General features: G+C 40.5%; 5 protein-coding genes across 5 annotated transcripts; 2 read left to right on the forward strand and 3 right to left on the reverse strand.

The window, feature by feature from the left end:
* Nucleotides 1–4391: 4391 nt before the first annotated feature.
* LOC106401513 (aldehyde dehydrogenase family 3 member H1) lies at nt 4392–7533 on the forward strand. The gene is made up of 10 exons (XM_013842046.3): nt 4392–4792; nt 5489–5557; nt 5631–5727; nt 5807–6013; nt 6101–6216; nt 6338–6442; nt 6516–6688; nt 6761–6851; nt 6941–7090; nt 7185–7533. Exons 1-10 carry the CDS (start codon nt 4586–4588, stop codon nt 7416–7418), a joined length of 1449 nt encoding a protein of 482 aa, XP_013697500.1. The 5' UTR covers nt 4392–4585; the 3' UTR covers nt 7419–7533.
* LOC106401514 (protein psi1-like) lies at nt 7505–9161 on the reverse strand. Its single transcript, XM_013842048.3, has 3 exons — nt 8822–9161; nt 8218–8633; nt 7505–8113 (listed from the first exon to the last, which is right to left on the reverse strand). The coding sequence occupies exons 1-3, from the start codon at nt 9041–9043 to the stop codon at nt 7663–7665; spliced, it is 1089 nt and encodes a 362-aa protein (XP_013697502.2). The 5' UTR covers nt 9044–9161; the 3' UTR covers nt 7505–7662.
* Nucleotides 9162–13775: 4614 nt separating this feature from the next.
* On the reverse strand, nt 13776–21996 carry LOC106402201 (protein CELLULOSE SYNTHASE INTERACTIVE 2). Its single transcript, XM_048756629.1, has 7 exons — nt 21447–21996; nt 20626–20700; nt 17483–20549; nt 14853–17403; nt 14312–14772; nt 14116–14232; nt 13776–14034 (listed from the first exon to the last, which is right to left on the reverse strand). The coding sequence occupies exons 2-7, from the start codon at nt 20667–20669 to the stop codon at nt 13882–13884; spliced, it is 6393 nt and encodes a 2130-aa protein (XP_048612586.1). The 5' UTR covers nt 20670–20700; nt 21447–21996; the 3' UTR covers nt 13776–13881.
* A 199-nt stretch (nt 21997–22195) lies between these two features.
* LOC106397629 (cyclin-A1-1-like) lies at nt 22196–24614 on the forward strand. Its single transcript, XM_013838247.3, has 10 exons — nt 22196–22528; nt 22619–22883; nt 22960–23069; nt 23156–23248; nt 23342–23475; nt 23569–23644; nt 23742–23818; nt 23906–24089; nt 24170–24304; nt 24385–24614. Exons 1-10 carry the CDS (start codon nt 22376–22378, stop codon nt 24469–24471), a joined length of 1314 nt encoding a protein of 437 aa, XP_013693701.2. The 5' UTR covers nt 22196–22375; the 3' UTR covers nt 24472–24614.
* A 22200-nt stretch (nt 24615–46814) lies between these two features.
* Nucleotides 46815–48167, reverse strand: LOC106398142. The gene is made up of 2 exons (XM_013838736.1): nt 47382–48167; nt 46815–47333 (listed from the first exon to the last, which is right to left on the reverse strand). Exons 1-2 carry the CDS (start codon nt 48165–48167, stop codon nt 46815–46817), a joined length of 1305 nt encoding a protein of 434 aa, XP_013694190.1.
* Between the last annotated feature and the right edge of the window lie 22999 nt (nt 48168–71166).

Below are 71166 nucleotides of genomic sequence, written 5' to 3' on the forward strand. Positions count from 1 at the left end.
CTCAATAATTGATGTGGGAAGACTTTTCCCAGAGATTAGAGGAACTTGACGAAACAACTCATGCCAGACTTGGAATGCACCAGCACAACATCAATAACCTTCAGAAAAGGATGCATGTCAGTGAGGTTGATAAGGAGATACTGAAAAATAAGTGGACCATAGGAGATGAATCCATAAGAAGATTCATTAGTACATGGTTTCAGATGAGCGAGGAAGATGTAGACACTTGTTTCCCAATAAGTAGGCATCCACCTCCTTACTAGCCAACCTACTTCCAAAGTCAAGCTAAATGAATATAACAAAGCGTTAAGTGGAAGACAACCCACTATTAGGTAATTTTACTTACTTTTATTCAGGATCTATTATTGATTTTTGCATTTAATTTATTGCAGGTCAAAAAAATAAAAATAAAAAATAAAAAATATAACCAAAAAATGAGGCCCAAGGAGACAATTGTCCAGCCTATCGACAAATGAGACCAGGTCGACATCGATCGACAAATCTACACCAGCACCGATCGATAGCCACTTAATTGTGTCGATCGACATCAACCATCAGCGGGAAGGTATATCGTTTTACCTTGTTACATAGTGTACTTATGATTTATTTCTCACCAACCTTCGAACAGATACACACTGGGGACGGTGTAATTTAATTTTGGGAGGAGGTTTACTGATATCTAGTTTACTTTATGAGTTTTACAAAATGTTTTTCAAGAAAAATTTTATTGAGTCAAGAAGGGGATAATGAACTTTACAATTTCACTTATTATCTAACCACTCTCTAGCACCACTCTTAGATTTATACTGCAGAATATATTAGAGATACTAAAGTGGATCACCTACCAATTATACACACTTGCTGAGAATGTTTGAAGGAACCAAAGCTGATCTCCAACCTAACAGAGCTTAATCTGCTTGTATTGGGGCTTGGTATACATTAGATCGGATTCCTCCTTCAAGTCTGGAAGGTAAAAGTCTGTATGGATCTAGTTTTCCTTTCTCTCCCCTTCAGTTTTAAAAAGGATTAGAACATGACTTGGTGGCTACAACCATTAAGGCTTGATTCATAAAATTCTAAAAAGAGATAAATGTCAAAAAGAAGTGAACAGGATCTGGTGGCTACAACCATTTGAGTTTGATTCATGGAAACCTGTCCAAATATCTCAGTCAATTAAAAAATAAAATGATACCCTTTAAAAAAGGGAGACATTGACTGAGAGAAGTGAGAAGAGAGAGAGAGGAAAGGAACTAGAAAAGACTACTTGTGTATTCAGAAACTTGTTTAAGTAAGATTTCATGTGTCTTTTGATCGAAACACCCAAGGTAAAACCTACACCTTTTATATATGTATTAAATGAGATCAATAGAGGGGCGAGTCAGACACTATTAGCTAAATTGATGGTTAGATAGATTTGGTTGCTAAGCTAGGATATAGTATATAAGATACCTCTGAAATTAGAATTGATTTGATGTGGTTTGCAACATTGTAGAGGTGATGATATGAGTTCTTAAATTGTGTGAGTCCCTGCTGTTTTAAAAACCTCCTTTGCAAAGACTACTATTTGTTTTGCTTGAGGACAAGCAAAATGGTAAGTCTAGGGTGTGATATACTATGGATTTTACCCATATTTAGTCATGGTATTTAGGTGTGATATACCATGGATTTTACCCATATTTTATCTATATTTAACCTTATATGTGTATCGATCGACGTTCTGAAAGGTGTATTAATCGACTATCCATCGACATTTTCCCCATGGCAACAAACGACAATTGAGATCTGGGATCCAGACAATAGATATTCTAAACAAATGAAATTTGATAGAATATTACTTAGTTTGAGTTCTAGAATATCCAATATACAATCATATCTTCTATGCTATTATAATTCTGATTACATGAATAGAAACCCTAAGTCTAACTCTTTCTCATATTATTTACAACCGAACAACTGTCTTGTTCACCACTGCTTGAAATTTTACCATTTCTATAATTTACCTAGCTTAATCATAAACTGTTTAAGATCTTTTGTGTCCCCAGCTCTTTTTGAATTCGATCCCTAAGTACTACAACTCGACCTCTTATTTGAGAGAGTAAAAATCACTCTTTAAAGTAATTTGAGTGATATCACTTCGTCTCCTCAGTCAAAATATCATTGCCAAAAGGAGGTTGCACTCGACTTATGGCAACGTTCATTGGATCTTTATCAAACTCAACTAGAACCAAACCAACTTTATATGTGGTCTTTATTGATTCAGAACATGAAGGTTGGAACTTAGCATTTTCCTTTGGACTCACAGCTCCTGGAGCGACATGTGTTTCATCGAGTAGAATGAGTATTCTTTGAATCCATAGGTTTTTTAATTGTTGTAGTTCTAGGGAAATGAGCGCACTTCCGGGGGTAACCAAGGATATGAGACTGATATTTCCGTTTCATGATTATGCTTGGCAACTCAGAGAGGAGATTGACTCTTACCCAAAGTTTTGTAAGTTCAAATTTTTCTTTACGCCCGGTCTACTGAGACTCTCTCTCTACTGAACAATACATAAGGTACCCGCGAAGTTTGACCAGAACTATTGTAGTGGTGAGCTGAGGATCTTCATAAGAGAATTTCAATGACCAAGGAGCGATGAACGTATGACTCCCAGCCACCCAGCTATCATCCATGTTGGTCTACTGAGTATAACCTCTCTTATTCTCACATTTGAGACTTTTAAAAGAGAGCAACCATTACCAATTTCATGAACAAATATCATGGAACCTAAGCGAGCCCAAATAGCATTTACAGCTCCAATGATTCTTCCTTTGGGAGGAACATCACCACTGAATTGGGCAAACAAAAACTCCTTGAACTCTTCTTTCGCTTCAGCAATGTTTTCATCCAGAATGAGAACAAATGGAGCTAATGAAATGTTCTGAGAAGGAGTGTTCAGCTCTGCTAACTGCGCATAACGTTGGATGATGCTTGCAAGATAACTCGTAGATGAAGACCGTGGGGTCTCCATAGACTGAGCAGGCAGTGCTCGCATGCCTTGGAGGTGTCTAGAGGTTTGATGTGAGTTTGCTCAACCGGGCTGGAGGATGAAAACTTCAACGACTTTAAGTGGCGGAGAGGGAATATACATCATGACTGGAGAGAGTGAGGCGGAGGAATGTAGAGCCTAGATTATGTGTGGAGTCGGATTTGAAGTTAAGGCCCAGATCTCCAATAGGAGCTTAAGAGGAAGGTTTATACCTACTACTTGCAGGAACCAATAGAGGGACAATGGGAGTGGAATCTTTTGAATGAATACCATCAATTGTAAAACGTGAATCGAAGATGAAGGCTTGAAGAAGTCCACGCCTAGTTTTTTCCCTTCTCTTAACCTTGTCCATCGAGAAAAAAAGATAAGCAAGTAGAGAAGAGAGAAGGAAGAGTTCTCATCCGATGAAAAAAAAGGAAAAACCCTGATCGCTTTCAGCTACGAGAAAGAGGAAAGAGAAAGCTGGTAAAGAATTAGATTTTTTCAACAAAGAGATCATTTAATAATTCAGGCTTACTATACCTGTAATTATTTTCACCACGATTATTGTGAGGACCATTATTATGAATTTGATTTAATGTTTAAGGCAATTCTCTGAGATGATTTCATTAAAGATGACATTTACTTTATAGATATTTAAATGTACATAATTATTTAAATAATTAAAATAAAATAAAATAAAATCATTTTGTTATTTATGAATAATACGTTTTTAATTTGAACTTTTTCAAAAAAAAAGAATTTCTTTTCAATCTTTTACTTTTAAATCCTAAAATTTTAAAATTTACTTATTTAGTTAACCCTAGGGGTGGAAGTATCTATTTACCATTTGGTGAATTTTCTTTTGGTCATCTTCAGCTCTCAGAGTTATATCCGTAATAAAAACTGTTTTGCGATCATCCTGTAGAATTTCTAACTTGTTTTTTTGGACAATTTTTTCCACTAGCTTTTTTTTGGACAAATTTCTCTAACTTTTTTTATTACTGTTTCATTAACGTTTAATTCACTCGTTCAAATCAACCACACCTAACCACTTACATTAAACCAAGCCGAACCGGGGTGGGAGGATAAACCACCCTTGACCCAGTAAGTAAGTGGGTAGCTCAGCCTCCACCTAAATGAATGATCATTGGAGTGAGTAATATCCAAATATACCAAAATTGTAGTCTACACCGAACCCAACAACCAATACACGCGCTAATATTGCACGTGCAAGAAACGCAATCACACGTGAGTTGCGAGTTCGCTTATGCTCCGCGAGTAAAACCCACACGCCTTTCTCTTCTCTCCACCATCACTCACACGTATACGCACAAACAACATTATAGTATATATTTCTTTCTTTTTTAATCTTATTTTTGACGTCTTTGAAATACTTTTTTAAAACATGGGATAAAGTTAAATATCGAAACGCATGCTTTTTCATATAAAGAAAAATCAAATCATACATCGTTTTTTCTTTTAGTATACAGGATCAAACGTCAAAAGAAAACAATCCAGCTTCTCTTGGGATCCTAGCTCGATCTCTGTCCGTGTTTGCTTACGTAAGCGTCTACGTCATGGTGAAGGTCTTCCAAGCAGCCGATGCGACCGATTTGGTGACGGAGCTTCGTCGGAGCTTCGATGACGGAGTCACTCGCGGCTACGAGTGGAGAGTCACTCAGCTTAAAAAGCTTCTCTTAATCTGCGATAACCACGAGCCTGAGATTGTCTCCGCTCTCCACGACGATCTCGGCAAGCCTGAGCTCGAGTCTTCCGTCTATGAGGTCAAACGCTTTTATGATTTCGCAGTTTTGTTTAAGAATTAATAATCAAAAAATTGAATCTAATTTTCAAATTAGAGATTTCGTTCGATTATCATACTTGTGGTCGGTGCCGTGTTGTGTTGTGTGACCATGATGTTTCTAGTTGGACACTGCATGAATAGAGAATTGAATGTTATAGGGAATCAACATAGACTCTGCAGATAGACTTTGACTCAGAATGGTAACATCCCTTCTGCAATGCAACTGCAATTAAGAGTAACAAAAATCTTTACATATACCATATATCTATACGTTTTTATAATTGTCAGAACCGCACCGTAGGCAAACCGCTTGTCCTGTACCGCTCAATCCGCGGTTACCATTCGATTCTTTTATAGAAACCAATACTAATGATAAAAAGATATTTGGTCAGGTCTTGCTGAAAGCAATACGCATTTAATGTTGCTCATGCTACTTGTGGACCTTAAAACAATTAATTTAATCAACCTTACCAACCTATGTTTTCTCTGGGATTTACACGTGTTTTCAAATACGTTTTGTTCCTTCAGACATAGAGCTGACCTTTCTCATTTAATGTTTACCAACAGAAATTGTCAGTGAGGTTGATAGCTTTCTATTCCTGTCATGTGTTGGTTTGTTTGGTTACTGCTATCTACTCGATAGTTATTTGATCATGATGGTTAATTAATTATGCAGGTAGCTCTGTTGAGAAACTCTATCAACTTAGCTGTTCAGCAGTTAAAAGACTGGATGGCACCAGATAAGGTGGTGAATGCAGAGTTTTGGTTTTTCAAACTTGTTGTTTAAACCCACTGATCATTACTCTTTTTACTTGCAGGCTAAGACTTCTCTAACAACCTTTCCTGCATCAGCAGAAATTGTGTATGAGCCTCTTGGAGTTGTGCTTGTAATCTCTGCCTGGAATTATCCCTTTCGTATGTTTAAGCACTCAATTTTACCCATTTCACATGTCTTCCTTCTGCCGCCACTTACAGTTAATTTGTTTCTTGCAAGTGTTGTCTATTGATCCTGTTATTGGTGCGATATCTGCTGGGAATGCTGTTGTCCTAAAGCCATCAGAACTAGCTCCAGCTTCATCCTCTCTGCTTGCAAAGTTACTTGAACAGTATCTAGATTCTTCTGCAGTGAGAGTTGTTGAAGGGGCTGTCACTGAAACAACTCTGCTACTGGAGCAAAAGTGGGACAAAATATTCTACACAGGTTTGGCTTAATTTGTTTCCTTTCCAAGTCTAATATGAAACACACTTGTAGTGAATTATTTCAGGAGTTCCACTCTTGCTTGGTTAGGTAGTTCTAGAATTGGGCGTATCATAATGATGGCAGCTGCAAAACATCTCACACCGGTTGTCCTGGAGCTTGGAGGAAAATCTCCTGTTGTTATAGACTCAGACACCAATCTGAAAGTACTGAAAATACTCCTTTTCCTAGATTCATCCTCTGACTTGTTTATCTAGAGGCATTGTTGCATTTCCTTTGTTTAGAGGCTGAAAGTGATATATTTTTATTCTTCTTTTTGCTACGAAGATTACTGCCAAACGGATAATTGCAGGCAAATGGGGTTGCAACAATGGACAGGCATGCATTTCTCCAGACTACATCTTGACAACAAAAGAATTTTCTCCAAAAGTGGTACGGTGAAGAAACTTAAGATTGATTTTTGCTGCACGTTTTTAATTTGACCTTTATCTTTTCTCTGCCCAAGATTGATGCACTGAAGCAAGAATTGGAGGCATTTTATGGGAAGAACCCTATGGAGTCCAAAGATATGTCACGAATTGTAAACTCGAATCACTTTGATCGCCTGTCTAAGATGTTAGAGGAGAAGGAAGTTTCTGACAAAATCGTCTATGGGGGTCAAAAGAACAGAGACAAGCTGTGAGTTCCTCTTTATATTGACGATGGATGACATCATTTCCCTTTTGTTAATCTTTTTTCTCCATCCTTCAGAAAAATTGCTCCAACAATTTTGGTCGACGTGCCATTAGATTCTCAGATAATGAGTGAAGAAATATTTGGCCCTCTCCTTCCAATCATCACGGTAAGAACCATTTGTTAATCTATGAAGGCTCTGCTTCATTTGATTATGTTTCAAAAGGCATATTTAACGATCTATTTTGTTCCGCACAGCTCAACAAGTTGGAAGAGTGTTTTGACGTGATTCGTTCTCGACCTAAGCCACTTGGTGCATATTTGTTTACCCAAAACCAGAAGTTGAAAGAGAGATTTGCCTTGACAGTTTCTGCTGGAGGCATCGTGGTCAACGACATAGCTGTTCATGTAAAAACAATCGCTCTATCCAAGCAATTGTTTAATTATCATTATAATAATAATAATAATGTATTAACATCCTAACATATCCGATATTGTGCAGCTTGCAGTTCCCACATTGCCATTCGGAGGAGTCGGTGAAAGTGGAATGGGTTCTTACCATGGTAAGTTCTCATTTGATGCTTTTAGTCACAAGAAGGCTGTTCTCTACAAAAGCTTTATAGGTGATGCAGCAATCAGGTATCCACCCTACTCTACAGGAAAGCTTAGATTGTTAAAGGCGCTTGTCAACAGCAATATACTCGAAATATTCCGAGTCATTTTAGGTTTATCTTAAAAGGTTGAAGATAAAAGAACTACACACACATTCTCTTCGATTGGGTTTTTTTTGTTGTATGTTTTGGTGTTGATGAATATTGAAAGTCTATAAATAAGTGGTTTCTTCTTTTCAACTTGGTTGTTTACAAACTTAGATGACAAAAGTACAGAGTCTCTTTGGATTTTTATTTTTTTATCTAACCATGTTGTAAAAGCCTCCCCTAAATAAAAAAGGGAAAGAAAGATTGTAACAGCAAACGCAATCAAGAAGAGTCTTCTTGAAGAATGCTCTGAATCTCTGCCCTTTGATCATCTGTAAGTTGTTGTGGGAACTTAGTCCGAAACCAAACTCTCAAATCTCCTCTCTTCTTCCCTCCCTCCTTTGGATTTGGCATACCTTTTCCTTGAACCACTGTGACATATCCAGGGTGAATAACATCTTTTATCTTCAAACTCATGTTGTCACCATCAGGTAAGGCAACACAGAACTCGAATCCCGTTAAAGCTTCGAGTAGAGAGACTTCCACCACCATTTCAAGGTCATCTCCTTCTCTTTTAAACACCCCATGCTCTTTCTCGATTATCACGAATGTCAAATCAGCCGGTACACTCCCCATTGCTTCGTTTCCTTTTCCTTCAAATGTTACTTTGGTTCCTCCTTTCCATCCTGGTTTCACTTTTATTTCCACCGTCTCTTCCTCCTCGCTCAGTTGCCTACACAACAAAGTTAAATCTTAGTTAGTCTTGTTTTTCAAAAGGACTCGTATATCCAAAATTGAGTTTTTTTTTTTTTTTTTTTTTTTGTGAAAGAAGCAAACCCTGAGGTTGTAATCACATCTCTCTTTATCTTAATCTTCTTAGTGCATCCGTTGCATAGCTCCTCGAGCGTGCAGCTTAGTTTCTTCTCCGTTGCTTGAGGTTTAGCCACTTTCGCGGACGAGCTCGAGTATAAGATTGGGTTTGCTAAGCTCCTTGGAACCGTGGTCGTCGATCTCATAAGTGTCGGCATAAATCCATTTGAATCCGTCTTGTTGCTGCTGCTGTTGCTCCTCCCTATAAAAGACAAACTCCGCATCGTAAGATTCGGATTCGTCGTGGCCGTGTTCTGGCTACAACTTCTTGAAAGAGATGACGGCTTCCTTCTCCCCACGAAACTCGCGCTGTTGTCGAATCTATAGCTACGAACCTTGCAAAAATTTGCACCTTCCACCTTGTTAGCCACCGGCTTTGATTCCTAAGAAATGGATCAACATATGTCAGTGACATGAATCTTTTTCGGACGAGGAACAAGAGTAGGTTAAACTAGTCCCCTCTCAGAACTTCTCACGTTCTCTAACCATTACAGATCCAAAAATATATTGCATTCATCTACCCAAAACTTTGAAACAATTATATTATATTTGTGAATTGTAATATCATTACCTGGAAACGGAACGCGTTAGGATCATCAGAGACGTTGAAAATCTGTTCTTCGTGATCTTTGGATTTGGTGCGGAGCTTTCGTTCGTGTTTACTGGCCTTATGGATATGGTTAGACTTTTCACGAGGCAAAACTCTTGTGATTGCTCGGAAAAGTTTAAAGAAATCACGGAGGAGAAAGCTTCGTTTCTTTGTCGAAGGCTGAGCCGCCCCATGAGTTGCCATTCACGGCGAAGAGAGAAAAGGAGAGGCAGAGAGGAAAGCTAGAGAGAAATATGAGACGTTTTTTTGTGTTTGAGAGAGATGGACGATAGAAGAAAGGTACAGAAACTGTAATGTTTTTTTTTTTCCGTTACTTCCTTTTTTAGATCAAAATATTTTGACTTTGAACGGAAACAGGTAGAGGAACATATCTTGCAACGCTTGTGTGATCATATAATCATTAAATAGGAGTTGATTCATTCCTTTCCATTTATTACATCTCAAAATAATTAGTCGCTGACTAGCTGTCACCCTACAGCATGTTTATCCATGATCCTTAAGTAAAATTTTTAATGATTATTTTATACTTTAAATGTACTTAAATGAAGTTAAGAACTTTAGTTAAGAAACTCTCATTTTGAGCGGTCCAGTGGGAGTTTCTTAATTAGGGATTCTTAAAAAAAATATTTAATGAAATTTTAATTTATTAAATAAAACATATTAAAAGATAACTTTTAAAACATATATTAAAAAAAACATAAAAACAAATATTAGTACAATAATCGAGAATAATTCGGAAAAAAAAATCCGAGCTTGAATGGAAAAATTGTCAAAGATAATGAATGGAAAAAATTCTCAAAGGTTTAATCAAAATGTTGATCAAAATTTTCATCAAGTAAGCCCACTATTTTATGAGCTTTATATATTATGGCCCAAACCCGACCCGCAGTGGAAATTTTTGGAGTAGGCCCGCGGTCCACGTCTACAATTGCCATCTCTACATCCGTGTGGTTAAATGCATTTTTCAATATAGTTTAGATATTGTTTAACTTCTTTTTTTTTTATCACGATAAAAATACAAAGATAATTATTAGTACGAATCGGAAAAAGCCTAAATGCTAGTGTCAATCCAGTGTGGCAGCGTCATGTTAACATATGAGAAAACACGCTTTCTTCTTGTTCGAGCATGTCTTAAATCTGCTTGGGTGTTACTGGAACTGTCCTTATAGACCACTTGTCCATCTTGGTAGGACGCCCATAGAGTTTTAAACTCATTAAGCTCAGTTGTAAATGTTTGCCAGTCTTCAGGTGTAGTTATCATTTTGACTAACTCCTGGGAGTCAGTAATAAAATAGTTGCAATACCGCTGATGTTGAAGTAAGCATTTTAAAGCCCAAACCAAACTTTTTAGTTCAGTGTGTAACGGCGAGATTTGCTTATGGCATCCTTGAAGCCTGAGAAGATCTATTGATCCGTCTTGAAGCTGTAAGATCCAACCTATACCACTTGTGGTTTCCTCATTCTTCCACAATCCATCCACTAATATATGAATATAGGTACTTTAGGAGGGGTACTTGGTATGTATTCTATAGTGCTTTCTCATGGTTCGATCTCTTCTTTGGCCAAGAACCATGCATTGCATTCTCGTGTCGCCAGATCGAACGTATCTATACGTGAAAAATCACGTCCATTAAATATACCAAATAATCCAAAGAAAAATCCTGGTTAATTCTTCCATGTGGAACCAGTGGTGGTTCTTGAAAGGAGATATTGGTTAACTTGCTTTGTTTAATGTGTAGAACATATACGACATATCCTATATACATATAATTACGTGATGACCTGCACCATGCGCGGGGTGAATGAACTTAAAAAATTTATAAATTTTGACTCTATAGATATTGAAAAGGTAGAAAAAGTGACATATTATACATGGTATATATTAGCAGAAATACATGTTTGATATACATATTGATGCAAAGAAAAACAATTTGAGATTGGAAGTTTACTGGAGTTTTTAGTGAACTCGGGTATCCGGATAACGATATTCTTATTATGGTAGAAAAATAGTAATTGTCCTATTAACAAAATTGTAACGTTATATTTTATTAAAATTATACCGGTTATGGAGTATGTAAAATTGTAAAAAGAATAAAAATAAATTGAAGTAAATAATATTAGGTTGAAACAAAAAGAAGTAAATAATATGAATTTACAAATTTAGTGGGCTGGTTAAGACTCGAATTTGTAAAAGAGGACCATTGTTGAACCTTAATATCGATTATGACTCAAAATACATATTGACGTCTTTTAATATATCTTTTATTTTAAAAAATATTTTTACTAAAAATTCTCGAGGGGGTACGAGATAAAGCTGATAGTCATATTAAATGCTAGTCATTTAAAATACTTTCAAAAATAGAAAGTATTATATGCATAGGGCGAACATTAAAGAATTCTACATTAAAAATGATATTTTTCTTAAAATAAATCGGAAAGAATTAAAAAATTTGCAAATTTAATGTCTGTCACCATTTGACTGTATTTTGTGGAATTGCTTATAATTTTTTTATATATGACATTTTGATTTTACAATATAACACAGTTTATATTGTCCACTCCGAAAATAAATTTTATTCACATATATAATCGTCTCTAAGTATCAACCAAAATACATGTCACAAACCAAATAATTATAGAAGAACATAATTATAAATCATTTATATATTTCAGTCCCTAAAAAATGTCATCTATCGTTCATGAATCGTAAAGAAGATATTATAACAATATGAATCGTATATATAGTCAAAACCCTATCACTTGTGAATATAAATATCAGACAATCCTATTAATTTCATATAAAATTAAAATCGTAGGTTTTCAGAGAATTATAGAAAGTATTATATGCAAGGGGAGAAAATAAAGGAAATCTATAAAATGATATTTGACTTTAAGCTTAATCGAAAAAGAATAATATAAATTTCCAAATTTAATTTCTGTCACAATTTAAGATAATTTAGAAATCTAAAAGTCTTGTTGCAAAAGTTAAGGGATTGTAAAAAAAAATTAATATGTAATTCCGTTTTGGATGTATTTTACAATCATGCAAGATATTCCATAAATTTCGACATTTTGATTTTACAATATAAAACCGTTTATATTGATGATTCCCAAAATAAATGTCATGTATCCCATAAAAATACAAAATATTAATCAAAATAAATGTCACGTAAGAAAGTTTTATAGAAGAACATAATTATGAATAGTTTATATTTCCCAGTTCCAAAAAACTGTCATGTATCATTTATGAATCGTAAAGAACATGAATCTTATAAAAACATGAATCATATGTATATAGTCAAAACCCCATCAGTTTTTAATTAAAAAAAAACATAATGTATGATAACTTCTATGAAATAATATACTCCCTCCTTTTCGTATTATTTGTCATTTTAGAGTTAAAATTTTTGTTTCATTTTAAGTGTCGTTTTATGTTTACAATGCAAAATTTAATAATAATATTTTCCATTTTATTTTTCTATTGGTTGAAACATGGTTAAGTGTATATGTAATGATGTTTTTATTTTGGAAATATGCAAAATTAAATGTTTTCTTAATTTGTGTGCATAAACCTAAAGCGACAAACAAAGTGAAACGGAGGGAGTAGCAATATTTTATATAGAACTTATAAATAATAAATTTACACTTATAAATATACATTTAACCAAATTGTCCCTATGAATATTTGTGCTACCTAACTATAGAAACTAACATAATAATTAATCTTTTAAAACAGTATTGTCTAAATGTTCATAAGTAGGCTTACTTGAAAAAAAATTGTTTTCTCACATATGTTAGGAAGCATTTGAATACGTGTAGACAAAATGTTAGGAAGAAAAAAGTTTAAAAAAGCGAAAATTGAATACTTTTAAAACATATTATTGACGAATTGTTCATGAGTAGGCTTACTCGAATAAATAAGCTTTTTTCTCACATATGTTACAAAATATTTGAATACGTGTAATGTTCGAAAGATAAAATTTAAGAGAAAATATTTAAAAAAATAATTGTAAACAATAACTATCCTTGAAAGTTTGTTTATCTATGAATTATTCTATTTTTTGTTCATGGGTAGGCTGTCTATGGCTTGTATGCGATTCTTTTATCTGTTAGTCATGGGTAAGAAGTTGATATTTGAAGAGCTTTTCGAGTATATGTTTGGGGACAAACCATTAGAGAAAAAATTATTTGTGAATGGAAACTCTTTAAATGGTTTTAATTTCTGTATTAAAAAAAAAGCTTTATGACATAGTATATACCAATCAATAACTAAGCTGTATGATTTTTATTATAGTTACACCAAAGTTGGATGGTAATGGCATTTTATGTAATTAATATAATAAAAGAAGGGCATTTTGTTTATGGCTTCGAGAAGGATTCTGAGAATGACACCTAAATAATGACATTTTGGTTAATCACACATAAGAGATAAAGTTATTTAATAATAGTGATTCTCAGATAATATAAAAGAGATATGGTTAGTGGATCAAAGTAAATTAATAGGTGTGACAATAATGTAATTTTTCTAGGTGAAAAAGGGTGGTTTATATGGCACACTGATAATCATTCTTGGTGAGCCACGTAAGCATATAAACCTTATAACAAAGTCATTTTAGCAAGATTAAATTGTAATTAATATAAAATAAAAAAATTATACTTCATCTATATCATTTTAAGAGGTGTTTAAAGTTGCTATATAAAATAACATTAAATAAAACTAATTCAACCAATAAAAAAATGTAGTATTTTATAATTGGTCAAAAATTTCAAATGACATTAAATTTTACCTAGAGTTGTGAGAACATCACTTATTTTGAAACAAAATCAAAATATTTAAACACCAGTTAAACTGATACGGTGGGAGTATATTTTTTTTAAAAACAAATCCTCAAATAATATATAAGGGATATTAAAGAATCACCAAATTAAATAATTTCATAGTTTAATATTTTTACATAAAATATTTAATCACAAATTGACAATTTAAGTTGCGTAGATAATTAAAACACTTCAAAGGGATATTAAAATGTCTGATTCGACCAAACAATCTCGACGTCTAGACTTCTGTTCGAACCATCATCTTTCTTGCTTTCCTCACTTAGGCTAAAACTTCCACTGTAACTCCCTTCTGTCAGCACTTTATCAATTGGGATCCTCACCTTCCCCAAAATTTTCTGTGATTTTGAAAACACCATTAGCTAAAGATTCTAAAAAAAATTATTTATAGTGAAAATTTTAGAAAATCAGAAACATACGTCGCGGAAAATGTTGTTTGATTTGCATACGATTTCTAGAAACTGTCTTCTAGGAGGAACAGCAAAGTCCCATGTGAAAGATTCCTTCCAAACCGGTGAGCTGGTGCGTTTCACAACCTGAACCGGTTCCGGTTAGAATCTAGTTTTTAACCTGTATCAAATAAAATCAAATTAAATCGAAACAAACCGAAGGTACCTTGGTTTTCTTTTTGGGGCAATTATCGATGATTAAGCTACAAAACGCGTTTGTGTTACCCATAGAGCGTTTCAGATTATCTCCGCGTTTGATTGCCACCGTTAAACTTCCCGGCAAACAATTCAAGAGACTGTTCCCTCTCTCGTGGAAGCTTCGCTCGGGAGATTTCGATTTCATCATCAGTTGCAGCATCGGAATCGCCTCCGCTGCTAAAACCGCCTGAGACCTCGCCGTCTCCGTCGGCATCGTTCTCCACGACTGTCTCAGCGTGTGGATCGTGTCTAACGCCGAGTCTCTTGCTTCTTTATCGCCGGATTTCAAAGCTCCGATTAAGTGAGGGATACATGCGGTTGCCGCCTCCGATGATCGGAGTTTGGGAAACGTCGTCAGAACTGCGTTTAGCGTTCTCACCACTTCCACGTTTATCATCGCAGTCGTCCATAACTCCCTCTCCATCGCAGCTGCAATGGAAGGTGAGTTAACACTAACAGTGTCTTTGATTTCAAAACCAAAACGGAAAGATCTCGATTTGCAAGCTTACCGGTTAAAGATTTGATGATTTCACAGGAGACATACTCTTGAAGTGTATGATTAGAGAAGAGAGATCTGATCATTAGAGCTGCTTGAGTAGAAACTTGTGGATTAGATGATCTAAGCATCTCTTGAACCAAACCCACACCACCAGCTTCTGCCATAGCTTTTCTGCTCGTTCTACTGTACATTGCAAAGTTCCCTAACCCACACATCACAACCATTTGCATCTCTTCGCTTGGTTCTTCCACGATCAAGCTGATTAGTGCGCGGCACGCTAAGGCCGAGTCCGTGGCTTTAGCGATTCCTTCGTGTTGAGAGATGTCTCTGAGAGCCATAGCCACTAGGAGCTTTGCGGATTCTGATCTTGTCTCTATGTCTAGTATGTACTCTGACAAAGGAGTTATTACAAGCTTGCAGAGTTTTGTCTCCCTGACCTTTGGATTGCGTAATATCAGTTCGACTAATCTTGCAGAGAGTTCTTGGCAATGGTGTGATCTTAGCAGATCAAGTAATGCGTCGAGCGCACCAGATTCAGACATTTCTACAACACTTGACGAGTCTTTCTTCTCGTGGATGATCAATGCGTCTATGGCTAAGATCACTGTGCTCTCGGCTGTTGAGAAGAGCATTTTTGTGAGAACTGATACAGGTACTGTAAAGTAATAGTGTTCTGGATTGAATCTGAGAATATTGCTTAATATGAAAGCTGCTGATTCCCATAGAGATACAGGAAGCTGAGGATCTTCGTCGATAATAACTTTTGAGAGCTCTTGGATCCCTTCGGCGTCAGCTACTTCTTTAGTCCATGTAATTGACGATTTCTCCAAACCCATTAAAGCTGTCTCTTGTAAATTTCTTACTCGGATCCCGGCAAGCTTCACAAGAGGAACAATGAGATCCTTGGTCGCAATCTCTTCTTGGAAACGTTGCGATTCAAGTAGAGAGGTCAGTAACTCTGCGGCTGCGTGTTGAACTGTTATTGATTCAGACTCTAGCAATGGTATCAAAGGCGTAATGATTGCTGAAGATGCCATGTTTATTGATTCAAGAAGCATGGGTTTCTCCAAGATGTTTGCTACTGCTTGTAAACCACCGAGTTGGCCTTGAAAGTTCAAGTCTTTTCTACGCAAAACCAAGAGGACCGGTTGTACCATTTTTATCGCCTCTTGGCTTCTAGCAACAGCACCAACGTTTGTCAAAACTCTGAAAAGCTCTGCGATTACAGAACACAAAGAGCTTGGAGAATGTGTGGAGAGTTGACCAACGCATTGCTCGATTATCCCCATTTTAATCAGATCCATTTTACGTGGAGTGTTGTCTTTAGCCATTTTTACAAGACAAGAAATCGCACCCTCGCTGATTACATAGTTTCCAGAAGCCACAAAGCCAAAGAACAGGTTCACACAATCATGTTCTTCTGCAGCCTCTGTGTATCTTTTGCTATCCAGGAGTCTGTTCACTGCAACCATCCCAGCTTCTACAGCAGTGCTTGTTCCTGACCGGATAAGTGATATAATAGGTACCATGCAATCTGCGGCGGACGAGCTTTCCCTCAAATGTTCACTGGTAAATAGAAACGCGCATATCCTCGCAGCACTTGTCTTTGATTCAAGCGATGAGCTCTCTGAATGTAAAATCTTGTAGATGTTGTCCAATGGGTTTCCTTCAATACAATTAAAAATGTCTGGCCTTGGACATTTTGCTATAGTTAGCTTCACCAAAGCAGTTAGAGCAATATCTCGTTCACTCTCCAACGTAGTCCTCAGCATTTCTACAAGTGGGGAAAGTGCTTTCCATGCTGATTCTGAATCTCTTATGTGCTCAGAGCTAAAAAGCTCACGGAGAGCTCTTGCGGCACTGTAGCGGGTACTTCCACAAGCAAGATGAAGGATTCCTATGAGCTGCTTCATGGAACTTAAAGCTGTTTTGTGATGTGTGATTTCCGGGCACTGAAAGAGTGATCCTAACAGTTCACAAACGGTGAGCTCGGTCGAATCTTGAGGACTCGAAGAAAGGTACTCGGCTAAAGCAATGAGACCTCCAGCTTCAGCGATAAGTAGTTTACTTGAATCTCCCCACTCTGCAATATTACTCAGAAGCTGAACAACTACTGGCAAGGTTTGTTTGTTTGCATTTGGTTTTACGAGATTCACCAGCAAAGGGATACTTTTCTGTGTCAGTGAACCACGTCTTAGTCTTTCATCTTTGAAGAGTGCCTCTAAAGTGGCCTCACAAGGCTTTTGTAATAGAGATAGCTCTTCTGCCAAGGCATAAAGATTCCATGTTTCTGATTCTGTGTTTCCAACCGAGTTTATCAGTGCTTCCACGATATCTGAATTCATTATTTCTGCAATGCTTTTATCATTCCTGCTAAGAACCAACGCTGCCAATACTTGTGCAGTAAAATATCCATCAATCGTTTGGTCAGATTGCATGAAAACAGCTAGAGTTGGCACAAGATTTGATACTGCTGGGGACGAAACAACGTCTTGTTCTTGAGACATAACAGCTAGGAATGATAGAAGAATCCATTTTTCTTCGGAATCCGAGACTTCCTCCTGCAAAAATAAAGATCGTAATTCAGCAACACCAACACTTGCCAACAATAGAAGAAATCTAGTAAGTATCCTTATGTACCTGTGTGTTGAACTTATATCTTTGAAGCTTCTCTGCAATAATTTCAAGTCCGTTGTCTTCCATAACAGTAAGAGTGTTGTTGGGATGAGAAGAGCAAAAAATGGATAGAAACCACATAGAGATTGTGCTTCCCAAGACAGTTACTGGATCAACCATGTCGGAGTCGCCCATCTTTAAGCACAAGTTGTTTGCGATGAAAGATCTTGGTCTTTGAATTTCAACTCTATATGAACAGCATAGAGAGTTCTGCTTTGACATATCAAGAAGACTGCTTACTAAGCTTTTCGAATGCCCTGATCTTCCAATTAGTTCAACGCATAATGTTTTGTCCTTCTTCGCTGCGCATAGAAGCAACAGAGCTCCCCCAACTTTTATTTCAGGACTAGATGAGTTGGTTGTCCTGTTAGCCAAGGAAGAAATTGATTTCGATCGTGTGACCAAAACTTCACCTAGCGCGACAAACTGTGTCTTGCAGAAGCGAGACAAAATATCTATTGCTTTATCTTGCACGAGAGGATGACCATCAGCTACACATCGGACGAGAGAGTCCAAACTGGAAGGAGCTTCGGTGAATGCGGAAAAGGGGTTATGCGAAAAGTTAGCACCATACTTAGCTTTAGCCAGCAAAGAGAGTACTTCCAAAACATCTATAAAGGCGCTGTTGTTAAGGTCAGTAGCGTTTAAGAGCTCAATGAGTTCAGGAAGACACTGATCATTTCCTTTATACACATCGTTAACCTGGAAATGCTCAAGTAAATGATGTAGAGCTTGTGAAGCATTTCTCTTCCCTTGTACTGTTCCTTCTGTTAATATTCTTGTCAAAGCAGAAACAACATCATCAGCTAATGCCTCGGCTGCAATATTTGGGTCGGAAAGAAGGTTGGCAAGAGTGGACATGGGGTTCTCTGCTGACTCGATCGGGTTTGTTTTTGCTGACTTTATCAATGGTCTGATCACTTCGACTTCTGGACCGGATAACTTCTTTTGTACAATCTTTTTCTTTGTTGGATTGGATAGAGAACCAATGGCGTGGGCTAGTTGCGTTGCAACGGCGTGAGTGTTTCCGCTTAAAAGCTTTGTGCATGGACTATCATTCTCATCAAATCCAAGACCACCACAAAGGTCTTTTCTTGAACTGAATAAATCAGCCAAGACAGAAGCTGCGTTCTCTTTCATCTTCTCGTTGGATGAGGCAAGTCTTTGGACAAGTGACCTCAATCCATTATTAGCTGCAGAACCCTTGGTGACAAATTCCTCCAACGAAGCCGATGCAAGAACATGGCCTAGAACTCTGATCAAATGAGTCTTTGATTTAGGAGCATCTCCGAGAAACAAAGCCTGTACTTGCTCGATAACACTTGGATCAGCTGTTTTAATCAGTTTCAGAAGCGTATTCGCTGAGTTCTCTTGTGCTTTTGCTCCACCGTTTTGTAGAAGTCCCAAGAGTACAGGAATAGCTCCTGCTTTCTCAACGCAAAGACGTATTTCCTCGCTGTGACAACACAGGTTCCAAAGGACACGGACCGCGTCGTCCTTTGCCTTGTGCGATACACCAGTCTCTAGTATCTGCAGTAATGGAGGAATCCCGCCTGCCGAAGTAACAGCCCATCTACTTTCTTCCACCTTGTCAGTCAAGATCGCTAAAAACTCAACTGACAGTTCTTGATGAAGTTCGCTGGACAACCCAAGAAACGGTATGAGGATTTGAATCCCTTCTCTCTTCCCAATAGCTTCCCAGACATTCTCATATTTGCATAAATTTGACAAACAAGTTATCATCCGTTCACGTGGATGGCCCGTGGCCAAGATTGTTAGCCCAACTAAAACCCTCTTAGTGTCCACATTATTGAGTGATTGTGATACATCAACATTTCCATATAGACTTGACATAGCTTCCAAGATACGTTCTTGGATTAATTGAGTATCTCGGGGCTTCAGTAGTTTCACTAGTACTCCTTCTGTTAGTGTTAGATCCAATGTTACTTTATCATCGTGACTACTTGGCTGAAACTTCCTCAGAGCATAAGCAAGAGCTCCAAGAATGTCAGCGATTGGCTCAGTGAGGCGTGGAGACAATGATAGACCTCCAAGGTACACTATCAAAGCAGACATTCCTCCGCATAAGTTTGCTAAAGCTTGTGTTCCATAACTCTGTAAGACACGTTCATTTTCTTCATCTACCGGCGAAGTAACCACTGCGCTAATCAGAAGGTGGATCCCATCCAAATCTCTAGCCACATTCTTAGCTTCTTCTGACTTCGATGTGATGGCTTCTAGAGCATTGACTACACTGGCACGAACGACAAGGTTGATTTCATCACCTAGAAGCTGAGCCAGAACTTGCACAGCACCTGACTCAACTATTTTTGACACGCTAAAAGGAAAAGTCCTAATGAGACGAGCTAAGAGAGAAGCCGCGTTTGATTGAGATACCGCGTTACTAGATTGCAGAAGCTTTAAGATGATGTCGACTCCGCCATCTTCTAGCGTTACTGTCCAGAAACAGTCTCTATCGCCGCATAGATTTCTCAAAGCTCCAACCAAATATCCTTCAACTGTTTGGTCCTGCTTCTTTTTCATCTTTAACTGATCCCATAAACTCGGTACGACGCCTTCCGTGACAAATATCTTAGTACCAACAATATCATCATCATCATCTATTCCACACAAAGAAACTTCATATATGGCCTCCGCCGCAGCTCTTCTTGCGTCCACAGAGTCAGATTTCAAGAGTGACAACAGCGGCGGGATACATCCTCCTATTAGTAGTTTAGAACGCATGTTTTCGTCTTTGCATAGAACGGTCAAGATTGAGGCGGAATTGAGTTTTGCCAAAGGGGTTCCGTTCCTGACAAGTGATATGAAGGATGGCATGGCGTTCACGTTTCGTCCAATTATCTTTCTACACTCTTTTTTACCTTTTGCTAGACCGAGAAGACGAGCGCTGCTGAGCTCTTTCTCTTGCGCCGTTGATTTCTTGGCATGAAGTTGCTCAATGAGACGTGTGATCGTGTGTGCTGCTTTCTCTATATCATCAATCTCAGGCGTCATTGTTTTATTGTTGTCCCTTCACGCAAAATCACCCATCAATTAGAGCAATGTAGAGCAGCAAAAGTGGATGTATTGGAAACATATCAATATACCTCTGCCTAGGCGAAGACACCGAAGGAGTTTCGTGCTGATTCATTTAGGAGGGAGGCTTTGACATCTTCTCCTGTCTGTAAATAATAAAACTTCAAGACTAATGGATACTAAAGAAATATGACTCCTGTTCTTGCAGTAATTTTTTTTTTTGCTGTTTCTTTTGTTACTTAAAAGTCATTTTCTTTGTGACACTTCCAAAAATAGATTCTTTCAAGGGGAATGGTTCCAGTATATTTAAAAACCTCTGATTTTGTTATTTTATATAGTGTGTTTAATCTTTTTTGTTTTTCTCATTTGATTGGTCGCGTTGATACAATTCTATATATGATATAGACGTAGAACTCAAGAAATCGTGTTTTAGATGATTTAGGCCCTGTTCATTTTTTTTAGTTGGATGTACATTTAGAGTTACCATCTGAATGGATCTAAATATTGTTTGTGTTTAAAGTTTATTTCTACACCCGAGATCATATATCTTCTAAAATAAATAAACAAAACACACGTGATGTTAATCAAAAACTAAAACAAACAAATGCAGAGTTGTTGAAAATGTGTATTCTTTTATAAGATCCAGTTTTGAACCTTTAAAACGTATGTGTTTTTATTTATTTATTTTTAAGTTCCAATTGTAAAGGAAGATTTGAATCCTAGACCTCGCCACGCCAATAAATCCAATATGCACAAAACCAGCTGTGTCAAGAAAGTTATGTTTATATAGTTTCTCCCCAATCATCAAATAGCTGATGTAAAATGTAAAAATCGTAACACATATTGAGTCATTTAAAACGCAACGTCAGATTAACTCTTTCTAATGAATTACCTTTGATTCCAGAACGTTCCACAATTCCCTCCTCCTAGGCGCAGCAAACGCCGCTCCTATATTCAGATGTTGCAGTTTTGCAATGCGTGATGATTAGTTTGAATCCTGGTTTCTTACTGAAAAGAAAACATCATCACACCGTTGCAATTTTTATGTTGTACATGTCAATTCTTGGCGAGTTGGATTTAAAAAGACTGTTAAGGATTTTCCCTCTTTTGACGTTGCAGACAAGAATCGCTGGATAGGTTGTGTGACCAATAAAAAGAGTGTTTTAAAGGTTTGACAGAGAGGAGGGAGATATCATAAATCCCAAAAAAAGAAAAGTTCTTCTTAATTATGCAACTGTTTTAAAAGATAAAACAAAAACTATTTACGTAATTTCCTGAATTTTCTCCAACTTTCACATCTTTTTTATTGTTTCCATTCCCGGACAATTTGTATCAGAAATCTAATTTAGTAACATTATATATATATTGTTTTCGTTTATCATGAATTTTCTTGGGAAAATTGTTTTTTTTTTAATGTATGCATTTCTCTTTCTTTTTGTCTGCGAGTAGAGGCTTTAGAAAAAGAAAAGCACCAAAAGTGACAGTTTGAAAATTCAAATTTGTTTTATCTTTTCTCGGCGTCTGAGATTCGAATTCAAAAAGAATATCCAACACCGATACACAGCACAAAAGAGTTGACGTGGCATTAATTAACTTAATAGGTCAGTGATGCATTCTTCGTAAGTCAGAGACATAGGAATTTAAATTTAGCTACGCTCCAGGAATAATCGCTTCCGTCAAAACAACGGACACGATCGTTTTTTATAAATTCAAAAAATACCATTCCGTCATTTAAAGTCTTATCTCTCTCTCTCTCTCTCTCTCTCTCTGGCAATTAAAACTCAAATTTCTCGAGGATTGGAGATTTAAACCCTTAAAAGAATGTCGAACACTAATCAGAATCGGCGGCCTTCCTTTACCTCGTCAGTGAAACCAATCTCTAACACGGCGGTTATGGCCAAGAAACGAGCCCCACTGGGTAACATCACTAATCAAAAGAACGAGTCACAAATCCCAAATTCATCTGTTTATTTTGTAAGCATTGCTTCATTTTTGGTGAATTTTGCCGCAACCTTTTGCTTCCTATGTGATCAATTTTGTTTGTTTTAATTTTATTTTTCTTAGGCGCATTGTTCGAACAAATCTGCGAAATTGAAGCAGGCACCAACACAACCTGTTTGCGTTAATGCTACTTCTTTGCTCTGTGAGCAAACCCAAGCGTCTTCTTCTAGCAAATCCGATGATGAATCTATGTCAATCGACGAGACAAAGTCTACATGTGATTCCTATAAGAGCCCTCGAGTTGAGTATATCGACAATGAAGATGTTTCCATCGAGAGGAAGGCATTTAGCAATCTATACATAACCCCGAGTTCAGAGACAACTAACGGTCTTTTCTCTACTTTGATTATTAGTTTTTTGTTTTTTTTGGTTTTTTTTTATTTGAATTTGTTGTTGGCTTGCAGTTAACTATTGCAGAAAATATGTATTGTCTGAAATGGAGAATAACGATGCGGATCCGCAGCTCTGTCCAACGTTTGCTTGTGATATTTACAATCATCTTCGTGCGGCCGAGGTGAATATTTTTTTTCTATTTTGATCGAGAATGTGAGTAGCTTCTCTATGGTTGGTAAGTTCTGAATTTGTAAATATATGGTATAGGCAAAGAAGCGGCCTGCTGTTGACTACATGGAGACAGTTCAAAAAGATGTAAACTCTAGTATGCGCGGAATCCTAGTGGATTGGCTTGTTGAGGTGAATTATAGTTTGTCAAATTCAGATATGTGATGGCTTTTGTCAATCTTGCCAAATGTGTGAGTACAAATTTTTTTGTTTTGTTTCTTCCAGGTATCAGAAGAGTATAGGCTTGTACCCGAGACCTTGTATCTGACAGTGAACTACATTGATAGATATCTATCTGGCAATGTGATTAGTAGACACAAGCTTCAGTTGCTCGGTGTGGCATGTATGATGGTAGCAGCGTAAGAAACGGAAATTTTCTTATCGTCTTGTTCTATTGTTCTTTCTGTTGCTTAGGCAAAATCTACTGATGCTAAATTGCTTAAATGTTTCAGAAAATATGAAGAGATATGTGCACCACAAGTCGAGGAGTTCTGCTATATCACCGATAATACATATCTCAAGGATGAGGTTTGTCTTTTAACAGGATTTTGATTAATGAGAACAAAATCCAGTAATTAAAATCATTGATTTTGTTTGCATGTGTTTCGTTTGGCTCTTCTTGCAGGTTCTTGACATGGAATCTGCTGTTTTGAATTACTTGAAGTTTGAAATGTCAGCCTCAACAGCCAAATGTTTTCTAAGGTTAGCAAAGATGATTGCTTCTTATCATTACAATATATATCTCATACAATATTACTAACCCCTTGAATCTTTAAACTTGACATTCAGACGCTTTTTTCGGGCTGCCCATGGGGTTAATGAGGCTCCGTGTATGCAGCTAGAATGTATGGCCAACTACATTGCGGAATTGTCGCTTTTGGAGTACACAATGCTCTCTCATTCTCCTTCACTTGTTGCTGCTTCTGCCATTTTCTTGGCTACGTATATTCTAGACCCAACAAGAAGACCGTGGGTATGTATCTGTACTTTGTCTAGACAGTGCTTACTTTTAAGGATCAATGTAGTAAAATGTTTATTCTTTTGGTGAATCAGAATTCGACGTTGCAACACTATACGCAGTATGGAGCGATGGAATTGAGAGGATGTGTGAAGGATCTTCAACGATTCTGCAGTAACGCTCACGTCTCTACTCTTCCTGCTGTAAGGGACAAGTACAGTCAACACAAAGTAAGTTTTGTAAGAAGTGTTATGATGTTGATGTTTTTTTTTGTTGATTAATGGGTTGACTGTTTTTTTTTTAATTGCAGTACAAGTTTGTGGCAAAGAAGTTTTGTCCATCAATTATCCCCCCAGAGTTCTTCAACAACAGCTGTATTGATCAATTTTCGAATTAACTTTGTTCCAATCTTGCGTTGGATTGTCTGATTGTTGTTGTGCCCATTTATTTTTTGCCCATAAAGTCTGCTGTTGTTGTGACCATTTATATTTTTTTCATAAAATAGCTATCTAAGTTCTCACTTTGAGAATTTCATGATTAGTGAAATCATAAAAATGGCAAAATTATTTAGATGATTAGATGAATATTCGGTTATGATAAGATGATAAGATGAGTATTGGATTTTGATAAGTTGCTTTTCATGGATAAGTCAATATCAACCAGCATACTTGATATGATATATCTACTAAATGTCAACTTAACCATGGAATGCAATTTTGTTTGGTAGATAGTATGGTTAAATGGTGAAAATATCTACTAAATCTCTATCTTCCGCGGGGAATTTGTCAATTATGACTCAAAATTTGATTTTAAATCAAATGCAAAAGTAATCCAAAAGGTTAGTGAAATTACAACTAGCCTCTTATGACCAAACAAAAAACCATAATTCATTTTTACGAATATAACCTCATAAAGTCTTTTGAGATTTTGTAAGTCTTCTTAGATTCTGTAAGTCTTCTAGAACCAGCCCCTTATAGTAGATCTTAAAAATAATTTATAAATAATTTGATAGGAAAAAAATAGTAGATCTTAAAAATAATTTATAAGATCGTAAAAATAAAATTTCCCTAGACGTAACCCCCGTAAAATCTTCCAAGAAGTCTTCTCATATAATAGATCTTAAAAATAATTTATAAATTTTGTAAAAAAATTACAATCATGTAATTATAAATAGTTGTAAGTGATATAAATTAAAATATAATAAAATTGAATTGTTTTCCACATAAATGAGAGAAAGTAGTGCGTCATGATATTTTTTTGGTTTAGGGTTTGACAACATATGTTGTAGTATTTTATGTATTCTTAGGGCTAGATTTTGGAAGCTTAACATTTTTTTGAAAAATTAAATTTTGACATATGTGTTTAATTTTGTGTATATTAAACATTTTTTAAGTTTAATGAAGTGTTTGTTTCTATTTAATTAGTTATTTGAGTTTATGATTTATATTTAGGGTCTAGAAGTCTTCTGAATCGAAAAAAAAATAATCTTATTGGAATTTTTGTCTCCTATTATAAAAAATTTTTACACATTCTCTCTCTTCCTCCTAAATGGCTGCAACAAAAATGTAATATTTCTCATTCTAAAATTGTCCAACCTCTCTCTAATCTCTTTGAACTTAAAACCACCAAACTTTATATCAATTTATAGTTATTTCATGTCTTCTCACTGATTTATTTTGTTTTTACAGGTTTTTCATTACATGGTTCTCATCTTCTACTCCTTTAAAGGTAGATTTATAAATTATATTTTCTTATTTGGTAACCTATTGTTGCTTAAAGCTCTAACCTTTTGAAAACTCTTTTGGTTGTTTTAATCTCTTACCTTATTTTAAAGTTTTTCTATGTTTTGAAGCCATTTGAATGCTGGATATGCAGGTTTTTTCAGATCTGAGACAAACGTGGAAGACTTTCAGGGAAGGCTTTCCGGACAGGGAAGTCTTCTCGGAAGTCTTCTAACATTTAATATACTAGAAAATTTCCAGGAAGTCTTTTGGAAGACTCTGGTGGAGTCTTCTCCCATCTCTCTTCTTTCATTTCAGATCTGTGTGTTTTGGTAAGTTTATATGTCTAATTTTTCTTCATTTGGTAACATGTGGTTGTTTAAAGCTCTTATCTTTTTCAAAATTTAACTTTTATTTGTAAACACCAAACATTATATCAATTTATTTTCATTACATGGTTTTCATCTTCTACTCCTTTAAAGGTAGATCTATAAATCATATTTTCTTATTTGGTAACCTCTTGTTTCTTAAAGCTCTTACTTTTTAAAATTTCTTTTGGTTGTTTTAAGCTTTTACCGTAGTTTTGAAGTTTTTCTATGTTTTGAAGCCAATTGAATATTTTTGGATATGCATGTTTTTCAAATCTAAGACAGACTTGGAAGATTTCCAGGGAAGTCTTCTCGGAAGTCTTCTAACATTTAATGCACTAGACGATTTCATGGAAATCTTTTGACAAAGTCTTCTCCAATGTCAAGAGGAGTCTAAGCTTGTCTTTGCGCTGGAATGAGCTATAATAGTTTTGTTTATGGTCTATTTTGTAATTTGTATGTGTATTCTTTTAGTTGTGAATTCTTTTGTAAATTTGAAAAAATATTAATGAAAAAAATTGGTAAATATGTTCATGTTTGCAATATTATCTTGCGAAAAGTACTTGACATTATTGAAGTTATTGATAAAACTTCAATAGCAAAACACAATAACACAAAAATTTAGTCAAATTTACTACAACTAATGGAGAAAACTTCTCTAGAAAACTTAGTCAAATTCACAAAAGATCAAAAATTACATTAGTTCAAACCTATAACAGTTTCACTAGAAGTCTTCTGTGAAGTCTTCCGGAAGACATCTTCTCAGAAGAGTTTTTGGAAGACTTAAATTTCAAGCGGGATATTTAAGTATAAGGGGAAAATTAAAATTTAAGCGGAAACTCAAATTTTAAGTAAAAATTAAAATTTCAAATTTTAAGTAAAAATTAAAATTTCAAATTTCATGAAAGTTAAAAAGTATATCTTATGATCTAAGAGGACACATTAAACCATATGACCTGATATTCTTGAAGTTACTTAACACTTTTGAAAGTTAGAAAATATATATCTTAAAGTTAAAAAATACAAGTTTTTCAAAAACTAACGTAGAAGTCTTCTCTCATTAGCTAGAAATCTTAATAAGCATGAATGTTGTTAACCTCTTAATTATCACCAATTAAGTTATAAATTTCATTCATGATCCCCAATATTGACTAATATACATGAATTGACAAGAAAATATTAAAAAGTCTTTATAGTTTTAGAAAAAATGAAATTTTATTAAACGTTGACATAGACGACTTCCATGAAAGTCGTCCGGAAGACTTACATTGTAATAACCCTCACGAGCAGATATAATTTTGGTAGAGAAAATTCTTTAAGATCAGTTTGAAGATTGATCGATCAGAATTTAAATAAAAATCGACACGGTGAATTAATCTCGACGGGGTTGTCTTTTGGTCGAAAAACCATCTCTTGATAGTTCTGGTCGAGTGTTAATTATTATTGTCGATTTATTCATGCTGGGCGAGTTTATTCAGAGCAGGATGAGATTCGAATGATGAAAAATATTTAGTCGAAACAGTCCGAAAAATATCGACAAAACTCTTAAAATTATTTCTGAACAGTCACATGATTTGCACTTTCTAGCCTACTTGCTTCCTCAGTAATTAGGTCACATGACCTGCACCTACTTGCTTGCCTGCTTGCTCGTTAATTCAGTCAAATGATTGTCACCAGCTGCTTGCAGATTTCTTCTTGGGAGGGAAAGGACAGCAGCTTGCTGTTGGAAGTGCTGAAGCTGCTCTCCACATGTCCTTTCTCAGCCTTGCTTTGTGCTGAGTGAAACCCTCACCTGAAGCAACTTCTTATGTTATAAAACACCATCTTCTCTCCTCTGGACGTTCATAACCTTCAAGAAAAACCAGAGAAAAATTCAGAGAGAAAGAGAGAAAGAAGAGAGAAAAATTTGTGAGAAAAACTAGTTGAAAAATTCAGAAAAAAATTCAGAGAAGAGAATTGAGCATGGACAAACCTTTCTCACCATCCTGTGACTTTATCCAGTGTGTTCTGGTGTGGTTAAGAGCTGAAGGTTTGGTGTCCAAGAGTTTAGAATCACCCATGTTCTTCAGCCTTTGATTTTGATCGGTAAGATGGTTGTGGATCAGTTTCTGTGAGAAGTTTTGTTGGTTTGCCTACACTGGAGATAAATTCTGAATAAATCCAACCATGGATTCTTGTGGTGTTGATCAGGTTAATTCGTGGTTAGCTTGAAGAGAGACAACCAGTCAAGTTTAGTTAGTTGAGTAAAACCGGTAAGCTTCAGCTTCTTGATTCAGCCATGTTTTGATGAGAACCAATTGCTGTATGTTGGTTAACCTGTCAGGATCAGTTGTCTAAGGTCTTGTTCTCTTCAGTCTTGGTTGGTTTATGATTTAATCAGTCTCAAAAAACCAGTAGACGAACTGACAAGAATTATGGGAATTAAACCGAACTGATTTGATCTTGTTTAGAACTGAATTGAGCTGAATATATATGTTCCGATCTGATCTGAGCCGAGCTGTCTATGGTCTGAAATTGTCTTGAACTGATGTCGTATGAGTATAACCGAGTTAAGCTGTTGGGAACTGATTAGAACCGTAGTTAGCTGAGCATGAACTAAGCTGATATGAACCGAGTTAAATTGTTAAAGCTTGAACCGAGCTGAACATGGTATCAATCTGTCTTGAACCAAACTGATATGAGAGAACTGAACTGAAATGTTATGAACTGAGTTGAGTTTCTTCTTGAACCAGACTAGTGAACCTTATGTTCCAACTGTTATGTTTTGAATTCAGATGGCCAAGGAGAGTATTCGGATCAGCCGGATCCTTGTGATGGTTCTGAACCGAGAGTGATCCAGAAGTGAAGTGTGATTAGCTTGAGCTCGAGTCTAGTCTTCCTTAGCCAATCTCATGGATTTAAAGGTGAGTCTAGATAGATGATGAATGAATTATGAATGAGTATGCATGATTGCATATTGAATATGGTTGATTAATTAAGAATTAATCATGAATTAATTAAAGGATAATCATTGATTAATTAATGATTAATCATGGATTAATTAAGGAGTAATTATGGTTGATTGATTAAGTATCATCCCTTGATCTATATTTATATATGAAGTATTTATCTAGTTTAAATACTTAAGAATTAATAAGAATAATTCTTTGAGGTTATCCCGATCCTTAGTACTTGTTCTCAAGTACTAATCTATAAGTATTCTATTAATAAGTGTGAATCATGTGAAGTCTTATTGTATACTCACTCTCCCGAAAGTCCCGCATTGCCGTGAATTGGTCCTGCGATATGGATCAAGGTCATGAAGACACGATGATGGGGTCGCACCCTGGAGGCCGTGTAACTGCATGCAGCGTTGGATGTTCTATCTTGGAATATCTGATAGAGATGATGGTTATATTTATTCCCCGTGAGGGGCTCGGTTAGCCTTGGTGGTTTTCCGGGTTTAGCATATATATATATTAAGAGTATGAGTGATTGGCGGGTATCGTGGAGGTGATGTTTAAGATAGATTCACATGGATGGATTGAGAGGCCTTATAAATATATTAATTATGGAATATAATTCCACTGCATTCAAATGGTGTCGCTTGCTCGGGATACTATTGATATGTGTTTCGGTGTGGGATTAGACTCACTGAGTAAACTAGTTACTCATGACTCATTTGTGATGCAGGTAACCAATAGGCGGGAGACCTTACTCTAGGACGGGAAGGAACAGCATTAGCCAGCGGTAGTTTTATTATCCTTGCAAAGTCATTTTGATATATCTTATGAATAAGATTTGTAGACCGAAAACCTCGAGGTTAATTTATAACAAATTTTGTAAGATGATTTTGAATGATATATAAATAATGTTTTTTTAAAGTACGGGTTCCATATGATATTAGTCCTTGTCCGGACGAACTAACTATCATGTATTGCTTTCTCGGGTTGAAAAGCCTAGAGTGGTATCCGATAGGAGCGTTGGTGTTCTTTGATTGTTGGTCTAAGGCGATCGGAAGTATTTTGAGAACCTCAGATCGACCATCGAGGAACATCGACCGTGTCATTTCCGGTCATCTACGATCGGGGGTGTCACAAAGGTGGTATCAGAGCATGGTTATACGATGCTAGAATGGGACTTGTTTCAAATGTTTTTCGAGTCAAAATGAGTCGCAAGGATAACTAGGATATGATGGCTTGTTCCTTCATTTTAGGATAGATAGTCATGGGTAGTTACCTAACCGTGATCTTTTATAGCATAAGCACCGTGACAAGCTTGAATGGGTGACCGTACTTACCGATGTTACTATCATTATGCTCGAGTTTGCTACCCTCATGGTCGGGTTCACTACCGTCCTGTTAGGAGTCAGTAACCTCATGCCTTTCTGCCGTTCTTTTGAGTTCTAGTGGGGGATGCCAATTATTTAGAGAGATATATGGGACATAGTTGATACATCGAATACATCTACGGACTCGTGAGTTATCGATGTCAAGTTTATCCAGCTTATATTGAGACGTATAAGAAACAGAGCCGTACAAGCCTGAATTGTTCAACCTTTGTTTGGAGCTTAGCGTTGGAAGAAGAGATGGTTCAACTGTAGTACAAGACGATGGACACACATGCATCTTCTATTGGCAACAAGACATCTTAAAGCTTATGATGGAAAGAAGTAGTGGGACCACAAGATACAGAAGAAGGACTAAACTGTTCGAGGTATACTATGGCTTGAGGCAGATTTGGGATGCAACACTCTGAGAAAAATATTTTCTTCAGAGAGGTGAGATTGATTTGGACAGATTTCAAGAGTTCGCGAAGTAGTATTTTATACACCAGGTATGGGACCGATTGAAGATTTAGCTTATGGAGTTGGTACAGTGGAATGTTTCTGCCAAGAGGTTCAGGTCGAGTTAATCATATACTACAATTTCAGCATCGAGATATGTGGTCGAGTGAATTTCATTCATCGATTATGGTTTGAAGAATATGCGAAAGATCATACAGAAAATCTTTGGGAACTTAGCCAAGAATTTTGGAGTAGATAAAAGACCATGGAGTTTCAAAGCTTTGAGGAGATGTTAGAGTATGACGTGAATGTTAAAAAAGCTATTATTTCTGAAGAAGTTAACCAAGTCATGCAGACAGTTTATCTTCCAACCGATGCAGATCAAAGGTCAATTTCAAGAAGTGAGTTAAGTAAATCGTTGGGGATGATTTTGGGTGTACATTTCTTCAGATCAAGATCGAGGACCTTGAGCCGTTATGGTTGTGACTAGCAAAGACAGAATGGTCGTGATTGTCAAAGTTTGGGAAATCCTAGAACGTTTACATCATTCACACTTTGGTGGTTCTTGTGAAGAGTTAGGATTTTAGGTGACCCTTCCTCATGAAGTTTCCCGATCTACGTTACCTATACCTAGGATAACACTTGTTGAACTTGTTCGCTTTTCCTTACCGTTAGTCCACATCCAAGTGTTAGGCTATTTGGGTAGAGCCTACACTTTATAGTTGACTGGACCGTCAAAACCCCTGAAAAGTCCAATCACAGGTTTGCTTCTTATCCAATTGTGTGTTGTGTGCATTTTTAAAATTTTATGAATGATTGAAATTAAAAAGAAAAATGTGAATTGTGATCAAGGTGTCGTAAGAGACCTTGCATATGGATGAAATTTTCCGTCCATATTGTGTTTGATTTGGGAACCACACGTAGTTGTAGTTCCAGAGTATTGTCATAGTTGTAAGTAGGATTCACTTTAGTGAATTCAAGTACCCGTTCTTATTCTTGGAAGTACTGGCTGCCAGTTAAAATTTGTGGTATGCCTTTCCCCATTCCTTAGTACTTCCATTAGACCGGTTTGTTTCTATCTAGAGTGAGATTGGCTATCTAGTTACTGAGCTCAATTAGAATGTCAAGGAAAGAATTATTTGGAAGAAGACCCGTCACCGTTGGCCTACAATGGTATTCTACCAAGTATTGGAGCATCGTTCGTATCAGTCTTGGGAGTTGAAGACCTTTTGGGAAAAGGTGAAGATGTGTATACCATTATCTTGATCATTAGGAAAAGAGAAGATGACAAGGATCAGATAGCTAGATAATTTGAAGTTATGCTTAAGGAATTGGAAGATTGTTGCTATCTAGAAGTAAGCTGTTCAATATTCTTGTTGAACTTGGATTCGCTGCCATAGCCTAGGGATCTCACCAATTGGTTCTTGCCGAGTTCTAGTAGTAGTCAGAAGATTATGAAGAGCGTCTCAGATAGATCAGAAGTGTAAAGAATACTGTAAGTGAAATTATTCTTGGAATGGGTGAGTGTGATTACTTGAGAGTAGCACCCCTGGTCCGAATCATGTTGGCATGATTGATCGTGCATGTTCTTGTTTGATTGTTGCACGGTTAATCAAGTTAACATTGACCAGACTGGAGATGTTACATTCACGTATGGCACATCACCTCACGTTCCAAATTTTATGTTGCTGTTATGGGGGAAAGTCAGATATAAAAGGTTGAGAAGTGATAGTCTACAAATATAAGATTGTTAGAAAAAGTATGCAGACCGCAGTTGACAAAAGTTGTGCAGAGTAAAGAATTTGGTTATCTTGAAAGTGGCTGCTCAGAAAAGAAAGGATCAGTTGGGGGAATCAAGGGATCGACCATGAGTTGTTTTGATATGGGAAGATTAGGATAAAGTAAGAGCTAATATCCAGAACTCCTTTCAGAGACTGTTCAGTAAAGAGTGTACAGTTACGTTTTCAGAATTCGGGGACGAATTCTTTTGAGGGGGGAAGAATGTAATAACCCTCACGAGCAGATATAATTTTTGTAGAGAAAATTCTTTAAGATCAGTTTGAAGATTGATCGATCAGAATTTAAATAAAAATCGACACGGTGAATTAATCTCGACGGGGCTCTCTTTTGGTCGAAAAACCATCTCTTGATGGTTCTGGTCGAGTGTTAATTATTATTATCGATTTTTATTCATGCTGGGCGAGTTTATTCAGAGCAGGATGAGATTCGAATGATGAAAAATATTTAGTCGAAACAGTCCGAAAAATATCGACAAAACTCTTAAAATTATTTCTGAATAGTCACATGCTTTGCACCTTCTAGCCTACTTGCTTCCTCAGTAATTAGGTCACATGACCTTCACCTACTTGCTTGCCTGCTTGCTCGTTAATTCAGTCACATGATTGTCACCAGCTGCTTGCAGCTTTCTTCTTGGGAGGGATAGGACAGCAGCTTGCTGTTGGAAGTGCTGAAACTGCTCTCCACATGTCCTTTCTCAGCCTTGCTTTGTGCTGAGTGAAACCCTCACCTGAAGCAACTTATTATGTTATAAAACACCATCTTCTCTCCTCTGGACGTTCATAACCGGCAAGAAAAACCAGAGAAAAATTCAGAGAGAAAGAGAGAAAGAAGAGAGAAAAATTTGTGAGAAAAACTAGTTGAAAAATTCAGAAAAAAATTCAGAGAAGAGAATTGAGCATGGACCAACCTTTCTCACCATCCTGTGACTTTATCCAGTGTGTTCTGGTGTGGTTAAGAGCTGAAGGTTTGGTGTCCAAGAGTTTAGAATCACCCATGTTCTTCAGCCTTTGATTTTAATCGGTAAGATGGTTGTGGATCAGTTTCTGTGAGAAGTTTTGTTGGTTTGCCTACACTGGAGATAAATTCTGAATAAATCCAACCATGGATTCTTGTGGTGTTGATCAGGTTAATTCGTGGTTAGCTTGAAGAGAGACAACCAGTCAAGTTTAATTAGTTGAGTAAAACCGGTAAGCTTCAGCTTCTTGATTTAGCCATGTTTTCATGAGAACCAATTGCTGAATGTTGGTTAACCTGTCAGGATCAGTTGTCTAAGGTCTTGTTCTCTTCAGTCTTGGTTGGTTTATGATTTAATCAGTCTCATAGAACCAGTAGACGAACTGACAAGAATTATGGGAATTAAACCGAACTTATTTGATCTTGTTTAGAACTGAATTGAGCTGAGTATGTTCCGATCTGATCTGAGGTGAGCTGTCTATGGTCTGAAATTGTCTTGAACTGATATCGTCTGAGTATAACCGAGTTAAGCTGTTGGGAACTGATTAGAACCGGAGTTAGCTGAGCATGAACTAAGCTGATATGAACCGAGTTAAATTGTTAAAGCTTGAACCGAGCTGAACATGGTATCAATATGTCTTGAACCGAACTGATATGAGAGAACTGAACTGAAATGTTATGAACTGAGTTGAGTTTCTTCTTGAACCAGACTAGTGAACCTTATGTTCCAACTGTTATGTTTTGAATTCAGATGGCCAAGGAGAGTATTCGGATCAGCCGGATTCTTGTGATGGTTCTGAACCGAGAGTGAACCAGAAGTGAAGTGTGATTAGCTTGAGCTCGAGTCTAGTCTTCCTTAGCCAATCTCATGGATTTAAAGGTGAGTCTAGATAGATGATGAATGAATTATGAATGAGTATGCATGATTGCATATTGAATATGGTTGATTATTTAAGAATAAATCATGAATTAGTTAAGGGATGATTATTGATTAATCCTATTAGGGGATAATTATTGATTAATTAAGGATTAATCATGGATTAATTAAGGAGTAATTATGGTTGATTGATTAAGTATTATTCCTTGATATATATTTATATATGAAGTATTTATCTAGTTTAAATACTTAAGAATTAATAAGAATAATTCTTTGAGGTTATCCCGAGCCTTAGTACTTGTTCTCAAGTACTAATCTATAAGTATTCTATTAATAAGTGTGAATCATGTGAAGTCTTATTGTATACTCACTCTCCCGAAAGTCCCGCATTGCCGTGAATTGGTCCTGCGATATGGATCAAGGTCATGAAGACACGATGATGGGGTCGCACCCTGGAGGCTGTGTAACTGCATGCAGCGTTGGATGTTCTATCTTGAAATATCTGATGGAGATGATGGTTATATTTATTCCCCGTTAGGCTCGGTTAGCCTTGGTGGTTTTCCGGGTTTAGCATATATATATATATATTAAGAGTATGAGTGATTGGCGGGTATCGTGGAGGTGATGATTAAGATAGATTCACATGGATGGATTGAGAGGCCTTATAATTATATTAATTATGGAATATAATTCCACTGCATTTAAATGGTGTCGCTTGCTCGGGATACTATTGATATGTGTTTCGGTGTGGGATTAGACTCACTGAGTAAACTAGTTACTCATGACTCATTTGTGATGCAGGTAACCAATAGGCGGGAGACCTTACTCTAGGACGGGAAGGAACAACATTAGCCAGCGGTAGTTTTATTATCCTTGCAAAGTCATTTTGATATATCTTATGAATAAGATTTGTAGACCGAAAACCTCGAGGTTAATTTATAACAAATTTTGTAAGATGATTCTGAATGATATATAAATAATGTTTTTTTAAAGTACGAGTTCCGTATGATATTAGTCCTTGTCCGGACGAACTAACTATCATGTATTGCTTTCTCGTGTTGAAAAGCCTAGAGTGGTATCCGATAGGAGCGTTGGTGTTCTTTGATTGTTGGTCTAAGGCGATCGGAAGTATTCTGAGAACCTCAGATCGACCATCGAGGAACATCGACCGTGTCTTTTCCGGTCATCTACGATCAGGGGTGTCACATACATGGAAGTCTTCTGGTCAATGCATAGGTTAGTTTTGCAATTGACTTTATGTGTCAGAAATTTGACATTTCCTAGACGATGACTTCCATGTAAGTCTTCCGGCAGATTTATGTAATAACCAAGGTTTGACCAGAATCTCGGAATAAAATCCTGGAAGATTTCCGTGTAAGTCGTCTACCGGAAGACTTTAATGGAAGTCGTCGGGATAAAATTAAATATTTAAGTTTTATTTTTCAGTTGAAAAGTAACCTGAAACGGCTTACTTAGAAGTTGTCTAGTTTAATTTTTATTTTTCTGTTGGACGACTTCCGTGTAAGTCACGGAAGTCGTCTAGGAAAAGTCAAATTTCTGACACAATCTGGTCAAATGCAAATCTAACTTGTTTATCCTAGACGACTTACCGGGAAGTCTTCTCTTATTTTTTTGAAAACAAAGAAAACCGGAAGACTTCCAGAGAAGTCGTCTCTAAAAGACACACATAAAGTCAATTGCGAAACTAACATATACATTGACCAGAAGACTTCCGTGTAAGTCTTCTCGTCGGAGAAGACTTACACGAAAGTCTTTTGACGGACAGATCTGGAAAAAATTGATTTCATAGCTTTAACCATTGAGATAACGTGTTTAGCTTCTCTAACCACACAATACTTCACCACCAAAGCAACCTACTTGTTAATGACCACGAATCATGAGCTTGAATGGTTCTATGAACCTTAAAAGTTTTAGAATCAAAATATTGGGTTTTTGGATGAACATAGAGAGAAAGTTAAAGAGACGTTTTTAGTTCATTAGAAATGAGATAGAAGGAGTCAAAATCGATTTTTAGGTGCATTAGGAGCTTCAAATTGGTTGTTCATGGTGGTTGGTGTATTGATGACAATGGTAATATTGTAAATACTTGAAGGAGATGAGGATGAGAGAGTAAAAAACTTATTTTTGAAAAAATAAAAATAAAATAATGGCATTTGCGTAAATAATCCGAACTTTTGGGGTGAATAGTACAAATGAAAGTTTCAAAAAAATCATGAGTTAGTTTTGTGTTTGACTTTGAGTTTTGAGTCATGTTTGCAAAAAGCCAATCTTCTATTAAATTAAAACAGAAGTGCAAAATAATAATTTCCTAAATTTAAGTGTTTTCTTACATTTGTACTTTCTCTTTCAAACACTTTATAACCACTTAATTTATTATATTTTCCAAATAATTCTAACCATTTCATTTATTGTCTTTTCCAAATAATTCAACAACATTTATTACAGAAGTATAAAACATAATTTACATATTGTAAAGTCTTTTATTAAATTTTTTTCATTTTTTTTCCACTTTTCCTTACTAGTTTATTAATTATTTTTACCATAATAATTCGTCATCATTTATTTTAGATGTCAATCATAATAATTCGACAAGTTGGAATGAAATATCTTCATCGTGACAAAAATTCAAAACAGTTAACAATAAGTTTTTTCTTTGTTTACATAATCAATTAGGCATGGACATTCATGTACATGTTAAGGTACTAGTTGTTTCTTCCGGGTATCAAATTTTCGGTTTTGATATTAGACCCTATTCCGGTATTATAAATTTGTGGTGTGGGTTCTGAGTGAAGTCCTTCCTGATCCAGGCGGGTTTGGTTCTAATGAATATGAACCTAAAAATATTCAAATAACCAATGTATCTGAAACGAGTTATGATATTTGTACCAAAAGTAACCATATTACCCAATTCGGTTAAGATATTTATATTCAAACTAAAAAAATAGCAAAAGTAACCATATTATTCTATTCGGTTCAGATACGTTTTGATGTATATTGTTAGGGGATTTTTGTATAGGATCTTTGTGAGTACCATAGAACGATGGACAAGGCTGGTTATTGTATTGATTTCGTGTAGAGTTTGAGAGATACAATAGAGGTAAAGACTTGAAGAAATGTTTTATTGAGTAAAGAAGCCGGAACTACAATGATTGGTGTATAAACCCTAGTTCTAACCGTCTAACTCTAATCTCTAAGTCTTGAAGTGTCCATCCCTTCCTTTAGAGTTTAGGTTCCCTTTATATAGTCTCCTTAAGGCGGGCCTTAGTCGGTTGGAGTAGGTTAAACTCTTCTATATTCGGAAATACGGAAGGTTCTCCTTATCGGAAGCTTTCCTTTTCCCGGAGGAAGGGGGCGGTCCCGGGGACCGGATCCGGAGTACTTCATAACGGGAAACCGGGGTACCTCCTAGCAGGGAACCGTGGTACCTCCTAGCAGGGATCCAGAGGCCGGTGTCCTGCATGGGGTATGGAGGAATTCAATACTTGAGTATTTTTCCCCAACAGTTTGCCCCTTATTGCTTGATTTTGTCATCGAACTCGACGAATAACCTGTGCACTCAAATAACCCGGAGTTGCTCATTCTCAGCAAGCTTCCCTTAGGCAGGACATCGCTCCAGTAATCTTACGATCCCGGGTTCCCTCAGGCCGGAACCACACTCTGAACCCGGGGGGGGGGACCAGTTCCCTCACTCCAGAACGGGGTTTGGCGCTATTGAACCGCTGATTTCTTTTCCGAGATGGGGAAGCTCTGGGCTTCTGATGGCGTCTTGGAGACAGTGGAACCTAGAGCTCTAATGTTTCCTGAGAAGGAGCTTATGTATTAATGTGAGGGGATATAATAGGAGGCTGGTGCCCGTTCGGTTGATGATACTAGATGCTCTTCTTACTCTTTAAAAGTGTGTATCTTTTCTCGAAACTTTCCTTTTCGTAGGAAGGATTTCCCTTTTTTCTGCAAAGATCGGGTTTCCTTTTCGTAGCTTATCCTTTATGTCAAGGATTCTTCAGGATATTTGGAAACATCCTTACTTCCTTTTCTAATCCCGCGAAAAAGGAGTGTTCGGATGTATATAAGGACTCGTGATATCTCCTAGCTGGCCTCAACCTAACTCTAGCGCTGATTCCTAGTTGAGAAAGATGAATCCCAAGCTGCTCTCATTTCCATTCCCACTTGTGGGTGGTCATCCAAGGCCGCGTCGTCCTTTTACCGATCCTTTCCCATCCTCGGCTCCCTCTTAGGGAGACGTTCCGGAGGCAGATAGTGAAGCGGTTCCGATGGTGCCCCTGAGAAGGCTCCGTTCTTATTTTTTTTGACGGTCCTTGTTCTGAGATTAGAGAGGGGGACCTGGCTAACATGAGGAGGAAGTACACGATTCATCCTTCAGTGGGGATGAGGAGCCCGACTGAGTTCGAACGCACTCCAGATGGGGGAGCGGGTGAGGTAGCTGTCTATGAGGAATATATGGAATCAGGCTTTAGGGGCGTTATCCCTTCTATCATAGGCGAGGTGTCATCTTTCTTCGGTTTCTGTCCTTCTTAACTCACTCCTTTGACCTGGAGGACTTTAATGGCCATCCAAGTACTCGGAGAATTCCTCGGATTTTCTGTCGGGGTGCATGAGATTTTATACTCTTACTACTTTGCTCCTTTGACGAACAAAGCGGGGTTCTACCACCTTCGATCCCATGATGGCACTCCCCCGGTCGAGTAACCTTCGAGGGGTGTCAGGGGTAACTATCCCTTCGGGGATGATTTGAATAGCCGGTACGTGTTCATGAAGATCCAGGAGCCGATTGGTTATCCTACGTCTTGGCGTACCGTTGGTAAGTTCTTCTTTTGAGCTTTGAGCTTTATCATTCCTTTGGGAACCCGATTTGATGTTTAGCTTTTGCTTTGTCAGATGTGTCCCGCCCGGTTTCCTTTGCTGGAGAAGCAGTAGAGAAGCTTATATGGGAGTTCCTCGACGATTCCAATGGGTGACCTTCCTGGTGAGCAGGGAAGCCTTGCGTCATAGTCGTATCTGGGGTAAGCCTTCCCTTTTTCCTATTCGGTGCGGCTTCGTCTTGTTTCTTACATAGCTTTTTCAGGGAACGTGGCGAGGCTCCCGGTATCGGTTGTCTATGACGAGTATCAGAAGGCTTAAGCGCGGAAGCGGCATCCTTCTTACACTCCTCCGCCAAGACTGGAGAGGGCTTCTCTATCGGCCAATGGTCCATCTTCTACCTCATCAACAAGTGTTGAGGTCTTGCCTGACCGTGACCCTTTAGTGGATGCTCACCGGAGATTGATTGGCAAGGTATTCCTATTTCTGACTGGGCCTGGGTTAAGCGGATGCCCCCCCAGGTAACTGACTTCGGCCAATCCTTACTCGAGGAACGCCTGCCACTTTCTCAATCGAAAATGTCAACTGTGAAGATTCTCGCATTTCTTTATGTAAGTGGCCAGATGCAGGACATGGTGGTTCGACGGGATCTACTAGTTCAGCAAGTAAGAGCCTCGGCTAGATGGGAGCTCATGAAGGAATGGCTGGAGAAGTGCTTGGAACATTGGAATCCAGAAGAAGAATATCGGCGTCATATGTTCCTGTCCGGAAGGCTCAACCATCAATCGGGGAGCTTCTCACAGGCTGCAATGCCGAGATCCGTTGTAGGATCGCGATTCTCGGAGGGGCCTTCTTTCTCAATGATTCGTTTTCCTGGTTTTTGTTGCTTTCTTTTGAATAAAGGCTCTTTATAGCCTCCTTTGATTTTATAAATAACGATGCTTCATAGTTTTCCCTTTTATTTACTCCTTCCTGTTTTCTCGATCGAGGTGGGGCTTTGTAGCCTATGACGCCTCTCTTTTCGTAGATTGAACAATAGGATCCGGGGAGATGAACTATAAATCCGGAGGTTTCAGGATAGAATGTGAATTCTTTGGAGTCTAGAGATTGATCTTATAACCCGGAGGTTGCGTGAGGACCCGGGGGTCATCTGGGGACCCAAAGGTCGTGGAGGACCCCGGAGGGTCTCATTGGATCCTGAGATCGTTTTGGGGGCCCGGAGGTCCTTCTCTAGATCATGGGATCATGACTGGAGCCCGGAGGCGGTGTAGAAATCCGGAGATTCTATGATAGATCCGGGGATGTAGTTGGAACCCGGAGGTTTTAGAGATTGGACCCTGAGGTCATGCAAGAGTACGGGGTGTTCCTTTAGATCCGGAGATCTTATCAGGAACCTGGTGTATTTGGTCCCTGAGGTCGCATGGGAACCCCGGAGGTTCTTAGGGATGTAATGACCCCGATGCGCCCTAGGCTGCACATGGGTTTTATCCTCTTTCTAAAATCGTATTAGGCCTCTAAGGCCGTGTTGGAACCTGGAGGTTTAGATCCAGAGAAAGCTGATTGGAACCCGGAGATTCTTTTGAAGTTGTAATGACCTCGATGCGCCTTAGGCTGCATAGGGGTTCTAGCTTCTTTTTTATCTTTGGAACCCTGAAGCCACATAGGAACCCGAAGGTTCTTCCTTAGACCCTGAGATCTTTGATTGGAACCCAGAGGCTATAGGGGAACCCGGAGGTTCTTCCTTAGATTTATACATAGGACCCGGAATCGTATGGGGAACTTTGGGTTTCCTCTTTAGATCGGGGGCTTGTTTAAGGACCCGGAGTTCCTTGGGAACCCGAAATATTTTGCTTTTCGCAGGGACCGTACTCCGCCTTCCTAGGCAAGACTACTACCGGTACCTGTTTGGATTTCGCATTATGCCGCTCGGAAGCTGGCCACTATCAAGTTCCTATGTTGTATTCTACTTCTGCAGGAAGTCACTGACATACTTAGAGGGTGTTGGTGTGGGTGTTATGACCCAACTGCTAGGCTTTGCTGCTTTCCACGTCTGGAGAAGCAGGATTTTGATTGCTCCCTATATTTCACAGTACTTTTGCAATGATTATATACCATGTGTTCCCTGTATTGTGTAGCTCGTACCGTTTTAATACATGCACTTTTCAAATTGGTACTCTAGGGACCCCGATGCGCCTTAGGCTGCACAGGGGTTTTAGGTAGTTTTGACAGCATACTCAGGGTTGCGCATACCTATTCCTGCTTTATGTCTCATACCCGTTTTGATTGTTTTTTGGTGGGCGTGCCACTGTGGTCGTGCCACTTTTTGCAAGGGTTGGCCAGGATCAGAGGTCTCTGGAGCCATGATCCAGCTCGTATGTCCCTTTAAGTATAATGATTTTCCCTCTGCCTTTATAGTTGGAACCATTTTATTATAAGATTTGTCCGAAGACGTTTAGCATACGTAGGAGTAGGAAATCATAATGCTTAAATAGTATATAGTAGTATAGAAATCATGGTACGGGGACCATATTAAAAATGATAGGCTTTGAGGTTCTAGCTCTCTAGTTCTAGTCTCTAAGCCTTTGAGAAGTCGATCCCCCGCTTTAGGGTTTTAGTAGCTCTTATATAGTCGTCTAGGAGTCGGTTCCATTAGGTTAAACTCTTCCATATTCGGAAATATGGAAGGTTCTCCTTATCGGATGTTTTCCATTTCTTGGTAGGGAGCTTGGTTCCAGGGACCAAACTCAGGGTTGCTTCTAGCGGGGACCTAGAGCGTTCCCTTATCGGGGACCCGAGGGTCTGGGTCTTGCCTGGAGGCTGGAGGAAATGATACCGGGGTATTTTTCCCCAACAGTTTGCCCCTTATTTCTTGATTTTGTCATCAAAGTCGGGGAATAACCTGTGCACTCGAGTCAACCGAGGTTGCTCATTCTCAGCAGCCTCCCCTTAGGCAGGACCATGTTCCATTGATCTTGCTATCTTGGGTTCCACTCAAGCCGGAACTCATTCTGAACCCAGGTGAGGATCGGTTCCTTCGTGTTTGACCGGAGTCTAGTAGTAGTTTCTTCTAACTTCTGGAGATGACAAGGCCGGAGCTCTAAAGTTTTAAACCACGCGCGGACTGGAGAGACGGAGAGATCAAGAGACCCTTCCTGCTTTTGGAAAATTCCTTCCTTTAATATCAGATATTCGACTGATATTTTCTTCCCTTTGCGTAAAGGAAATAATTTTGAATTTCGAATTTCACGGTCCGAGATCTTCTGAGATGCACGACTTCCTCGGGAAGACTTTCAATGGCTTCCCTTCTTCCCGTATATATTCCTCTGCCTTTTCTTCCCTATTTCTAAGCTCCTTGCTTTCCCATATCTTCGACTCAGGTACTTTTTCTCTTCCTTCTTTGCTCTAGCCATTCTGATTTCTGGCTCTAGCCATCGTGATTTCCTAGGCTCATAGTTGTTCTTTTTACTGTGGTTGCCAGTTATCGATTAGGAACCGATTGACCATGTCCAAACGATCTGCCTCTTCGACACCTGCGATGACCAATAGGGCTGGTTCGAAGAGAAGAATAAATTCTCCAGTTTCTCGATCCGACAGCTCTCCTGATCCGGGCACGGGATCAGAGCATGAACTAGCAGCCCCCCTTCCATATGCGTATGCGTCTCCTCTGCCAATAGGTCCTGCGTCTTTTGTGAGTGAGGATGACCTGGTAGAATGGCGGCGGAAATATTCTCTTTCCTCCTCCACTATTCTTCGGATACCAGCACCGGAGGAACGGGCTTCTAATTTCATCCCGGGGCAGATTGCCGTTTACGAGGCTTTCTTTGATATCGGCTTTAGAGGAGTGATCCCAGCGCTTGTAGCGAGTTTATGCGATTTTTTCGGGATCTATCCTTCCCAGCTGAATCTTCCGTCCTGGAGATTACTCGTGGCCATTCAGAACCTGGGTGACTTGGAGAACTTATTCTTCGGGATTAATGAGGTTCTAATCTCATATCACTTGGCCCCTCTGAATGGAAATGAAGGTCGTCTTCATCTTCGTCCCCGTAGCGGATTGCCTATTGTGGAGGAGCTTCAAAAGGGTGATCGTAAAGGGTCTGCTTTTAGTAAAAAGTGGCAGGAACAATATGTTTTTGTAATGCTTCCTGGACACTCTTATCACTGGACCTTCATAGGTAGGCCTAGGGGATACGCGTGGTTATACTGCTTTCTTGATCTTCTAACCCTCTTGTTGTGTCTGCAGCTGGAACGCACCCTGTTCTTCCGGAGGGAGATATACCGTTGTTCGAGCATGCCAGCTTCCCCTTGATCGTCGTCAAGTACCTTGCTTACTTAGTAACAGCGCAAAACATCATAGCAGCGTCTGGGGTAAGCGTCTTTCGATTGGTGCACTTTGAATGTTCCTTTGTTTGGATTCCTGATGACTCTTTATGCAGGGAACATGTCTGGGAATACTAGCAATAATCCTTTTGCGGCCAATCAAGAGAAGCGGCCAAGGTGATGTCTGCGAAGAAGGGCTCCGCGATCAGGGCAGTATCCGGAGACGACTTGATGATTACTGGCAGTCGTCGAACGGCGACAGTGAAGATTGAACCTTCCGCCCTGGTTCAGACCAAAAAAATCTAGGGGTGGACGTATGGCGACCCGATCTTCGAAGCGATCAGCCGAGGTTGCGCATTCCGTGGGAAGTCTTGCTACGGCTTTGTCTAACTTGAACCTCCAGGTGTTTCCTCAAGATGGCACTATTCTTCCTTCGGGAGAGCCATTGGAGGTTGTTCAGGTCCTCCAAGGGAGACTTATGCGGCTATGTTGTAGTGCTTTTGATCTCTTTCTATTCCGGTTTCTGATGGGAGACTGTGATTTCCGTGCAGACCATCTCCCAGCTGTTGCATTTTAGAGAGTGGCTATCCATTGAGAGCTCGCTGGTTAGCCAAGAAGAGCTAGATGATCTGAAGCATCAAGTTTCGGACGAGAAGGCTCAGCGTGTAGCCCGTGAGATGGAGATCCGTGATCTTAAAGACAAGCTAAAGGATGTGGAGAGGGAAGCTGAAATGTCTTCGGCGGATGCGTTGAATATTGGCAAGAAGAACCAAGAGCTGGAAGAGGCCATAGAAACTCTGAGGCTCGAGGGTGATGGCCGTAAATGGGGCAAGAGTCACCGCTCGGTGGGAATTGATGAGAGAGTGGCTACAGAAGAAGAGTAACCAATGGGACCTGACGAAGGCTTTGTAACAATACAAAACAATAGCCTTGGAGGAAGCCCAGAACAAAGGTGCTCTGGTTCCTTCGTTTGAGGACGAACTTGCTATTCCCCATGTTATAGGGATGGACATAGATTTGAGGCGTGGGGGATCTTCCTCTTGAACTCATGTTCTTCCTTTTTTGTTGTAATAACAGCCTTTCTCGGCCTTCTCTACTTTTGTTTTGTTGAATTGAACCATGGCTATGTCGTAGCTTTATGTTATTCAGATTTGCATCTTTTGACTGCTTGCTTGTCCTTCGTCTTCGGGATCTTTAGCTTTGTAGATGATAAGCGTATTGCTTCTGGGGTTTTCAACAATCTTTCAAAAGTTTACAGGTTGTTGAGTGACCTCGGAGCCTTTAAGCTTGACTCACGAGTCGTAATCGAAGAATGGTTGAGCTAAGCGTCGATTGCTTAAGGGTCTCTTACAGGACCTGGGCCGCGTGGGCTCTAGATGTCATGAACGTCGGAGGACCCATGGATCCTGGGTGCTAGGGTTCCTTGGAACCTTTGGACCTTGCAACAATCAGACCTGGCAGGTCTCGTATGGTTGGGTCTCCTCTGGGGACCCTGGAGTCACTTGGAGAGTGTCCGATAAGCTTAGGACCGAAGGTCGTTTTTAGGGAACCAATAAGTTCTTGGCCGTGAGGCCTATCTGAACCCGAAGTTCTTTCTCAGAACCCGGAGGCCACTCTCACCCTAGGTGAGGCCACTCTCGGTACCTGTTGGGGTCGCATTCTACCGCTTGGAAGCTGGTCACTATCGAGTTCCCGTGCTGCATGCTGCTTTCTGCAGAAAGCCACTATCAGACTTAGAGGGTGCTGGTGTGGGTGAAAACCCAAGTGCCGGGCTTTGCTACTTTCCACGTCTAGAGAAGTAGAATATTATGTGGTGCTCCCGGACTTTTGCACTTGCTCAAGGGAAATTATACCTCGTGTCCCCTGTATTATTCTAGCACGTAGCGTTTTAATACATGTACATTCACATTTTTGATATTTTTGTTTGGGACCCCGATATGCCTGAGGCTATACAGGGGTTTTAGGTAGTATTGACGGCATACTCGGGCTTGCGCAGACCCATTCCTACCTTATGTCTCAGGTCCAAGAGACCTTCGATCCTGGCCAACCCTTAATGACAAGTGGTACGACCACGAAAACACAAAACTGGTATGAACTATTAAGTATTATGGCATTCCTACTACTCTTTTATAGTCAGAACTATTTTATTATATAAGCTTTGTCCGGAGATGTTTCAGCGTACATAGGAGTAGGAAAACATAATGCTTAAATAATTAATAGAAATCATGGTCCGGAGACCGTACAAGATATCAGCTTGCGAGGTACCCCGGTGGTTAGGCCATGTTTTACCTCTTGTTGCTAGTTGATCCGCAGGGTTTGACTTGCTTTTGGGACGAGCGTCCTTGCTGGAGGGTTCCTCCTTCTTCTGCAGGGTTCTGCCTCTTTCTTGGGTCTAGGGACCGCGGTCGAGACTCGTTTCATGCCCCGGACCTTAGTGTTCGGGGACCACTGTCTCTTGTTCATGAAGGTTTTCATCACTTCCATGAAACGTGTAGTAACTTTCATCCACCGGAGCGACCAGGTTCGGAGGCCTCCTGCCTGGATAAGTATCTCCATCCTGCATTTGCGAGGCACCCTTTGCTATGGATCAGTCTGATATACCCTCTGAGGAGGTCTCCTTGAAGTACTCGTGCCCCACTTGTTTATCCGCGAGGCCACTGGCTGATACCTGATAAGGTTTTTGGTGATCTTGTCTATGTGAGGCGGGGGACGAAGGTCCTGCGAGGACCAGGTCTTGCGAGTAGATGAAACTTTGGAGGGCTTCGGAGGAGACCATGCGGAGCGGTCGAAATAGGTTCTCTAAGGATTCCTCGGGTTCTTGGAATGATTCAGAGTCCGCCTTCTCCGGAACGACCTCCAATTACTTGTATCATTGACCTTTGATCCCTGGGTTTGCGGGGTGCGAGGTTTTCTCTGTAATTGCTATAAGACCTTGGTCTTCCCCTTCAGGGTGGTCTGGTAGCTGGATCGAGAGTTCTCCTAGATTCCCCTAATTATTCTGATGCCCCAGGGTGTAGGGAACTTCACCATCTGATGAAGGGTTGAAGGGACTGCTCCCATGGCGTGAATCCATGGTCGTCCCAAGATCATGTTATATTCTTATTGGCAATCTACGACCAGGAATTTGGTAGACATGTTGACCCCTTCAGCGTATACTGGGAGGATAGCCTCTCCGGCGGTTTGCTTGACCTCGCCGCAGAACCCGATGAGCGGTGTTACCTTGTGCGTCAAGGTGCTCTCCTCCAGCCCTAGATATTGGTATGCCGTCTGGAAGATAATGTTGCTGGAGTTGCCATTGTATACTAGTATTCTTTTCACCAAGCAGTTTGCTACGGTGAGATAGATAACTAGAGCATCATGGTGGGGAGCTAGGATCTTCTCTTGCTCCTTAGCTGTGAAGCTTATCTCGTCGGTGCCTAGAAGTAGGCGCTTTGGTTGGATCGTTTCCAGACCATGCTTAGAGTTACAGGTGCTTTTCTTTGCGGATTCGTGGCTCACTCCTCTTACTTCTGAACCTCCGGATATGACATGGATCACCCGATCTTGGCGAGGTGGTGAGGTTGGTGCAGCTCCTTTGGATTTCCATGCTGTCTCTTTTCTGAGGTGGGCCTTGGCTTTCTCTGAGAGGAATTCTCAGAGATGCCCCTTTTGGAGTAGTTCGTTGACCTCGATCCTCAGGGCGATGCAGTCTTTGGTTTTGTGGCCATGATCGCGATGGAAGTCGCACCAAAGTTTCGGGTTCCGGAACGAGTCAGGTGCTTTCATCTTTAGAGGCCACTGAACCTGTTGGCCCATCTGTCTCAGTGCGTTGACTAGCTCTGGTGTTGATACTGAGAGATGGGAGATATCGGGCCAGGTAGATACCGACATCCCTTCTTTTTTCTCTTGAGGCCGGTACTGAAACCTGCCCTTGTTCCTACTACCAGAGTCTTTGGATCCTTTCTTGGAGGATCTTTCCTCTCGGTCTCCTCGATCTGATCGGGCTGACCTTTGGTCCTGCTTTGGCTGAGCCTTGGCATAGCTAGCAACATCTTCTCCCACTTCACATGCGCCTAGGCTCGAGACAACACATCTTCCATGGTCTTGCAAAGGTACATGGTCAACTCTTTGTATAGCCCCCCCATCTGGAAGTAGACCTCTTTTGAAGGCAGAGATCGCGGTAGGGATGATGCATTCGGGGACCGCCACTTTCTCCTGGTTGAAGCGGGCTATGTAGTCTCGCAGGGGTTCCACTCGATGCTTGAGGATCTCGTAGAGACCATCTGAAGTCTTCTCCAGGCTCCTACTACTTGCGAATTGCTGCACGAATTTGTCGCTCAGGCCTGTGAAGGAAGATATGAACCTGGTAGGGAAATTGATGTACCATTGCAAGGAAGGTCCGATCAGAGTGGAACTGAACCCTTTGCACATCGTGGCTTCGTGGGACTCCTTAGGGAGTGCAACCGCCAACATCGTTTGCTTGTACTACGCGATGTGATCGTTGGGATCGCCAGTACCATCATACATCTTGATGCTGGGGAAGGAGAACTTTCGAGGCATCTTGACTGAGGCGATTTCCTCCACGAAGGGGGCATCGGCGTAGGAATCTGGGTTGCTCCTCCGGATTGGGGGAGCTACTCCGGTAGGTGTTCTACCATAGACTGCATGGTGTCGAATCTCTTAGAGAAAATCTGCTCTAGGTAGGCGGTTATGGAGGACTATGTCCCCGCAGCCCTCTCGTGTGCTTCCTTCTCGGGTTATGGCTCAGAATCGGTCTCTTCCAGGTCATGGATTTGAGGATTCTCAGTCCCTTCCCGAGTTGCCCCAGATACTCCCGAAGTAGGAGGTGTATTGGTTGTACCTTCTCTGGAGTTGGGAGTGTTCAGGTTTCCCACGGGCCGAATTTGGGTATTGAAACGACGCTTCCTGTTGCCTGTCGCGTTGAGGGCTTGATTCTGGTCCCGGAGGGCAGTGTTCTCCGACTGAAGTTGGCTTAGCTTCTCGGCGCCTCGCTCCAGCTGTTTGGAGTGTTCGTCAAGTTTCTCCTTCAGATTTTGAACTTCTGAAGAGAGGTCGGGGTTCTCTCCGGTAGTCTCCCGATCTCGGTGCATGGCGGTGATTTGGCCTTGCGAGCCGTCTATTTGCTTTTAAAGCTCAGCTGTTGTTTGAGCAGCTTCAGTTGGTTCGCCGTGCTCATCCACCGCCATCATCACGTAGTTAGATTACTCCCCTCCTTCTAGCGCCAAACTGTTAGGAGATTTTTGTGTAGGCTCTTTTAGAATACCACGGAACGATGGATAGGCCTGTAAAACCGGGTGAGTTTGTATGTATTTCGTAGGGTTTGAGAGAAAAATGAAAAAATAGGCTTGAAGAGACTTTTATTAGATAGAACAAGCAAGACTACAAGGTATTGAGTAAGAACCCTACTTCCAGCCGTCTAGTCCTAGTCTCTAAGCCTTGGAGAGGTCGATCCCAGGTTTAGGGTTTTAGTAGCTCTTATATAGTCCTCTGGGAGTCGGTTCCATTAGGTTAAACTTTTCCATCTTCGGAAATATGGAATGTTCTCCTTATTGGAAGTTTTCCATTGTTTGGAAGGGAGCTCGGTTCCAGGGACCGAACTCAGAGTTCCTTTTAGTAGGGACCAAGAGCGTTCCCTTATCGGGGACCCGAGGGTCTGGATCCAGCCTGGAGCCTGGAGGAATTGATACCGGGGTATTTTTCCCCAACATGGCGTACTTACAAGTGGCAGAATGCAACATCTAAAAAATGACATTGATGGTGGCCTACCTACGGGGGCAGAGTGCAATGTCGCAGACGATTAAGAGCAGTTTACTCACAGGGGCAGAGCTCGATGTAACACCTTAGGACCTCCTGGTCCAAAAGGGTTACATCCTAAAAACTTTCGGGTTTGAAGAAGGGATTCATCCTACAGCCTCTGGGTCACTGGACCAAAGTTCATTCAGCCTCCGGGTTCCAGGACGAAAGTCCATCCAGTCTTCGGGTTCCTGGACACAAGCCATGAGTTTCAGAAGGATGTATCTCTAAATCTTCGGATTCTGGGAAAGCATGCCTAGGATCCTCCAGGTTCCAAGAAAGCACGACACAAGGTCATTGCAGCATTGATTGTAGCCTACCTCTAGGTGCATATTGCAATATTACATAATTGAGAGTGGCCAAGAATCAATGGCATTGTTCAACTAGTGGTTCCACCTTCTCTATTCGGCATGGACACTACTGCTCACCACGAAGAACATGTCCAAGAATTCTACTCTGGTACCAAGAGTCAACTAGTTATCTTTAAGTACCAAGACGAACATGCTGAACGCCCCCTTGCCAAAAGTCAAGGTACAATCCCGAGACGAGGCAAGAAGCTACAGCTACAACATCAAAACCTCAAGGAGCATCAAGTATGCTAAACGCAATAAGGAGACCGGCACAAAGACCTAAATGAAAGTCCATTACAGATTATTCAAGCTCAAGAGGCGCAAGCAAGGCCAGCAGGATCAAGCATGAGGATCCTCAGTTTCGGCCTTCGGGTCTTATTAAACCTCCTCATCCCCCTAATCCTTAGCCTTGCCAAGATTCTCCCTCTCAGAATTCTTGGGTCCTGACCCATACACTCCTACACACGATTCATGGAACCAGAGTGCCTCAAGAAATGCAAACTGAAGTCGTGCCTGAACTAAGGTCGAGTATAGCTACAGGAGCAGCATAAGCATCTGGGGTATGAGCAGAAGCATCACCCTTTATACATACGCTACTGGATTCTCCGTCAAACCTTCGGCCAACTCCGACCAATCCCCACCATGGGGGTAACGTCTCATCCTTAAAAAGGAGAAGAAGAAAGTGTTACAGGCTCAACTTGATCCCACGCGACAATGATGTCCGCCTCTAGAGCGTTTACTAGGTCCTACATGGTGGTTCTTTTTGATTATCCACTTCCAGGTTATCAGAATCAAGGGTACAACTAAGGACCAAACACATGCCCATTGAAGCATGTCTACCACGTTTTTGCATGGGAGCAAGGATTTTCGTCCATTCTCCAGGTCATACATCTCCAATCAGGCTGCAAATCCTTTCACGCCGAGCGCAAGTACATCTTAGCATTACCAACAAGGAAGTTTGATGGCTCAGGCTACGAGCTGGCGTCCTACTCCAAACTCAACGAGGAACTTGATACTACGGCGCAACTCACGAAGTCCTATGAAGAAAACCATGATATTTCCTGCCTTCAAACATGAAACCAGAAACTAAGGGGCAAACTGTTGGAGAAAAATATTTCATGAAGAGATTACTCAAGCTTACGGCTTCCAAGTTCCTGCCTCCACGTCCCGGGTTCCTGCCCCCGGGTCTGGGTCCCTTCCCTTGGGTCTGGGTCCCTGCCTCCAGCCTCCGGCTTCCAGGCCGAGTTATTTATCCTGCCTTAGGATAAATTGAAATCTTACTTTAATAAGATAACCAGCTTGGACAAGAGGAAATCTCCCTAAATCCGAGAGAAAGAGGAAGTATTCCAATACATATGACCTTCCTTAAGGAAAAGAGAAATATTCTATTATCTAAGGATATAATGAATATTTCCAAATCCAAAGAGAGAGGCACGACCTCCACTATAGATATAGGTTTCTAAACCTAAAGAAGGGGGTCCGAGATGTCATAACCAGAGCTCACCAATTCTACAGCCGCCAAGGCAAGGTTTCGCACCTAGAAGACCATGTTCATCTACATGCTTATAACAAACGAATCCCTGCGATTACTGTCAACTAGATGAAGATATATGCTCCTTGCAGCACGTCTACAACTCTACTTACTGGCTCAGGACACGATCTTCAGCTTATCAGCAGGGTCCATCCATGCTCCCTGAAGCACCTCGACCCATCATGCTCACTCCAGCATATCGATAGGTCTACCATCTGTTCTGGCCATGTGCCCCCTAGAACAAATGAGTCCTACCAACTACAGAGCCTCGTGCTCCCAAGGCTATGTGCCCATTACGCCATCTGCCCACTAGAGCCCCGTGCTCCCAAGGCTACGTGCCCATTACGCCATGTGCCCACTAGAGCCCCGTACTCCCTAGGCTACGTGCCTCCATTAGGCAACGCGCCGCCATCAGGCTCTGCACCCATCTAGGCTCTGTGCCTCCATATACATGAACTACGAACGGCTTGATCCCCCCTGAAGGGTACATAGGCAATCCCCACTGAAGGATGCAGATATAAATCCAAACACCTTCCATGGTCCCGGGCATAGATATCGAAGGACCGACCTTGGTAGCCGGAACCATCGATCATAGATCATGAAGACCCCGCGATCTTCACTATCGATAGGCGGCCCCCACCTAATGACCAATCTCCCCTGCTGCTACTAAGGCACCGTCGACATATACTGGCCCATACCCATAAGGCAGTATCCTGAGAGCAGGATCTCCTGGTTTATCAACTATCAAAGCAGGAGAATACACTCAACGATGCGTCTCCTTCCTCCTATCATTCCGTAGAGCTGAGCACGGATCGCTTGTACACAAAAATACCCCAACACTTCCCTAGATCCCGCTCAAGCTCGCCGATCTGAGACTCGAACCAAGCTGCCTCAAGGGAGTGAGCATCCTTGATCACCTTCAACTTCACTTCAAGTTGCGACGACTTTTCTCGTGACTCCTCTAACTCTTTAGCAAGACGCTCGACCTCCGATCCACACTCGCTGATCATCCCGTCCATCAACGAGACAAACTGAAAGATAAAAGGGGTGATCAAGAAACGACCAACTCGCACGCATTAAGAAAGAGAGAAGTTTTTTTCTCAAAACAAACCTTGGCGCGATTCGTGACGCTGAACCCAAACTAGACGCCTTGGTAGGCAAAGGACCGGCATCGGCACATTTCCTCTTCTTGGCCGCATACGGGTTAGCGCTCGGCCTCTTCCGACTCTTCGGCAAGCCAGTCGGAGTGTTGCTTGGAGCAGGAAGCCCTACGACGATCGATCTCTTGGCTAGGGGAGGCATCGACTCGGGAGCCGGTTCGGCATAGACAACACGAACCAGAGTCGTCGAGGAGACAGATGGCTGAACTTCAACCTCAGGCGCCGACACGTCCTTGACAACGCCCCACCAGTGGGAACGGCTTCGCGCATAGGAGGGACCTCAGAAGTCAGGTTGTCCATTGGGGCCACAGGTTGCAGAGACGCATTGCGTGAAGGCTTCATTGTCCCCTCGGCATTGCAACGAGCCAGCTCACTCTGAAAGGACAAGAACTCCGCAATGTGAGATGGCACCTCTCTGGCAGCAGGCGGATCCGGCAAGCCAGATTCGGCGGCGTCGGCCATCTCAACATCACAGTTCTTCTGAAAGTTGCTTGAAGAAGACATCTTGGTGGAGAGGAATTTCTAAGAAAAAATGCTAAGAGAATTTGGAAAGTTGAGAGGATGTGGAGAAAATGAAGAAGGGAAGCTCTATACTTATAGAAGAAACGAAAGTTGAATTTTTTTCCGCAAAAAAATAATCGGAAGAAACTTCTTGAGAAAAATCAATTTTAACCACGGATTCCAATTAACGCCACTTCTCGCCTGCAAGAATCATGCTCGAAGCTTGCGAGCTGGGGGGCTAACTGTTGGGTCAAAAACGGTTATCTCTAAATCAACGTCTAAAAGTTGATTCTTGTACAAAAGCTTTCTCGACACACTCTCAACAGAAGTTCTCGAAGCAAAAGAATCAATCAAAATGGATCTCGGAATCAGACGAGCAGTCCAACTCACCAAATGGGCGAGTTGGATCGGCCACACCATCCAACTCGCCCATTTGGCGAGTTGGATCAACTCTTGTTTCCATGGACTGGACCTCATGCCCTTTACCGAGCCTTGCTGGATCAATCCTTCGTTTCGTATCGATCAGAATTACCATTGGAGCTTTATAATAAGAACCGTGCGAACTCATTTTCCCGAATAAAGTTAATGGCTCTCGTATAAACGATGACATTTAACTTAACACCATACTCGTCTAACTATAAGAGAAGTATGAACTTCTCCGGCAAACCGATGTCGCATCAAGAAACGTTCTTTCGAAGAAATCGTAAAAAACACTTAAGTCAGAAAACGACCCAAAGAGGCCAAGAACGCGGCTAAGGGCCCACTTAAGATTTCGTAAACAAAGCCAAGCCCAACGATGCTATGATGGCCTATCTTTACTTGTAGAAGAAGATAAATCTCGCGAAATCAGAAGATAAATGTCAAGTTTCCAAGATAATGATGAAGATCAGAAAGAAAAGGAATATTTCCGCCAAGAGATAAACTCGACCCAGGGGCAGAAAAGGAAGCAAAAACCGATGTAAAAGAGCTAAAGCCAACGGTGTTGGGGTCAAAATCGGTCACGACGGAATCAATGTCTGAAAGTCCGTAATAATCAGCATGAACATTTTTACAAAAAGTAATCTTCGTAAAGAAATCTTTACGAAGAGCCTTGCGGTAAAATCTTGATCAAATCTCAATCGAACCACTAAATACCGACTGTCCAAAGGCAACAGACATGTATCCAAATCGGCCGCGGACAAGCTCGAGTATGGCAATCAGACCACGGACAAGCCAAGCTCGATCGATACGCGGCGACCAAGCGTGCACACAGCTCGGTCGCTACGTAGTGACCGAGCTCGAGCCAAGCTCGGTCGCTATGTAGCGACCGAGCACGCGTCCTACTTGGTCGCTACGTAGCGACCGAGCTCGAGCCAAGCTCGGTCGCTACGTAGCGACCGAGCACGCGTCCCACTCGGTCGCTATGTAGCGACCAAGCATCTGTCCCGCTCGGTCGCTAAGTAACGACCGAGCGTGCTTTCCGTTCGGTCGTTAGGTAGAGACCGAGCTCTTCCGAAACGTCAATACGACACGAATCCATGCATTCTCGTCTACCCTTCGATGCTATCTCCCGAAGACCGTAGCAAACACATTTCATGTTTTCCGCCATTCGAAGTCATCAATCAAACTTTACGATAAAAACCGCAGAAAGATCGTTTTTATCGAAAGAAGCCGTAATAAACGCCTTGAGTGAAAAGACGGCCCAAAGGGACCTAAAACATGACTCGAGGCCCAACTTACGATTTCTTAACCAACAACCCCTAAGACGCATGACGGTTTACGCTTGGTTTGCGAGGAAAGATAAATGTCAAGTTTCCGCGGATAAATACGAAATTTGGAAGATAATTACGAAGATCGGGAAAAATTGAATATCTCCATTTTTATGCTATGACGGCTTAGAGGCAGAAGGGGAAAAGTGTAAACCGGCCTAGGAGCGATTATATAAGGAGTCCTAGGCGAGAGGCATGGAGAGAGACTTTTTCAGAGCAAACTTAGCACTTAGAGCAATTTAGGCATATTTATGTTTTTGTTATTTCGAGCTGCGACTCAATTAGGTTTAGCCGTCTTAGGGTTGATAGAACTAGGAATCTCGCCGACAGCTCTCGAGCCCAGGCTTATACCTTGTTGTAACTCTCAAACACAGATTCGAAATAAGATCTACTTTGCTCTCTTCTTACGAGTTTTATACTTTGTCGTTGATATATCGTGTTCTGATTGTTTAGCGTGTCGTATTAACATATCTCCAGGACCTCTGGGAAATTAGCGTTTTCCTAGTTTCCTAATTTAGACGGAAATCGACAGTGCGAATTTCGGTTCCCACAATTTGGCGCTAGAAGGAGGGGGGGGGGGTACGGATCAATCTAACTCTCAGCCACAAAACGCTCAATCAAAACAATGTCTGGAAATACGAAAGACAAAATCGCAGTTCGCAATAACGCTGGTAAGACAACCTCAGCCGCCACTGCGCCTATGGCCAACGCCTACGCAAACGCCACAGTTCTTGATAAAATCGAAAAAACCTAGCCGCGACTTTTTGCCAACAGGAAGTGCTACGAAACGAGCTTGCGATTTCTCCATCTAAACATAAAGGAAAATGATAAATTTTATCAAATCCCGTAAGTTTGGCTCATTTCCAAGCTAAAGAAGTTTCTATGCGTAAGGGTTTTACCAAAACACGTTTTTCGGAAGGGTAAAATTTGTTCTCCCAAACACCGCAGAAAACCCCTAGGTTAATCGCGGAAAAAGGAAGCGCAGCAAATTGATTACACAGCTCGGTCGCTACGTAGCGATCGAGCTCTAGCCAAGCTCGTTCGCTACATAGAGACCGAGCACGCACACAGCTCGGTCGCTACGTAGCGACCGAGCACACACACACAGCTCGGTCGCTACGTAGCGACCGAGAACACACGCGCAGCTCGGTCGCTACGTAGCGACCGAGAACACACGCGCAGATCGGTCGCTATGTAACGACCGAGCACGCGCGCAGCTCGGTCGCTACGTAGCGACCGAGCACGCACACAGCTCGGTTGCTACGTAGCGACCGAGCTCAAGCCAACTTTCCACTCGATACGTAGCGACCTGTAAGGTCTCAGAAAGGTCCTCCTTTGCGTTCTCGTTTGAATCCTCATCGAAACGATTTTTGTTTCGTCTCAATCGGAGTTTCCGTTGAGATTTTACGACGAAAACAAGTAGGACTCTTCTCGGCTTGCTTCCACTCGCTACGTAGCGACCTGTCAGACCTTCAATCGCTACATAGCGACCTATCAGGCCTCAGAAAGGTCCTCCTTTGGGTTCTCTTTTGAATCCTCATCGAAATGCTTTTCGTTTCGTCTCAATCGGAGTTTCCGTTGAGATTTTACGACGAAAACAACTAGGACTCTTCTTGGCTTGCTTCCACTCGCTATGTAGCAACCTGTTAGCTCTTCACTCGCTACATTGTGACCTGTCAGGCCTCAGAAAGGTCCTACTTTGGGTTCTCTTTTGAATCCACATCGAAACGCTTTTTGTTTCGTCTCAATCGGAGTTTCCGTTGAGATTTTACGACGAAAACAAGTAGGACTCTTCATGGCTTGCTTCCAATCACTACGTAGCGACCTGTAAGGCCTCAGAAAGGTCCTTCTTTGCGTTCTCGTTTGAATCCTCATCGAAACGCTTTTTGTTTCGCCTCAATCGGAGTTTCCGTTGAGATTTTACGACGAAAACAAGTAGGACTCTTCTTGGCTTGCTTCCACTCGCTACGTAGCGACCTGTTAGACCTTCACTCGCTACATAGTGACCTTTCAGGCCTCAGAAAGGTCCTCCTTTGGGTTCTCTTTTGAATCCTCATCGAAATGCTTTTCCTTTCATCTCAATCGGAGTTTCCGTTGAGATTTTACGACGAAAACAAGTAGGACTCTTCTCGGCTTGCTTCCACTCGCTACGAAGCGACCTGTCAGACCTTCACTCGCTACATAGCGATCTGTCAGGCCTCAGAAATGTCCTCCTTTGGGTTCTCTTTTGAATCCTCATCGAAACGCTTTTCGTTTCGTCTCAATCGGAGTTTCCGTTGAGATTTTACGATGAAAACAAGAAGGACTCTTCTTGGATTGATTCCACTCGCTACGTAGCGACCTGTAAGGCCTCAGAAAGGTCCTTCTTTGCGTTCTCGTTTGAATCCTCATCGAAACGGTTTTCGTTTCGTCTCAATCGGAGTTTCCGTTGAGATTTCACGACGAAAATAAGTAGGACTCTTCTTGGCTTGCTTCCACTCGCTATGTAGCGACCTGTTTAGACCTTCACTGGCTACATAGTGACCTGTCAGTCCTCAGAAAGGTCCTCCTTTGGGTTCTCTTTTGAATCCTTATCGAAATGCTTTTCGTTTCATCTCAAAGGAAACTACGACGAAAAGAAGTAGGACTCTTCTCGGCTTGCTTCCACTCGCTACGTAGCGACCTGTCAGACCTTCACTCGCTACATAGTGACCTGTCAGGCCTCAGAAAGGTCCTCCTTTGGGTTCTATTTTGAACCCTCATCGAAACGCTTTTTGTTTCGTCTCAATCGGAGTTTCCGTTGAGATTTTACGACGAAAACAAGTAGGACTCTTCTCGGCTTGCTCCCACTCGCTACGAAGCGACCTGTCAGACCTTCACTCGCTACATAGTGACCTGTCAGGCCTCAGAAAGGTCCTCCTTTGGGTTCTCTTTTTAATCCTCATCGAATTGCTTTTAGTTTCGTCTTAATCGGAGTTTCCATTGAGATTTTACGACGAAAACAAGTAGGACTCTTCTTGGCTTGCTTCCACTCGCAACGTTGCGACCTGTTAGACCTTCACTCGCTACATAGCGACCTGTCAGGCCTCAGAAAGGTCGTCCTTTGGGTTCTCTTTTGAATCCTCATCGAAACGCTTTTCGTTTCGTCTCAATCGGAGTTTCCGTTGAGATTTTACGACGAAAACAAGTAGGACTCTTCTTGGCTTGCTTCCACTCGCTACGTAGCGACCTGTCAGACCTTCACTCGCTACATAGCTAACTGTCAGGCCTCAGAAAGGTCCTCCTTTAGGTTCTCTTTTGAATCCCGATCGAAACGCTTTTCGTTTCGTGTCAATCGGAGTTTCCGTTGAGATTTTACGACGAAAACAAGTAAGACTCGTCTAAACTCCTATGCTTGCTCCTACTCGCCCTTACCTCCATCTTTGTGTTCTCCTTCAAATCTTGATCGAAACGTCTCTTGTTTTGTCTCGATTGGAGTTACCATTGAAACTTTACGATAAAAAAAACCGCAAAGACTTGTTTTCTCGCATGAATTCAAATTAATCGTATAAAACAACAACAGTTAATTTAACACCTTAGCCGCCTCAACTATACGATTACGTTGAACCTTTTTATAAAAATTGACGTTGTATCTAATGATAAGATAACAGTCAAGTTCGGAAGATAAATGTCAAGTTTCAAAGAATAAACACCATTATCGAAAATGGCGAACATACACGAGAAGAGGAAGGGGAAATGAGCAAGCAAAACTGAAAAGAGACAAAACTGCATCTTCGAGAGAACTAAGGTATTTCCGACTTGAAATTTTTGAAATCAGACTTGGAATTTTCGTAGGAAATTACTAAGAAATAAAAACGCCTTTGAGACTGCCATAGAACTTTAGGGAACGTAAAACCTAGGTGGATAGGCTAGCGAACTAAGTCTTAGGCAATTTTTCCTGTCTCGATATATCGTTCCATAACTGTTCATCCAGATCTTGCAAACCGATCTAAACTCTCTGAAAATCGAGAAATAATCGCCACACATATCAAGCTCGCTTCCTAAGGAGAGAAAAAACTAGAGACATCAACGTCATCTTAAAACCGATTCGTTTCTGCCAATTTTCTCGGAACCGACATATTCCAAGTCATCAACATGAAAACAAACAAATCACAGTCCAAGTGTCATCTTTAAATCGTCCCGGATTATCGATCATTCCAAACCACAGAAGAAGAAACGTACACAACCCTTCAAAGTATCAGTTCAACAGTTTTCTTCCGTTTAAAAAAAAAAGGGAGTAGGTATGTATACTATACACGTATACTCCCAAACTTCAAAAAAACTTTTGCAAATCGTTAAGAAAACGATTTTGTCAAAGCAAATCGTCCCAAATAGGCAAACGACAATCTAAAATTCGTCTAAATGCTAGCAACATATCCAGACAATCACAAACATAATTCTCAAAGACTATACATCATTTCTTGTCACAATCATGTGTACAGAAAACCTGTATCAATATCAAACTGAAACTCGATGATTAGCCAAAGTATTGAACCCTTTTCCGGCTTTAGAAAGCCATTTTCGTTAAAAAATTTCTACGAGAAATTTTCAATCACAAAAGCATTTCTTTCAGTTTCCGTTGTACCAAGTGAGTCACGGAAAAGCATCGAAAACATTTGCGACGAAGAAAACTCGAGAATAGATGTAGCATCGTGCACATTAAAAGGAACAGTTTCCTCCCGATGGTTAGCTAGATCCCCCTCTGGTTGACCAATTCGTTCCAGAAACGAATGTGTCATGAAAATCCGCTCAAAAAACCTATGAAAACGTTCTGCGACTAGATCGTAATGAAATAAACTTCGGTAACACTTCATGAGTAACTCCAAGCAACTTTCACCTAAGATCAAAATCACAGCAGAAACGTTTCTTGTAAAACCCCCAGAAACAACGCTACTTGAGTGAACACATCCTTCTCGCCAAGCCAAACTATTTGAGAAACCATCACTCCATCACTTAACAACTAAACGACAATCTACGATTTGTCTAAAAACGTCGTGTGACTATTAAGAGAACAATTATCATATAGCCCACAATCGGAAATCATATGATAAATTCTTCGTAACGAAACTCAGTCCTAACAACCAAACGGATAACGGAAAATCTAAAATTTTCGAAAATTGACCAAGTTCAATACGCTCCACAATTCAGTCTAAGCCCGCAACGTTTTACCCATAATACGCGGCATATAAGGAAAAAATTCGTAAAAATCCTCTAGAGCTATACGAAACATGTTAAAAAATGCATGAAATAGACCTCGGAAGGCTAACACTTCACAAAGCACTATGAAGGAAAACGCTTCTTCCCATGGAAAAATTTACGCGACACTTCAGTCCTAATTCCTCGATCGCAAATCAATTTATTAGCATCAACAACTTTGGCTGCGAACATCCGTAGTCAAACCAGAATGTATCTCAAACGTAGGGCTAAGACTAAACCCTTGCAACATCGCGAAATATATTCAAGCCCGCAAACATTTCAAGCACGAAACACGTCATACGAAAGAATAACAAATCTTCAGCATCGCGAGACGTCGCAGACGCCTGAAGATTCATTCTTCGACGAAATTTCCTTCCTCGATAAAAACACCTTCTTGGAAGACCAGACAGTCATACGCACTAACATATTCTTCGCGAAGACTCAAAAACGGTAATATCTACCGATAAGTTTGTTGCTGATCACAACAAACTCTTAACATCCTAAACAGACTTAGTCATCTCGTAGAGATAGCTCTCGTACACCCGACACAAGGGTATATAGCGCTATATAAAAAATAATCCGAAATTTTGGTCAGCACGTTCGGGAGACTTAAAAGTTGTCCTCGAAGATATGCTCGATTCCTACCATACAAGTCACGTAAGCCGAGAACATATCGCGGACTTTAAAGCGGGATAGAATCAGGTCAAAAAGGATACGGGAAACGTAAGTCGAAGTAGTCATCGCACCCCCTAAAGCCGTGATTAGACCTAGGTCTTGCCCTAAACCCAGCGCACTGGTCTCTAACATCTCTAGGCATACTATCAAACACCCTGATACGAGATCCCAAAATTTGTCTCTTGGCCTATATTCGAGCGTCTTTAGAAATCCCGCAAGTTTACACATTGTGGAAAACTCTCGAAACAGATCATGGATATAGCAGTTCACACAGAGTTAGATTACGAGATGACAACTCGTAGTCTTCCCTATACACCCATATAAAATCCCATCGGCAGCAACACGCCTGAAAACTTCTACATATAAACTAGACCGTAAAGGTCTCGCTTGAAAACTAGTCATAAGAACCTAAACTCCAAGACGAACTACGAAAGGCTTGATCCCTTTAACAAGGGTACGTAGGCAGCCGTCATAAGGCGCAGCCCCAATCTTATCACGTTCTACTTTTAGAAGAGCGAGAAGACCACTTACCACAGACCTTTTCAACCATTAATTCCGCCTAACTCACCTTAGTTGCCTAACTTGCCAAGCCAATCGCTAGAACCTCACGCTAGAAGCTCATGGTTCTAACGAGCTGGGGGGCTAACTGTTGGGGTCAAAATCAGTCATGATGGAATCAATGTCTGAAAGTCCGTAAAAATCAGCATGAAAGTTTTTACGAAAAGTAATCTTCGTAAAGAAATCTTTACGAAGAGCCTTGCGGTAAAATCTTGTTCAAATCTCAATCAAACCACTAAATACCGACTGTCCGAAGGCAACAGACATGTATCCAAATCGGCTGTGGACAAGTTCGAGTATGGCAATCAGACTGCGGACAAGCCAAGCTCGATCGATACGCGGCGACCAAGCATGCACACATCTCGGTCGCTACGTAGAGACCGAGCTCGAGCCAAAGCTTGGTCGCTACGTAGCAACCGAGCACGCATACTGCTCGGTCGCTACGTAGTGACCGAGCTCGAGCCAAGCTCGGTCGCTACGTAATGACCGAGCACGCGTCCCACTTGGTCGCTACGTAGCGACCGAGCGCGCGTCCCGGTCGGTCGCTAGGTAGCGACCGAGCTCGAGCCAAGCTCGGTCGCTACGTAGCAACCGAGCTCTTCCGAAACGTCAATACGACATGAATCCATGCATTCTCGTCTACCCTTCGATGCTATCTCCCGAAGACCGTAGCAAACCCATTTCATGTTTTCCGCCATTCGAAGTCATCAATCAAACTTTACGATAAAAACCGCGGAAAGATCGTTTTAATCGAAAGATGCCGTAATAAACGCCTTGAGTCAAAAGACGGCCCAAAAGGACCTAAAACATGACTCGAGGCCCAACTTACGATTTCTTAACCAACAACCCCTAAGCCGCATTACGGTTTACGCTTGGTTTGCAAGGAAAGATAAATGTCAAGTTTCCGCGGATAAATACGAAATTTTGAAGATAATTACGAAGATCGGGAAAAATGGAATATATCCATTTTTATGCTATGACAGCTTAGGGGCAGAAGGGAAAAAGCGTAAACCGACCTAGGAGCGAGTATATAAGGAGTCCTAGACGAGAGGCATGGAGAGAGACTTTTTCAGAGCAAACTTAGCACTTAGAGGAATTTAGGCATATTTATGTTTTTGTTATTTCGAGCTGCGACTCAATTAAGTTTAGCCGTCTTAGGGTTGCTAGTACTAGGAATCTCGCCGACAGCTCTCGAGCCCAGGCTTATACCTTGTTGTAACGCTCAAACACAGATTCAGAATAAGATATACTTTGCTTTCTTCTTACGATTTTTATACTTTGTCGTTGATATATCGTGTTCTGATTGCTTAGCGTGTGGTATTAACAGATCTTCGGGACCTCTGGGAAATTAGGGTTTTCCTAGTTTCCTAATTTAGACGGAAATCGATAGTGCAAATTTCGGTTCCCACAAACGGCGCAAGGAGAGAGATTCTTAGACCTAGAAAAACGATGCTAGCTTAGGAATACTTAGAATTTAGGCGGCTCGATTTTTACTTAGACTCTTTTCGTCTTTGTTCTGGGACTGACTTGGCTAGCAAAACTCTGTCTGTCTTGTCTTTCCTGTAACTTTGTTTTTACTAATCAATAATATGCCTCTATGCAATTTACTTTTGATATTCTATTGTTCTTGTCTCTTTTGTTTTTCGTGTGTTTTGCAGATAATCGGGATCTCTGAAAAATTTAGATTTTCTTAACTTTCCTTATTTTACGGAAAATCGACAGTGTGGATTTCGATTCCCACAACTTGCAGGTGTTTGATTGTGGACAAACAATGTTTATTTCCTTTGCTAATCATCATAGGTCCTCATGGAGCGAAGTAGTGAAGGTGGAGAACTACTTGTTGTGGTTCATGACATCGAAGAAGGTAATGCACTATCCTATGTTGGTTATTGCACCCAAAGTCTCAGGCATCATAAACTTCTCCTTCAAGTTGACTTTCCTTCCAACAGACATACTAATATGCATCAACCGTGCTAATTTGATATCGTGGGTTATGAAATCGTCTCTGCTCTTTCTTTTGCACTATTCATATATTTTGCAATTGCTTCTGTTAATTATTTTAAAAAACCCATGAGTTTTATCTTGAAATCATCCTGATACTCTATACCGGTTATTTATGTTAATTATTCACTACAAGAAAACACAATCTTAACAAGGGCGGTTTTCCTCGTTATTTCGTCGTAAAAGAGGCTTTACGACGAATTAGCGAGGAAACGCGTTTGCTCGTTACACGTCTGTCGTAACACATATTTCCTCGCTAATTCGTCGTAACTTAGCGAGGAATATATTTCGTCGTAAAGACGAAGTAGGGCGATTCGTCGTAAAGACCACGTCAATATTCCACGTAAGGACGTCGCTATAATTCCTCGTAAATACCTCGAAAATAGTTCCTCGTAATCTACACGTAAATACCTTGAAAGAGTTTCCTCGCAAAATACACGTAACAACCACGAAATGATTTCCTTGTAAAATGGTCGTAAACTTTTCCTCGTTATTTCCTCGTAAATGGTTCCTCGTAAAATACTCGTTAAATGTTTCTCGTCATTTCCTCGTAAGGTTTCCACGTAAAGAGGTCGTACATTGGCTACGAATTTACTTCGTTTTTATTATTTTACAGAATTTAAAAATATAATTAAAAAATAATTAAAATTATTTAATTTAATAATAAATTAAAATTCAAAATAAAAATAAATCAATATGAAAATATTTTATATATAAATAAGTTTTGAATTTATATAATACAACAACCAAAAAAAAAAACTAAGGGTCGTTCATCGCCCGGTAGAATTCATCACTCCTCCTCGTAACATCCGCCTCGTTATGTACGTCGGATGACTCGCCTTGAATGGGATGTTGTTGTCGCATGTTCCTCAACATGGACTCCCATTCCGGATTTGTGGCCGCAATAACGTCCAAGAAGCCCTCGACTCCACCCATACGAGATTTTGTCGCGGTCAACTCGTTACGCAGCTGAGCGGACTCTCTACGCAGCTCCGTGACTTCATCATCCCGTCGCTGACCATAAGACGATGTCGCTCTCGGAACATCGTTGACAGAACCAATACCCAACGTCCGTCCCTTTTTTTTAGGGACAACCTTAAAAACAAAAAATAAATATTGTAAGTAAAAATTTAAAGTTAAATTAAATGAATAATTAAAAATTAATTTTTTTGAAAATTTACCTCCTCGTAAATCTTATCCACTTCAAGTGTGGATAAGGTGACGGGTAATCCGTCGGTAGACTGCTGGGTCAGCTGAGTCTGGCGGTCTTCAACCCGAGCAACTACGTCGTTGTAGATTTGCTCGGACTTGCCATCTACAAATACGCCCGCCTTGTTCTTGTGGGTCCTCTCGTAAAGTTCCATAAGAGACGGGAGATGTCCCGTCTCTTTGGCCTAAAAAACAGTTAAGAAAGTTAGAATAAATTAATATATGTATTAAAAAAATTATTTAATAAAATATTTAATTACCATTTCCAAACGGACACCGGCGTGGGGTTTTTGGCCCGTAGTGTGAAGCATCGGCCCGTTCCCGTGCTCATCGACCGTGTTACGGGAGTTAGAGCAAGCCTGGGCGATTCTAATGGAATCAGGAAGGCGCCAATAACGGATGAGGCCATCCCACACATCCGTGGTGAGCTCAGCGGGTTTGCCACGCTCATACCCCTTCACGATCCAGTCACCCTTCCAGTTGGAGACCGTGTCCAACAAGCGAACTTTCGCTTTCGCGTTAAACTTCTTCCTCACCCTCTCAGTGATCCCCAAGGCCCAATTATATTTTTGCTGTTGGAAAAAATAAATTAACAATTAGTTTTTTAGAAAGTATATATATAAATCATGAAAAAATTAAAATATATATAATTAATTAATAGAAACTTACAGCGTAAATTTTGAACCACGTCTTTCTGACGTAGTGAGGCGTCTTACTCCAGTTTGGATGTGCCATGGAGAAGTAACCCTTGATCGTGTCGGTTACGTCCGATGCAAGACATCCGTCAACCCCCCACCTGGAAAATACAAATTTAAAATATAAATTATTTTTTAATGTTATAAAAGAAATTTAAACGAATTAAAAAAAATTAATGCAACATACCACAACGTTCCGTCCGGTCGGTCTGGGTCGATGACTGGTAAACCTTCTCTGCCTGGCAGACTGAGAATGTCCTCTACAGTGTACTGCGAGTAAGGAGCACTCGGAGGCACCATCAGATCAGGATGAATATCGGCGGCCATCGGAGGTGCCATCGGAGGAGGCACAGGAGGAGGCATCGGAGGAGGCACATGAGGAGCCGATGGTGCACTAGAAGAAGTAGACCCAGAGACTCTCTGAGTGTACTGAGTCTCGGGGACAGTCTCCTGGCCCGAAGAACTGGGAGCGGAAGAAGAGGCCGGGTCTAAACGACTACCCGGCTCACCGAAGATCTCTCTGTAATGGGCAGTAAGTCTTCCTTTTCGAACCTGGGAAAAAAATGAAAATTTTAAAATTAACATCAACAATATATTTCCCAACATTATCCACCTAATCAACACTAAATAACATAAAATCCGCAAACCTATCTAAATTCCCTATACTAACCACCTAATCTATCCTAAACTAACCAAATTAGAGAGGAATCAGAGAGGCTTACCATTGCTACGAAATGGAGAGGAAGTAGAGAGGAAGTAGAGAGGAAAGAAAGAGTGAGCGCTCGGGTGTATATATAAGATTACATATCGTCGCAAATTCGTCGTAAGTTTACGACGAAATAGCGAGCAGTTACAAAGGCCCGTGTTTTTTTTACGAGGAAATTGCGAGGAATCACAAAGGCCCGTGTTTTTGTTTACGAGGTATTAACGACGATTTTGCCTACGTGGAATTAACGAGGCTTGCTTTCCTATAAATATACTCACAACTCTCATTCTCAAACCACACATAAACTCCCAAATCACACACCTATCTGAAATCACATTCCTCAGCAAAATCATATTCAAATTATAAATATTTGAAAAAATAGGAAAAGGATAAGATATTAGAATTCATGTGGGCGAGACTTACGTATTATAATTGCTGGAAGTCTTGCCACATGTTATTCTGGTATTTTGATCCTTTTCCCTTTTTTCTAGTTTTTACACTACGAGGTATTTACGACGATTTATGCTTACATGGAATTAACGTGTTTTATGTTTAAATCTTTTTACGTGGTCTTTACGACGATTTCTGCTTACGTGGTCTTTACGACGATTTCTGGTTACGTGGTCTTTACGACGATTTATGCTTACGTGGTATTTACGACGATTTCATCCTACGTGGAATTAACGAGTGTTATGTTTAAATCCCTAGAATCCAAAAACCGAAACCCGAAACCCGAAACCCCATACCCGAAACCCCAAACTCCAACCCCCAAACCCGAAACCCGAAAGCCTAAACCCGAAACCCGAAACCCAAACCCCCATCTTTAATTTTCTACTTCATATATTCCAAACCCCATATTTAATTTTAAGTTTCGTCGTTATTCCTAAACCCCAACCCCCAAACCCGAAACCCGAAACCCGAAACCCGAAATCCAAAACCCCAAACCCCAAATCCGAAATCCAAACCCCGAAACCCCAAACCCCGAACCCCTAAACCCGAAACCCCAAACTCCGAACCCCTAAACCCCGAACCCCAAACCCCAAACCCCGAACCCCTAAACCCGAAACCCGAAACCAAAAACCCGAAACCCAAACCCAAAACCCGAAACCCGAAACCCAAAATCCAAAACCCGAAACCCCAAACCCGAAATCCAAAACCCGAAACCCCAAACCCCGAACCCCTAAACCCGAAACCCCAAACTCCGAACCCCTAAACCCCGAACCCCAAACCCCAAACCCCGAACCCCTAAACCCGAAACCCGAAACCAAAAACCCGAAACCCAAACCCCAAACCCGAAACCCGAAACCCGAAACCCCAAACCCCAAACCCCAAACCCCATATTCCTTATTTTCTACTTCATATATTCCAAACCCCATCTTTATTTTTAGGTTTCGTCGTTATTTCCTCGTTGTCTTACGTTGTATTTACGACGATTTCATCCTACGTGTTTTTTACGACGAATTCATCCTACGTGGTATTTACGACGATTTTGTCCTACGTGGAATTAACGAGTCCCGCGTTCTTTATTTTTATATTTCGTCGTTATTTCCTCGTTGACCTACGAGTCCTTTACGACGATTTTTTGTTACGTGGAATTAACGAGTGTTATGTTTAAATCCCTTGAATCCGAAACCCCAAACCCCATATTCCTTATTTTCTACTTCATATACTCCAAACCCCATCTTTATTTCCATTCCAAACCACAATTCCCACATTTGCTTATTCATAAAACAAACTCCCGACATTACCTTTTTCATAAAACAAACCCCACATTATCTTATTCATAAAACAAACTCCCTCATCTTATTCATAAAACAAATACATCAATCGGATACATCGACATTCTCGTCATCACTAGAAACATCATCATTTTCATTAAACTCGTCTTCAACAGCTTCGTCTGTGGCATCATCGGTAAGATCTTCGTACTCGTGATTATGCGGATCAATGAGAAGGATGTCATCAATTTCTTGTTCAGGTTCCTCAACTTCATTTTTCTGTTCTTCTTGCAATGGTGGTTCTTCTCCACTGATGATTCGTCCTCGAGGTGTAACTTTGATCACTGCTAACCAATTTATACCTGAATCTCTCATCCGAGGGTATGGAAGGAAGCTAACTTGGTCTGCTTGTGAAGCTAAGATGAAAGGCTCGAATTTGTTGTACCTTCGTCCACCGTTGACATCAACTACACCGAATTTGTTAGACCGAACACCTCTGTTGACGACGGGGTCGAACCATTCACATTTGAAGAGGACGCATTTCAGCTTCAGTATCCCTGGAAATTCGACTTCAATAATCTCCGTCAAGATCCCGTAGAAATCTGTTTCCCCTTTCACACATATTCCATAGTTACTGGTCGCCCGCTGTCTACCATAGTCATATGTATGAAAAGTATAGCCTCGTGTGAAATACATCTGTGATGTGGTGACCTTTACAAGTGGAGATTGAATTACTTCGTGTAACCACTTAGGATAATCTGCATCGTCGTCGTCATAATCAACCTGCAAAAATAAAGAGAATGTTAATGAAATACAGATAATGTATGAAAAAAAAGTTTTAGTTAATACCTGATTCCGCAACCACTTAATGAAGTGTTGATCTTTCCTTTTGTCTACGTCACTTGTGGATATACCAGGAAATGTTTCTTCGACTTGAGAAACAAATAGGCTGTAAAATCACATTTTATAGGAATGAATCTCTCGCAATTATACAATTAATTATACTTATATGTGTTTCGAAGTGTCAATATATGTTACCTTTCAAAATAACGCATCAATGGATCTTCGCAATTGAGTAGAATATAGGTGTGTGCACTATGAGCGTCTTCTTCACTCGACCACCAAACCTCTTTAGACTTCCCACCGAGTCGCCCAATCTGGCTAAAGATGTCTGGAACACCAGCAACTGCATATGTTGGCGCAACACCACCATCATCATATCTTCTTGGAGCTCTTCTCCGTGTACGTACTTTTGACGCAAAGTAGTACGACGTGAAGTGAGAAACTTCTTCCGTCAAACTTCCAGCAATTATAGAACCTTCAACTTTGGCGAGGTTCTTTGCTTTTCCCTTCAAATATTTCATGGCTCGCTCATACTGATACATCCATCCGTAATGTACAGGTCCACGAAGCAATGCCTCATATGGGAGGTGGACAGCTAGATGCTCCATGACGTCAAAAAATCCGGGAGGAAATATCTTCTCCAAGTTGCACAATAAGATGGGAATGTTCTCCTGAAGCTGTTCCACAACTTCTTTAAGAGTGCGTGTGCTCAGATCCCTAAAAAATGCTCCAATGCCTATTCAAAAAAAAATTAAACACATTGTTAGTCATATATTATTTTGTAAATTATTGTGATATAATACACTACGTACCTGCAAGTGCTTCATGTACGTTTGTTGGAAGTAGCTCCGCAAATGCAAAGGGCAGTAGTCGTTGCATAAATACATGACAATCATGACTCTTCATCCCGGAGAACTTTTGACCCTTTTCAACACATCTAGAGAGATTCGAAACATACCCATCGGGGAACTTCACTTCTGATGCCACCCAGTTGAACAACACCGACTTTTTTTCCGAAGATAATCTGAATATCGGAACGGGAACTTGTCCATTGCTTTTATTATGTAACTCGTTTCTTGAGCAAATATCCGGCAAGTCCAACCTCGATTTTATGTTGTCTTTTGTCTTCCCTGGGACATTCAATATTGTATTCATGATGTTCTCAAAGAAATTCTTCTCTATATGCATCACATCGAGGTTGTGGCGCAGAAGAAGATCCTTCCAATATGGCAACTCCCAAAATATACTCTTCTTGTGCCAGTTGTGATGAACACCGTAAGAATCTGGCATATTACGAGGGACATGCCAATTACCACCCCAACGAACTGTTTCGTTAGCTCCGTAGTAGTCGATTTGCGCTTCAATTTGTTCTCCAGTTAGATATGGAGGAGGAGTGTCTCTCACAACCCTTTTGTGCCTAAACAAATTCTTGTTTCTTCGGTAAGGATGGCCAATGGGAAGAAATCGACGGTGACAATCAAACCAACTTGTCTTCCTACCATTCTTCAGTTGAAACGCATCTGTCGTTCCATTACAATATGGACAAGCTAATCTCCCATGTGTAGTCCATCCAGACAACATCCCATAGGCAGGGAAATCACTTATGGTCCACAAAAGCATCGCTCGCATCGTAAAATTCGTCTTCGTTGAACAGTCATACGTCCTCACCCCTGTTGACCACAAATCCTTCAACTCTTTTATCAGTGGTTGTAGGAAAACATCCAGGGACCTTTTTGGATGGTTCGGACCAGGTATTAATATGGTCAAGAATAGTAACTCCCGTTGCATGCACATCTCCGGTGGCAGGTTGTATGGAGTAAGAAAGACTGGCCACAATGAATATTGTCTCCCTGACATTCCGAACGGACTAAATCCATCTGTGCATAATCCGAGATACACATTCCGGATATTGCTAGCGAAATCTGGATGTACTTTGTTGAAATGTTTCCAGGCTCTTGCATCTGATGGATGAGTCATCTCACCATCCGTCTGAGTATGCTCGGCATGCCATCTCATCTTTCCAGCAGTCTGCTCTGATTGATACAATCTTTTCAATCTGTCTGTAATTGGTAGGTACCACATCCTTTGGTACGGTACCCTATTACGTCCCCGTCCTTGCGGCTTGAATCGTGGCTTCTTGCAGAATCGACATTCTTCTAGCTTCTCATCATCTCCCCAATAGATCATGCAGTTGTCGATGCAAACATCTATCATCTCCGAAGGCAACCCAAGACTATAAACCAGTTTCTGAATCTCATAATAAGAATCAGCAGACACATTGTCTTCCGGCAAATACTCTTTAAACAAGTCCGCCCATTCGTTCATGCAACTTTCAGGTAGATTGTGATCAGTTTTAATATTCATCATTCTAGCAGCTAACGACAATTTAGAGAGACCTTCTCTACAACCACTGTAAAGTGGTTGATTCGCCGCGTTTAACATTTCGTAAAACTTTTTTGCATCTATATTAGGTTCTTCATCTTCATCATGAGCTACGAATGCATCAGCTACCATATCATGAACCCTATCATAATCTACCATCTCCTCCTGATGGTAACTATGTTCATTATGCAAATGATGATCAACCGGTTCTTTTTCCTGAAAATTGCTATTACTACTACTAGCTTCATTCTGATCATAATTAAAACCTTCTCCATGTTGAAACCAGATATAGTAATTTGCCGTGAAACCTCTATTTATTAAATGCTTCCAAACATTTTCACGATTTGCCAGTTTCGAATTGTTGCAT

The sequence above is a fragment of the Brassica napus genome, chromosome C5, assembly GCF_020379485.1.
Source record: "Brassica napus cultivar Da-Ae chromosome C5, Da-Ae, whole genome shotgun sequence".
Taxonomy (NCBI): Eukaryota; Viridiplantae; Streptophyta; class Magnoliopsida; order Brassicales; family Brassicaceae; genus Brassica; species Brassica napus.

Excerpts from the sequence above, each read along its gene's own strand:
- LOC106398142 (XM_013838736.1), bottom strand. The coding sequence starts at position 48,167 with ATGTTGGCGGTTGCACTCCCTAAGGAGTCCCACGAAGCCACGATGTGC. Across the intron at positions 47,334-47,381 it reads GCATCGCCCTGAGGATCGAG|AAAGCCAAGGCCCACCTCAG; the intron begins GTCAACGAACTA and ends TTCCTCTCAGAG.
- LOC106402201 (XM_048756629.1), bottom strand. The coding sequence starts at position 20,669 with ATGAATCAGCACGAAACTCCTTCGGTGTCTTCGCCTAGGCAGAG. Across the intron at positions 17,404-17,482 it reads GATATAAGTTCAACACACAG|GAGGAAGTCTCGGATTCCGA; the intron begins GTACATAAGGAT and ends TTATTTTTGCAG. Across the intron at positions 14,035-14,115 it reads CAAACAACATTTTCCGCGAC|AAAATTTTGGGGAAGGTGAG; the intron begins GTATGTTTCTGA and ends TCAAAATCACAG.
- LOC106401513 (XM_013842046.3), top strand. The coding sequence starts at position 4,586 with ATGGTGAAGGTCTTCCAAGCAGCCGATGCGACCGATTTGGTGACGGAG. Across the intron at positions 6,014-6,100 it reads GGACAAAATATTCTACACAG|GTAGTTCTAGAATTGGGCGT; the intron begins GTTTGGCTTAAT and ends TTGCTTGGTTAG. Across the intron at positions 6,852-6,940 it reads CTCTCCTTCCAATCATCACG|CTCAACAAGTTGGAAGAGTG; the intron begins GTAAGAACCATT and ends TGTTCCGCACAG.
- LOC106397629 (XM_013838247.3), top strand. The coding sequence starts at position 22,376 with ATGTCGAACACTAATCAGAATCGGCGGCCTTCCTTTACCTCGTCAGTG. Across the intron at positions 22,884-22,959 it reads GAGTTCAGAGACAACTAACG|TTAACTATTGCAGAAAATAT; the intron begins GTCTTTTCTCTA and ends GTTGGCTTGCAG. Across the intron at positions 23,476-23,568 it reads GCATGTATGATGGTAGCAGC|AAAATATGAAGAGATATGTG; the intron begins GTAAGAAACGGA and ends TAAATGTTTCAG.
- LOC106401514 (XM_013842048.3), bottom strand. The coding sequence starts at position 9,043 with ATGGCAACTCATGGGGCGGCTCAGCCTTCGACAAAGAAACGAAGCTTT. Across the intron at positions 8,634-8,821 it reads CTAACGCGTTCCGTTTCCAG|GAATCAAAGCCGGTGGCTAA; the intron begins GTAATGATATTA and ends TCCATTTCTTAG. Across the intron at positions 8,114-8,217 it reads GATGTGATTACAACCTCAGG|GCAACTGAGCGAGGAGGAAG; the intron begins GTTTGCTTCTTT and ends TTTGTTGTGTAG.